At 35.8% G+C, this 72,089-nt stretch overlaps 2 protein-coding genes, 1 long non-coding RNA gene and 1 pseudogene across 4 annotated transcripts; all 4 read left to right on the plus strand.

The window, feature by feature from the left end:
- The first annotated feature begins 24,737 nt into the window (after positions 1-24,737).
- LOC122196953 (uncharacterized) lies at positions 24,738-27,191 on the plus strand (annotated as a pseudogene).
- A 497-nt stretch (positions 27,192-27,688) lies between these two features.
- LOC111877667 (beta-fructofuranosidase, soluble isoenzyme I) lies at positions 27,689-30,640 on the plus strand. The gene is made up of 5 exons (XM_052769134.1): positions 27,689-28,156; positions 28,308-28,316; positions 28,697-29,552; positions 29,629-29,791; positions 29,984-30,640. Exons 1-5 carry the CDS (start codon positions 27,739-27,741, stop codon positions 30,482-30,484), a joined length of 1,947 nt encoding a protein of 648 aa, XP_052625094.1. The 5' UTR covers positions 27,689-27,738; the 3' UTR covers positions 30,485-30,640.
- A 19,649-nt stretch (positions 30,641-50,289) lies between these two features.
- LOC111877685 (uncharacterized) lies at positions 50,290-53,157 on the plus strand. Of its 2 annotated transcripts, XR_002845508.3 has the most exons (3): positions 50,290-50,591; positions 51,380-52,277; positions 52,483-53,157. It is a non-coding gene; the product is annotated as an uncharacterized LOC111877685 (long non-coding RNA). The 2 variants fall into 2 exon arrangements; XR_002845507.3 differs by having other exon boundaries at positions 50,290-52,277.
- Positions 53,158-53,849: 692 nt separating this feature from the next.
- On the plus strand, positions 53,850-56,583 carry LOC111877666 (beta-fructofuranosidase, soluble isoenzyme I). Its single transcript, XM_023874181.2, has 5 exons — positions 53,850-54,302; positions 54,480-54,488; positions 54,607-55,463; positions 55,547-55,708; positions 55,857-56,583. The coding sequence occupies exons 1-5, from the start codon at positions 53,891-53,893 to the stop codon at positions 56,355-56,357; spliced, it is 1,941 nt and encodes a 646-aa protein (XP_023729949.1). The 5' UTR covers positions 53,850-53,890; the 3' UTR covers positions 56,358-56,583.
- Positions 56,584-72,089: the final 15,506 nt, after the last annotated feature.

The following is a 72,089-nucleotide window of genomic DNA, read 5'->3' on the forward strand; positions in this document are numbered from 1 at the left end:
ACTTTAAACACATAAGTTATGGAATTAATTAGTTTTGAATAGTTTCAAAACTTGCCCTCAAGTTTTGGAATTTGAAAAGTTTTCACTTATGAATACTTTAATTCCAAGTTAGCCCTTAGAATTTTAAAAAAAAAGTTAAAATTCAACACTTATACTATTTATAACATTAATGGTTAATTATTATATATATGTATAAGAACAAGTCGTTTTACCGTTAGTAGGCCTCATTCACGAAGCCGGTCTATAAGGTGGGTATAAGGTTGTTGCCTATAAAATGGCGACTTAATGGGTGTCTACTCTCACCCACCGCTTGCTTGACTGGTGGAGGGTCGTTAGCCGAACGGGTAGGACAATGACTTTAAATTCTCCCTTCATTAAAAGTATTAATGATAAATACTAAAGTAACTAAAATCTTAATAATTCCCAATCTTAGTTACTTTAGGAAAAATGTGAATTTGGTGCTAACCCATGGAATTCACACTTTGTACCTTACCAAGTCGTTGGTGGAGCGTGTGTGGTTAACCGGCACACTAACTTGGACTAGTAAGGACCACGAAGGGTGACTTAATGTTTGTCATAGATCAATGGAGCGTGTGTGGTTAACCGGCACATTGATTAGGTGATAATATTAAGGATACCAAGTGAATTGGTATGGTTATTCACACCTTGTTTTGTGATCCTCGGCATCCCAGTCACAAAATTTGAGAGGGCACACTCGAGATTGAAACATGCCATTGAAAAGTTCAATGAATCTCAAAAGATCTAGGAATTTCAAATCCAATTAAAACCTAATAAATTATTTCGTTTTTCATGGTGGAAATTGGTGAATCGTCATTCGCCTACCTTCAAATATTTTATAGCTTGGATTACGGCATCCCTCTTCTAAGTTATAAAATAGTTTGTTGGGTCCTAGCCTTAATATTTCATATTGGGTGTTATATTAAGGACTTTAAATCAACTATCTTGAATATCTCCCAAAACATGTCTGGTTTAGACATTTATGATCTTCCCAAATCTCTTGAAGATGATGTTCCTCAACATCATGTTTCACTTCCTTTATCTCCTCCAATTATTCTCCCTCACCCACAAGTTCTTGAAAAGTTTAAAGTCACTCAAGCCCTATTGGCAAGTTAAGGTCTTGGTGTGGTCACATCTTGGAGATGTAGTCACATATTGACAAGACGGGAGAGTTGGGTGTCAAAGTCTCGTGAAAGTTGGATGTTCAATCACTTTCTTAGTAACATAGCGGGTCACTTTGGGACTACTATGAGACAGACTATGACACGAGCCTTAATGATCTTATCTATTTGTTTTGTGCTGTGGAATCAGCAATGATTTGGAACACTAGTAAAGCAAATTTTGTTAGAAGATCAACTTCCCAAACCTTAAATGGACATTGGCAATGGTAGCATTGGATATCTAGAAAAGCATTTCTCTTCCCAATGGAAAGGGATCGGCCATAGTCAACTCGGTTGACCAAATGGTAAAGAGAAAGGCTAAGTCTGAAATAGTCTCATGTGCCATTATCAAAGGGTCTCCATATGTTTATATTGCCAAAGAAAGGGGCATTGGTTGCGAAGCTGCCCTATTTACCTGAAAGGTCATAAGGTTGATCAAGTCAAGAGGTTTGACTCTACTTCGGGTAAAATACACTGTATAACTCTGTTAAGTTCCTATTTGGAGATTCTTATTACATAATGTGAATGGGTCACATGCTGATGTCTTTTAAGAATCAAAGAAAAGATAGGAAGCTTAAAGTAAGTATATGCTGATTCTGATTGCGAAGATGGGTTTCGATCGCATGGTTCGGTAATCAGAATTTTGAGCTGTTGCTTAAGAGTTATAATATATTGCTTGTGAATAGATAACAACAAGGTTTTCATGTGGATTGTAAGGATAAGTTTTTCCGCAAAGTTTTAAAATAAAAGAAAAAAAAGGTTTTAATTTTATTTATTTTAAAAAATATCCTTACAATGGCATCGGTGGAAAATTGTTGCTTATATGTTTCCAGTAATAGCAATATTGGAAAGTGGATTTGATTCTTTCATTTGTGGTAGTGTCTGAATTTACCAAATGAAGAAAGTTTTTCATCACCCAAGTTTCAATTGGACAGAAACTTGGAATCATACAAGTTGTATTGTATAATGAATGAGAATTTTCATCTTTGAAAAATTAAGACTAATTCTTTGATCACATGTATATGTGAGTCAATTGAAGGACTAAGGAATTAGGTACACTGGGTGTGCGCTGGTCAAGGTCCACCACAAAGATTGATTTGTCATGATTTACTAAAGATTAGTAAATATGATTATACTTATAAGGTTAAGTATAATTTTGTAACATTGGAAAACGAATAAGAAGAATCAAATTAGGCAGAAAGATAAAAGTTTCTCAAATCTGAAAGGACGGGAGAGTACTTTAGTATCAGCTTTATGATCATCTTAATGATTAAGAAACCATATCAAAATTTGTTCTCTAAGAAAGTCTTAGTGCATTCTTATGACTAAGAAGAAGGGATCTTGAAATTGTTGAAATGGTTAAATCAAGAAGATGAGTCATACTTCGTTCCAATACAAGTCTTGGAGTCATACTCCAAGATTGTAATTTGAGTGACATGTCTTAAAGAAGGTTTAAAACACTTATCAAATGTAAGAGTAAAATGTTTTCTACTCTTGTACATTTGAGATTGGTAAGTTGTGATGTCTTGGATGAGACAAAGACCAACTAAGACCAATTGTGTGAAGTGTTAGTCTTGATAAGAATCCGCACTATCCCTTGAATATTTGTTTTATCAAGGAATGGTTCTTGACTAGGAAAACTTATATGTCAAGGGGACAGTGGGAGCATTAAAGATCCTGAAAGAGTTTCAAGATTTAATCAAGAGTAAAACCTGTAATTTATCACTAGCACACGACTTAAGGTTTTCAACCTATCGTGTTGACATAATTCTTATTTCTGTACCTACTTCAAATAAGTTGAATTTATATGTGAGTTATCAGAGTTCAACTTGGAAGCATTGGTGGGCCTTGTGTTACCAAGGTGACAAGAAACTAAGATTGAATAAGTTTAATCCATGTAGGGCTGAATTTGTCACTAACCTTATCTTGTGATTATGGTTTTGACAAATTCGCATGGATAGGAACTCATACACTATTAAATCTAAGTGTCATAAGGTTTCTCTCCGATTCATGAAAATGATGGTGAGGAAATGCTTTCACTAAATAGATTTTAAGTAGATATCAATTGTGTCATTTGCATTTTCAAAAGTCATTAGTGGAGCGCGTGTGGTTAACCGGCACACTAACATGGACTTGTGAGAAATGGCAAATGCCTAAGCAATTGAGACTATGATTACGGCATCCCTTTTCATAGTTCTGAAAATTGTTTAGACACACATGTGAGCTATCTAAGAAAGGGTGTATGAATCTAAATTTCAGAAGTCCAACAGATTTCTGGAAATGTGTCAGAGCTAGTGGGAGCATAAGTGTTATGCTGATAATCATCATGTTAGTGGGAGCATGACTATTATGATTAGTATTGCAAGCTAGCAATGTTAATTATAGAAAACAAAGTTTCAATCCGTGAAGTTGCAGGGGTTGAAAAGTTGTTTTGCTATAATTAAGGGAGAGGAAATTATACTTCATGTCAATTCTAAAGCTTAGATTGAGATTTTAATCATCTTTAGTCAAGAATATATGTGAATTTTGTGTTGGAATGGTTCAACTTGAAGAAATTCTATATATATTGCATTTTCAAAATTCGATTATGATTACGGCATCCCTCTTCATAGTTAAATTTTGAAAACATGGCAAATAAAAAATATTGTAGCAAAAGACTGGTCTAGTGTCATGTCTTTATGTCAAACATCATGAATAGTATCCCATATGCTTCGGATATAGGATCGATTTCATGTGCTATAATATTTATCCTTTCTAAATTTTCCAAATGCTTAAGGCATTTAGAAGGGAAAAGTCTAGAACTGGATATGACTAAAGTGATTAAGCAATTGTCGAGGACAATCTGAGGTTCGCCAAAGATTGGTTGCTCAGGGACATTTGGAAGTCTAGTGTTAATTTTGGTAGGACCATATCGACATTTTCTGAAAAGAGGTAACTCTTGTTCGGAAGTGATAGTCAAATAGGACTATGGAAATGTCTCCATAGGTGGAAGTGATTCAATCTATGTAAGATTAGGAAACTTAATGCAAAAAGGATGTTCCCAAGGAGCTGATCTCCTTTGGAATGCTCTGTAATGGTTGTTGTCAAGTCTTTCTGACTTTGTGCATAATCATTACAAGAGGATCAATGCATATAAGTTTAGAATCTAACAGATTTCAGTAAATGACATAAATTTGGAATTCTTGCATTTACAATAAGGATTTGGGATTGTGAAATGAGTATCATTGGAATCATGTTCAGTTGATCTACATCACAATGTAAGGATCATAGACAAACATAGTGTGCATACTTGGGGTATGGCATAACTATTGTTTAGAAAAACAAAGTGTACATGCTAGGAGCATGGGACGACTGTTGTTTTTATTCAAGTCTTAAGTTGATTATTTGAAACATTGAATAATGTGTAATCAATATGGTGATAAATAAAAAGTGGTTTTATTTATATTCAAAAGGGTTCTGAGACCATATTAGATTCAATTATTATTGTATTTCACTTTGCATGTTTTGACTTCCAAAATAGCTAGGTTATTCTTTCCGGATGACTAAGTTATTTAAACACTCCACAGTCGTTCATATGTTGGAAGTAGGTATGAATCAAGACTGTCATGAATCGGGTTTGTAGATGGCTAAATGAGTTTAGTCATGGCAATGGTTGCTACAACATTCATGAGTACTCATAAGTTATGAGTATTGGAATAAACCCACGCTCACTTGTATCACTTCATGGAATTTATCTCGAGTGATCGTGAGACGATAATATCATATAAATCTTCAAACCTAGAGATATGAGTTGTTACCTATGAGTTGGTTGTGCATTGATTGCACGTAAACGCATCAGTAACTTGATGTTATAAAACGTGCCTTTGTGTACAATTCAACAAGTAGTAGAACAAGCATATGAGTCGAAGTTTATCTGTTCCTTCTAGAAATAGAAGCGATATCTGGGCCCCTCGATGATTTTGTTGTGACCTATGTACCGGCCGGTCAGAACTGAATTGATGTGTTCGATTAAGTTCTTTGTCAAACAAATCGAAAATCGGGAAACAAACTGCTGGACAATAAGTACGACGTTGTTCCATGTATTTGTCCGGCTGATATCATGAGAACAGAGGATTATATGATCCCTTATCTAATGGACAAGTCATTGACAAGATCAGAGTTCATCTACAAGGTCAGAGTTCGACAGAAGCTTTTGAGAGCTACGATTGTCGGTTGGTTCCTGAAGTCATACGCAATAATAGTTTTAGACTTATCCAAGTGGGAGACTGTTGGATTAATGTCTAAGTCCATAACTATAATTGGTAAGACTTGACCCGACCCGGCATGGTCCATTTGGGTTGCAAACCTTCATGCACTTAGATAGACTATAATGAGAGAAATAAGACACTTATGGTTATTAATATATTATAAGTTCTAGTATATTAATAATAAGAATAATAAGATTGTTTAATTAGTATTGATCAAGAATTAATCTAGGATTAATTAAGTGATCAAAAGAAGACTAATTAAATATATGGGTTCATTGTGTAAATCATCCATACTTATATAGTGGGCTAATGCTCCATGGATAATCAAGTTGGGCTAAAACCCATAGGATGGTCCATGGGTGCTCCATGGTGTATTTGAACCCATGGATCCAAGGAAATGGAAAGTCATGACAATTAAGGATTTACCCTAATTGTAACACTATATAATGATCTTATTCTTGACAAAAATCGGCCACTAGGATTATTCTAGAGAGGGCTAGCCGATTTCATGAAGTGTAGAACTCTCTCAAGTTATTCTAAGTGTTTTGATAACTGTGATTCCATTTGAGGCTTCCACACTATTGGGGCTAGGCACTCAAGCTTCATGAAGACTTTCTACATCAAAGAGGTATGTATTCTATCTTGTTGTATTCATGTTTTGTATGATAGATTAGGATGATACCTTGGATATTCTTATTTGCATGTATAATAGAGAAAACATAGATCCAAGGTATTTAGGGTTGCATGTACACTTAGGAGTGTTAGAATGCTCAAAACCCAACAGTGGTATCAGAGCCTAGGCTTGTTTTCTTGTTATACTTGCAAATGGAGCTGAAAAATCGAGTTGTGATGCTGTCAGCCCAGCAGACTCGCCGAGTCCATGAAGGGACTCGACGAGTCCAAGGCAAAATTCATCCAACTCGCCGAGTTATGTTCATGCACTCGACGAGTTGGACCCCCAGACAGCATATTTTCGAGTTTTTTGGCTAGAAATGGACTAGGAACATTACCCTACGTTGTTTTTGAACTTATAAACTTGTTCTTTAATGTGGTAATGTTCATGCTAATCCATTTTCAAAGATAATTGTCAATAGATTCATGTTTTGTATTAGTTTAAGGTTTAGACTAATTACATGAAGAAGTTTGATATGAATTATCTTGTTCTTATGAGTTGCTTAGATTAATAGAAAAGTTAATTGAAATAGTTGTTTTCAATCCATTTTAATCTAAGAGTTGAGTACAAAATGTGTTTGTGTAACTTGTCCTCAAGTTACATGAAGAGTCACATTAAAGACTCATAAAACTCATAAAAGTTGGTAATGGTTACAAAATGAAGAGTCTTGTGTCATTGAGTTTTTTTTTATGACTCCATAACTTGTCCTCAAGTTATGGAAATTCAAGAGTCACTTCATTAATAAATAAATAAATAAATAAAGTGTAACCTTAATTAATTCCATAAGTTATAAAAATAAAGAAAAGATTAATTCTTTTATTAGTTTAAAGTCTTCCATAAGTTATGGAACTTGAAGAGTTTTTTGGATTAAAACTACTTTAAACACATAAGTTATGGAATTAATTAGTTTTGAATAGTTTCAAAACTTGCCCTCAAGTTTTGGAATTTGAAAAGTTTTCACTTATGAATACTTTAATTCCAAGTTAGCCCTTAGAATTTTAAAAAAAAAGTTAAAATTCAACACTTATACTATTTATAACATTAATGGTTAATTATTATATATATGTATAAGAACAAGTCGTTTTACCGTTAGTAGGCCTCATTCACGAAGCCGGTCTATAAGGTGGGTATAAGGTTGTTGCCTATAAAATGGCGACTTAATGGGTGTCTACTCTCACCCACCGCTTGCTTGACTGGTGGAGGGTCGTTAGCCGAACGGGTAGGACAATGACTTTAAATTCTCCCTTCATTAAAAGTATTAATGATAAATACTAAAGTAACTAAAATCTTAATAATTCCCAATCTTAGTTACTTTAGGAAAAATGTGAATTTGGTGCTAACCCATGGAATTCACACTTTGTACCTTACCAAGTCGTTGGTGGAGCGTGTGTGGTTAACCGGCACACTAACTTGGACTAGTAAGGACCACGAAGGGTGACTTAATGTTTGTCATAGATCAATGGAGCGTGTGTGGTTAACCGGCACATTGATTAGGTGATAATATTAAGGATACCAAGTGAATTGGTATGGTTATTCACACCTTGTTTTGTGATCCTCGGCATCCCAGTCACAAAATTTGAGAGGGCACACTCGAGATTGAAACATGCCATTGAAAAGTTCAATGAATCTCAAAAGATCTAGGAATTTCAAATCCAATTAAAACCTAATAAATTATTTCGTTTTTCATGGTGGAAATTGGTGAATCGTCATTCGCCTACCTTCAAATATTTTATAGCTTGGATTACGGCATCCCTCTTCTAAGTTATAAAATAGTTTGTTGGGTCCTAGCCTTAATATTTCATATTGGGTGTTATATTAAGGACTTTAAATCAACTATCTTGAATATCTCCCAAAACATGTCTGGTTTAGACATTTATGATCTTCCCAAATCTCTTGAAGATGATGTTCCTCAACATCATGTTTCACTTCCTTTATCTCCTCCAATTATTCTCCCTCACCCACAAGTTCTTGAAAAGTTTAAAGTCACTCAAGCCCTATTGGCAAGTTAAGGTCTTGGTGTGGTCACATCTTGGAGATGTAGTCACATATTGACAAGACGGGAGAGTTGGGTGTCAAAGTCTCGTGAAAGTTGGATGTTCAATCACTTTCTTAGTAACATAGCGGGTCACTTTGGGACTACTATGAGACAGACTATGACACGAGCCTTAATGATCTTATCTATTTGTTTTGTGCTGTGGAATCAGCAATGATTTGGAACACTAGTAAAGCAAATTTTGTTAGAAGATCAACTTCCCAAACCTTAAATGGACATTGGCAATGGTAGCATTGGATATCTAGAAAAGCATTTCTCTTCCCAATGGAAAGGGATCGGCCATAGTCAACTCGGTTGACCAAATGGTAAAGAGAAAGGCTAAGTCTGAAATAGTCTCATGTGCCATTATCAAAGGGTCTCCATATGTTTATATTGCCAAAGAAAGGGGCATTGGTTGCGAAGCTGCCCTATTTACCTGAAAGGTCATAAGGTTGATCAAGTCAAGAGGTTTGACTCTACTTCGGGTAAAATACACTGTATAACTCTGTTAAGTTCCTATTTGGAGATTCTTATTACATAATGTGAATGGGTCACATGCTGATGTCTTTTAAGAATCAAAGAAAAGATAGGAAGCTTAAAGTAAGTATATGCTGATTCTGATTGCGAAGATGGGTTTCGATCGCATGGTTCGGTAATCAGAATTTTGAGCTGTTGCTTAAGAGTTATAATATATTGCTTGTGAATAGATAACAACAAGGTTTTCATGTGGATTGTAAGGATAAGTTTTTCCGCAAAGTTTTAAAATAAAAGAAAAAAAAGGTTTTAATTTTATTTATTTTAAAAAATATCCTTACAATGGCATCGGTGGAAAATTGTTGCTTATATGTTTCCAGTAATAGCAATATTGGAAAGTGGATTTGATTCTTTCATTTGTGGTAGTGTCTGAATTTACCAAATGAAGAAAGTTTTTCATCACCCAAGTTTCAATTGGACAGAAACTTGGAATCATACAAGTTGTATTGTATAATGAATGAGAATTTTCATCTTTGAAAAATTAAGACTAATTCTTTGATCACATGTATATGTGAGTCAATTGAAGGACTAAGGAATTAGGTACACTGGGTGTGCGCTGGTCAAGGTCCACCACAAAGATTGATTTGTCATGATTTACTAAAGATTAGTAAATATGATTATACTTATAAGGTTAAGTATAATTTTGTAACATTGGAAAACGAATAAGAAGAATCAAATTAGGCAGAAAGATAAAAGTTTCTCAAATCTGAAAGGACGGGAGAGTACTTTAGTATCAGCTTTATGATCATCTTAATGATTAAGAAACCATATCAAAATTTGTTCTCTAAGAAAGTCTTAGTGCATTCTTATGACTAAGAAGAAGGGATCTTGAAATTGTTGAAATGGTTAAATCAAGAAGATGAGTCATACTTCGTTCCAATACAAGTCTTGGAGTCATACTCCAAGATTGTAATTTGAGTGACATGTCTTAAAGAAGGTTTAAAACACTTATCAAATGTAAGAGTAAAATGTTTTCTACTCTTGTACATTTGAGATTGGTAAGTTGTGATGTCTTGGATGAGACAAAGACCAACTAAGACCAATTGTGTGAAGTGTTAGTCTTGATAAGAATCCGCACTATCCCTTGAATATTTGTTTTATCAAGGAATGGTTCTTGACTAGGAAAACTTATATGTCAAGGGGACAGTGGGAGCATTAAAGATCCTGAAAGAGTTTCAAGATTTAATCAAGAGTAAAACCTGTAATTTATCACTAGCACACGACTTAAGGTTTTCAACCTATCGTGTTGACATAATTCTTATTTCTGTACCTACTTCAAATAAGTTGAATTTATATGTGAGTTATCAGAGTTCAACTTGGAAGCATTGGTGGGCCTTGTGTTACCAAGGTGACAAGAAACTAAGATTGAATAAGTTTAATCCATGTAGGGCTGAATTTGTCACTAACCTTATCTTGTGATTATGGTTTTGACAAATTCGCATGGATAGGAACTCATACACTATTAAATCTAAGTGTCATAAGGTTTCTCTCCGATTCATGAAAATGATGGTGAGGAAATGCTTTCACTAAATAGATTTTAAGTAGATATCAATTGTGTCATTTGCATTTTCAAAAGTCATTAGTGGAGCGCGTGTGGTTAACCGGCACACTAACATGGACTTGTGAGAAATGGCAAATGCCTAAGCAATTGAGACTATGATTACGGCATCCCTTTTCATAGTTCTGAAAATTGTTTAGACACACATGTGAGCTATCTAAGAAAGGGTGTATGAATCTAAATTTCAGAAGTCCAACAGATTTCTGGAAATGTGTCAGAGCTAGTGGGAGCATAAGTGTTATGCTGATAATCATCATGTTAGTGGGAGCATGACTATTATGATTAGTATTGCAAGCTAGCAATGTTAATTATAGAAAACAAAGTTTCAATCCGTGAAGTTGCAGGGGTTGAAAAGTTGTTTTGCTATAATTAAGGGAGAGGAAATTATACTTCATGTCAATTCTAAAGCTTAGATTGAGATTTTAATCATCTTTAGTCAAGAATATATGTGAATTTTGTGTTGGAATGGTTCAACTTGAAGAAATTCTATATATATTGCATTTTCAAAATTCGATTATGATTACGGCATCCCTCTTCATAGTTAAATTTTGAAAACATGGCAAATAAAAAATATTGTAGCAAAAGACTGGTCTAGTGTCATGTCTTTATGTCAAACATCATGAATAGTATCCCATATGCTTCGGATATAGGATCGATTTCATGTGCTATAATATTTATCCTTTCTAAATTTTCCAAATGCTTAAGGCATTTAGAAGGGAAAAGTCTAGAACTGGATATGACTAAAGTGATTAAGCAATTGTCGAGGACAATCTGAGGTTCGCCAAAGATTGGTTGCTCAGGGACATTTGGAAGTCTAGTGTTAATTTTGGTAGGACCATATCGACATTTTCTGAAAAGAGGTAACTCTTGTTCGGAAGTGATAGTCAAATAGGACTATGGAAATGTCTCCATAGGTGGAAGTGATTCAATCTATGTAAGATTAGGAAACTTAATGCAAAAAGGATGTTCCCAAGGAGCTGATCTCCTTTGGAATGCTCTGTAATGGTTGTTGTCAAGTCTTTCTGACTTTGTGCATAATCATTACAAGAGGATCAATGCATATAAGTTTAGAATCTAACAGATTTCAGTAAATGACATAAATTTGGAATTCTTGCATTTACAATAAGGATTTGGGATTGTGAAATGAGTATCATTGGAATCATGTTCAGTTGATCTACATCACAATGTAAGGATCATAGACAAACATAGTGTGCATACTTGGGGTATGGCATAACTATTGTTTAGAAAAACAAAGTGTACATGCTAGGAGCATGGGACGACTGTTGTTTTTATTCAAGTCTTAAGTTGATTATTTGAAACATTGAATAATGTGTAATCAATATGGTGATAAATAAAAAGTGGTTTTATTTATATTCAAAAGGGTTCTGAGACCATATTAGATTCAATTATTATTGTATTTCACTTTGCATGTTTTGACTTCCAAAATAGCTAGGTTATTCTTTCCGGATGACTAAGTTATTTAAACACTCCACAGTCGTTCATATGTTGGAAGTAGGTATGAATCAAGACTGTCATGAATCGGGTTTGTAGATGGCTAAATGAGTTTAGTCATGGCAATGGTTGCTACAACATTCATGAGTACTCATAAGTTATGAGTATTGGAATAAACCCACGCTCACTTGTATCACTTCATGGAATTTATCTCGAGTGATCGTGAGACGATAATATCATATAAATCTTCAAACCTAGAGATATGAGTTGTTACCTATGAGTTGGTTGTGCATTGATTGCACGTAAACGCATCAGTAACTTGATGTTATAAAACGTGCCTTTGTGTACAATTCAACAAGTAGTAGAACAAGCATATGAGTCGAAGTTTATCTGTTCCTTCTAGAAATAGAAGCGATATCTGGGCCCCTCGATGATTTTGTTGTGACCTATGTACCGGCCGGTCAGAACTGAATTGATGTGTTCGATTAAGTTCTTTGTCAAACAAATCGAAAATCGGGAAACAAACTGCTGGACAATAAGTACGACGTTGTTCCATGTATTTGTCCGGCTGATATCATGAGAACAGAGGATTATATGATCCCTTATCTAATGGACAAGTCATTGACAAGATCAGAGTTCATCTACAAGGTCAGAGTTCGACAGAAGCTTTTGAGAGCTACGATTGTCGGTTGGTTCCTGAAGTCATACGCAATAATAGTTTTAGACTTATCCAAGTGGGAGACTGTTGGATTAATGTCTAAGTCCATAACTATAATTGGTAAGACTTGACCCGACCCGGCATGGTCCATTTGGGTTGCAAACCTTCATGCACTTAGATAGACTATAATGAGAGAAATAAGACACTTATGGTTATTAATATATTATAAGTTCTAGTATATTAATAATAAGAATAATAAGATTGTTTAATTAGTATTGATCAAGAATTAATCTAGGATTAATTAAGTGATCAAAAGAAGACTAATTAAATATATGGGTTGATTGTGTAAATCATCCATACTTATATAGTGGGCTAATGCTCCATGGATAATCAAGTTGGGCTAAAACCCATAGGATGGTCCATGGGTGCTCCATGGTGTATTTGAACCCATGGATCCAAGGAAATGGAAAGTCATGACAATTAAGGATTTACCCTAATTGTAACACTATATAATGATCTTATTCTTGACAAAAATCGGCCACTAGGATTATTCTAGAGAGGGCTAGCCGATTTCATGAAGTGTAGAACTCTCTCAAGTTATTCTAAGTGTTTTGATAACTGTGATTCCATTTGAGGCTTCCACACTATTGGGGCTAGGCACTCAAGCTTCATGAAGACTTTCTACATCAAAGAGGTATGTATTCTATCTTGTTGTATTCATGTTTTGTATGATAGATTAGGATGATACCTTGGATATTCTTATTTGCATGTATAATAGAGAAAACATAGATCCAAGGTATTTAGGGTTGCATGTACACTTAGGAGTGTTAGAATGCTCAAAACCCAACAGTGGTATCAGAGCCTAGGCTTGTTTTCTTGTTATACTTGCAAATGGAGCTGAAAAATCGAGTTGTGATGCTGTCAGCCCAGCAGACTCGCCGAGTCCATGAAGGGACTCGACGAGTCCAAGGCAAAATTCATCCAACTCGCCGAGTTATGTTCATGCACTCGACGAGTTGGACCCCCAGACAGCATATTTTCGAGTTTTTTGGCTAGAAATGGACTAGGAACATTACCCTACGTTGTTTTTGAACTTATAAACTTGTTCTTTAATGTGGTAATGTTCATGCTAATCCATTTTCAAAGATAATTGTCAATAGATTCATGTTTTGTATTAGTTTAAGGTTTAGACTAATTACATGAAGAAGTTTGATATGAATTATCTTGTTCTTATGAGTTGCTTAGATTAATAGAAAAGTTAATTGAAATAGTTGTTTTCAATCCATTTTAATCTAAGAGTTGAGTACAAAATGTGTTTGTGTAACTTGTCCTCAAGTTACATGAAGAGTCACATTAAAGACTCATAAAACTCATAAAAGTTGGTAATGGTTACAAAATGAAGAGTCTTGTGTCATTGAGTTTTTTTTTATGACTCCATAACTTGTCCTCAAGTTATGGAAATTCAAGAGTCACTTCATTAATAAATAAATAAATAAATAAAGTGTAACCTTAATTAATTCCATAAGTTATAAAAATAAAGAAAAGATTAATTCTTTTATTAGTTTAAAGTCTTCCATAAGTTATGGAACTTGAAGAGTTTTTTGGATTAAAACTACTTTAAACACATAAGTTATGGAATTAATTAGTTTTGAATAGTTTCAAAACTTGCCCTCAAGTTTTGGAATTTGAAAAGTTTTCACTTATGAATACTTTAATTCCAAGTTAGCCCTTAGAATTTTAAAAAAAAAGTTAAAATTCAACACTTATACTATTTATAACATTAATGGTTAATTATTATATATATGTATAAGAACAAGTCGTTTTACCGTTAGTAGGCCTCATTCACGAAGCCGGTCTATAAGGTGGGTATAAGGTTGTTGCCTATAAAATGGCGACTTAATGGGTGTCTACTCTCACCCACCGCTTGCTTGACTGGTGGAGGGTCGTTAGCCGAACGGGTAGGACAATGACTTTAAATTCTCCCTTCATTAAAAGTATTAATGATAAATACTAAAGTAACTAAAATCTTAATAATTCCCAATCTTAGTTACTTTAGGAAAAATGTGAATTTGGTGCTAACCCATGGAATTCACACTTTGTACCTTACCAAGTCGTTGGTGGAGCGTGTGTGGTTAACCGGCACACTAACTTGGACTAGTAAGGACCACGAAGGGTGACTTAATGTTTGTCATAGATCAATGGAGCGTGTGTGGTTAACCGGCACATTGATTAGGTGATAATATTAAGGATACCAAGTGAATTGGTATGGTTATTCACACCTTGTTTTGTGATCCTCGGCATCCCAGTCACAAAATTTGAGAGGGCACACTCGAGATTGAAACATGCCATTGAAAAGTTCAATGAATCTCAAAAGATCTAGGAATTTCAAATCCAATTAAAACCTAATAAATTATTTCGTTTTTCATGGTGGAAATTGGTGAATCGTCATTCGCCTACCTTCAAATATTTTATAGCTTGGATTACGGCATCCCTCTTCTAAGTTATAAAATAGTTTGTTGGGTCCTAGCCTTAATATTTCATATTGGGTGTTATATTAAGGACTTTAAATCAACTATCTTGAATATCTCCCAAAACATGTCTGGTTTAGACATTTATGATCTTCCCAAATCTCTTGAAGATGATGTTCCTCAACATCATGCTTCACTTCCTTTATCTCCTCCAATTATTCTCCCTCACCCACAAGTTCTTGAAAAGTTTAAAGTCACTCAAGCCCTATTGGCAAGTTAAGGTCTTGGTGTGGTCACATCTTGGAGATGTAGTCACATATTGACAAGACGGGAGAGTTGGGTGTCAAAGTCTCGTGAAAGTTGGATGTTCAATCACTTTCTTAGTAACATAGCGGGTCACTTTGGGACTACTATGAGACAGACTATGACACGAGCCTTAATGATCTTATCTATTTGTTTTGTGCTGTGGAATCAGCAATGATTTGGAACACTAGTAAAGCAAATTTTGTTAGAAGATCAACTTCCCAAACCTTAAATGGACATTGGCAATGGTAGCATTGGATATCTAGAAAAGCATTTCTCTTCCCAATGGAAAGGGATCGGCCATAGTCAACTCGGTTGACCAAATGGTAAAGAGAAAGGCTAAGTCTAAAATAGTCTCATGTGCCATTATCAAAGGGTCTCCATATGTTTATATTGCCAAAGAAAGGGGCATTGGTTGCGAAGCTGCCCTATTTACCTGAAAGGTCATAAGGTTGATCAAGTCAAGAGGTTTGACTCTACTTCGGGTAAAATACACTGTATAACTCTGTTAAGTTCCTATTTGGAGATTCTTATTACATAATGTGAATGGGTCACATGCTGATGTCTTTTAAGAATCAAAGAAAAGATAGGAAGCTTAAAGTAAGTATATGCTGATTCTGATTGCGAAGATGGGTTTCGATCGCATGGTTCGGTAATCAGAATTTTGAGCTGTTGCTTAAGAGTTATAATATATTGCTTGTGAATAGATAACAACAAGGTTTTCATGTGGATTGTAAGGATAAGTTTTTCCGCAAAGTTTTAAAATAAAAGAAAAAAAAGGTTTTAATTTTATTTATTTTAAAAAATATCCTTACAATGGCATCGGTGGAAAATTGTTGCTTATATGTTTCCAGTAATAGCAATATTGGAAAGTGGATTTGATTCTTTCATTTGTGGTAGTGTCTGAATTTACCAAATGAAGAAAGTTTTTCATCACCCAAGTTTCAATTGGACAGAAACTTGGAATCATACAAGTTGTATTGTATAATGAATGAGAATTTTCATCTTTGAAAAATTAAGACTAATTCTTTGATCACATGTATATGTGAGTCAATTGAAGGACTAAGGAATTAGGTACACTGGGTGTGCGCTGGTCAAGGTCCACCACAAAGATTGATTTGTCATGATTTACTAAAGATTAGTAAATATGATTATACTTATAAGGTTAAGTATAATTTTGTAACATTGGAAAACGAATAAGAAGAATCAAATTAGGCAGAAAGATAAAAGTTTCTCAAATCTGAAAGGACGGGAGAGTACTTTAGTATCAGCTTTATGATCATCTTAATGATTAAGAAACCATATCAAAATTTGTTCTCTAAGAAAGTCTTAGTGCATTCTTATGACTAAGAAGAAGGGATCTTGAAATTGTTGAAATGGTTAAATCAAGAAGATGAGTCATACTTCGTTCCAATACAAGTCTTGGAGTCATACTCCAAGATTGTAATTTGAGTGACATGTCTTAAAGAAGGTTTAAAACACTTATCAAATGTAAGAGTAAAATGTTTTCTACTCTTGTACATTTGAGATTGGTAAGTTGTGATGTCTTGGATGAGACAAAGACCAACTAAGACCAATTGTGTGAAGTGTTAGTCTTGATAAGAATCCGCACTATCCCTTGAATATTTGTTTTATCAAGGAATGGTTCTTGACTAGGAAAACTTATATGTCAAGGGGACAGTGGGAGCATTAAAGATCCTGAAAGAGTTTCAAGATTTAATCAAGAGTAAAACCTGTAATTTATCACTAGCACACGACTTAAGGTTTTCAACCTATCGTGTTGACATAATTCTTATTTCTGTACCTACTTCAAATAAGTTGAATTTATATGTGAGTTATCAGAGTTCAACTTGGAAGCATTGGTGGGCCTTGTGTTACCAAGGTGACAAGAAACTAAGATTGAATAAGTTTAATCCATGTAGGGCTGAATTTGTCACTAACCTTATCTTGTGATTATGGTTTTGACAAATTCGCATGGATAGGAACTCATACACTATTAAATCTAAGTGTCATAAGGTTTCTCTCCGATTCATGAAAATGATGGTGAGGAAATGCTTTCACTAAATAGATTTTAAGTAGATATCAATTGTGTCATTTGCATTTTCAAAAGTCATTAGTGGAGCGCGTGTGGTTAACCGGCACACTAACATGGACTTGTGAGAAATGGCAAATGCCTAAGCAATTGAGACTATGATTACGGCATCCCTTTTCATAGTTCTGAAAATTGTTTAGACACACATGTGAGCTATCTAAGAAAGGGTGTATGAATCTAAATTTCAGAAGTCCAACAGATTTCTGGAAATGTGTCAGAGCTAGTGGGAGCATAAGTGTTATGCTGATAATCATCATGTTAGTGGGAGCATGACTATTATGATTAGTATTGCAAGCTAGCAATGTTAATTATAGAAAACAAAGTTTCAATCCGTGAAGTTGCAGGGGTTGAAAAGTTGTTTTGCTATAATTAAGGGAGAGGAAATTATACTTCATGTCAATTCTAAAGCTTAGATTGAGATTTTAATCATCTTTAGTCAAGAATATATGTGAATTTTGTGTTGGAATGGTTCAACTTGAAGAAATTCTATATATATTGCATTTTCAAAATTCGATTATGATTACGGCATCCCTCTTCATAGTTAAATTTTGAAAACATGGCAAATAAAAAATATTGTAGCAAAAGACTGGTCTAGTGTCATGTCTTTATGTCAAACATCATGAATAGTATCCCATATGCTTCGGATATAGGATCGATTTCATGTGCTATAATATTTATCCTTTCTAAATTTTCCAAATGCTTAAGGCATTTAGAAGGGAAAAGTCTAGAACTGGATATGACTAAAGTGATTAAGCAATTGTCGAGGACAATCTGAGGTTCGCCAAAGATTGGTTGCTCAGGGACATTTGGAAGTCTAGTGTTAATTTTGGTAGGACCATATCGACATTTTCTGAAAAGAGGTAACTCTTGTTCGGAAGTGATAGTCAAATAGGACTATGGAAATGTCTCCATAGGTGGAAGTGATTCAATCTATGTAAGATTAGGAAACTTAATGCAAAAAGGATGTTCCCAAGGAGCTGATCTCCTTTGGAATGCTCTGTAATGGTTGTTGTCAAGTCTTTCTGACTTTGTGCATAATCATTACAAGAGGATCAATGCATATAAGTTTAGAATCTAACAGATTTCAGTAAATGACATAAATTTGGAATTCTTGCATTTACAATAAGGATTTGGGATTGTGAAATGAGTATCATTGGAATCATGTTCAGTTGATCTACATCACAATGTAAGGATCATAGACAAACATAGTGTGCATACTTGGGGTATGGCATAACTATTGTTTAGAAAAACAAAGTGTACATGCTAGGAGCATGGGACGACTGTTGTTTTTATTCAAGTCTTAAGTTGATTATTTGAAACATTGAATAATGTGTAATCAATATGGTGATAAATAAAAAGTGGTTTTATTTATATTCAAAAGGGTTCTGAGACCATATTAGATTCAATTATTATTGTATTTCACTTTGCATGTTTTGACTTCCAAAATAGCTAGGTTATTCTTTCCGGATGACTAAGTTATTTAAACACTCCACAGTCGTTCATATGTTGGAAGTAGGTATGAATCAAGACTGTCATGAATCGGGTTTGTAGATGGCTAAATGAGTTTAGTCATGGCAATGGTTGCTACAACATTCATGAGTACTCATAAGTTATGAGTATTGGAATAAACCCACGCTCACTTGTATCACTTCATGGAATTTATCTCGAGTGATCGTGAGACGATAATATCATATAAATCTTCAAACCTAGAGATATGAGTTGTTACCTATGAGTTGGTTGTGCATTGATTGCACGTAAACGCATCAGTAACTTGATGTTATAAAACGTGCCTTTGTGTACAATTCAACAAGTAGTAGAACAAGCATATGAGTCGAAGTTTATCTGTTCCTTCTAGAAATAGAAGCGATATCTGGGCCCCTCGATGATTTTGTTGTGACCTATGTACCGGCCGGTCAGAACTGAATTGATGTGTTCGATTAAGTTCTTTGTCAAACAAATCGAAAATCGGGAAACAAACTGCTGGACAATAAGTACGACGTTGTTCCATGTATTTGTCCGGCTGATATCATGAGAACAGAGGATTATATGATCCCTTATCTAATGGACAAGTCATTGACAAGATCAGAGTTCATCTACAAGGTCAGAGTTCGACAGAAGCTTTTGAGAGCTACGATTGTCGGTTGGTTCCTGAAGTCATACGCAATAATAGTTTTAGACTTATCCAAGTGGGAGACTGTTGGATTAATGTCTAAGTCCATAACTATAATTGGTAAGACTTGACCCGACCCGGCATGGTCCATTTGGGTTGCAAACCTTCATGCACTTAGATAGACTATAATGAGAGAAATAAGACACTTATGGTTATTAATATATTATAAGTTCTAGTATATTAATAATAAGAATAATAAGATTGTTTAATTAGTATTGATCAAGAATTAATCTAGGATTAATTAAGTGATCAAAAGAAGACTAATTAAATATATGGGTTGATTGTGTAAATCATCCATACTTATATAGTGGGCTAATGCTCCATGGATAATCAAGTTGGGCTAAAACCCATAGGATGGTCCATGGGTGCTCCATGGTGTATTTGAACCCATGGATCCAAGGAAATGGAAAGTCATGACAATTAAGGATTTACCCTAATTGTAACACTATATAATGATCTTATTCTTGACAAAAATCGGCCACTAGGATTATTCTAGAGAGGGCTAGCCGATTTCATGAAGTGTAGAACTCTCTCAAGTTATTCTAAGTGTTTTGATAACTGTGATTCCATTTGAGGCTTCCACACTATTGGGGCTAGGCACTCAAGCTTCATGAAGACTTTCTACATCAAAGAGGTATGTATTCTATCTTGTTGTATTCATGTTTTGTATGATAGATTAGGATGATACCTTGGATATTCTTATTTGCATGTATAATAGAGAAAACATAGATCCAAGGTATTTAGGGTTGCATGTACACTTAGGAGTGTTAGAATGCTCAAAACCCAACAGATGGATCACCTTGAAATAAGGTTGGAAGAAATCTATGGGAAGCCCATAGAGAATTCATCCAAGGACTATTCTAGAAGGTGTCCATGGGCTGCTTAAGGCTTAAGCAGTTAAATTAGGGTTTCACCTAAAACCCTACCAACCATAAGTATAAATAGACCCCATGGATTATAGAATTCGGGCCCTATGCTTTCTAAGAGAACCCTAGCCAATTTCAATAAGCCTCCATCCTCTGTCTCTCTTGTTCATCTATTGCTTGTGGTGTTTGTGACTCCATTAGAGGTGCAACAATTGAGACACTAAGCTCTTGAAGGTCAAGATCAACCAATCAACAAGGAAAAGGTATTCTTCTAACTTTGGTTTAGTTATTGATTTCGAAAATATGTATGCTAGATTAGGGTTTTTCTTTGGAAAATTATTATTATGCATGTATAACTTGAGAAAAAACTAGATCTAAAGCAATTAGGGTTTCATGTGCACTGTAGGAATGTTGTAATGCTCAAAACCCATCAGCATATACTAAGCAACTACAGTAATGATGTCAACTTCATATAAGGAAAACCCTAGGCTATCAGGCATCATATAGTCAGGCAATTCTATCATGCAATTTCTGAAGATCCCTAGCTTATCACTAACATGATGTTCTAACATATCATAATATTAAATATCTGTATGGTATTTTGGGGTCTACTTGCTGGCTCTGATTGATCATACACTTTGCATCCTCTTTTAGTATTTTGAAAACCATTTTGAAAGTATTTTACTTAGTTTGAGACTGGATTTACACGAGTGCTCCTCCAATTCACTCAAACCAAGGATTTGATACCAACTTGTAGCATCCATAAAATTAATGAAAATTTAAAACTTTTTCAAGCATCCAAAAACCATTATTTATTACAAAATGTTTTCAAAAGAGTTTCATCTAAGAGTATCTCAGAAATCAAAATCATAAAATGTGAGGAGGTGCACGATCAAGCCTTCGCCTTCCCACGGTCATCCGAAGTACTTGAAACAAAATCCAAAATCGTAAGCCCAAAGCTTAGTGAGTTCCCCCAAAATACCAACGTCATACAAACCAGAACAATATCATAACAAACAACATGCATATAGAGTCTATAGTATGACTGGACCGCCCTCGCCGGGCCTTCAGTCTGTCAGGCTCACTCTCAGAACCTTCAGCATGTCTGGTTCGCGTTACCAGACCTTCAGCATGTCTGGACTGTTCTTCGGGCCTTCAGCCTAACTGGTACGCCCCATTGGGCCTTCAGTCTATTCGGGTCGCCTTGGGTATGTTAGCCTAGAGCACAAAGCAGGACCGCCTCAACCCACCCCCAAACACACAATCAACACATAGATATCAAATGATAGCTAGCATGTATAAACAGTCAAATAGATCTAACATATCACTAATCATAGCATCATCCTATGTACCAGGATATCGACCTAACAGGTCACTAAACATAGCATCATCCTATATACCAGGATATAGATCTAGCAGATCATTAAGCATATCATCATGCGATAACCAGGATAACAATCCAAAAGGCCAACATTGGTGTCTTTGACGCTATTAGTATAGTGAGGAAAACTTACCTCACAAGTAGTGTTGAACCGATAAATTGAATCCCAACTCACGGCTCCGAAATCAACTACCTTTAATCACCATATAACTGATTCCATTTGAATCCCAAATTACAAAATATCCTCAGAAGTCAAACTCGATCTACCATGGTCAAAGTCAGAGTCAACAGTCAAGGTCAACAATCTATGTTGACCCAACTTTTCGAGTTCATCTACTGACTCGTCGAGTTCTTTCAGAACTCAGAAACCATAAAAACTCGAGTCAACTCGCCGAGTTGCCAAACAACTCGTCGAGTCCATGTAGTGTCCAGAAGATTGGGAGAACCTTAACCAAGTCGTCGAGTTTTCTCACCAACTCACCGAGTTCACTCAGAATCCTGAAAGCGGGAAAACCCTTATCCAACTCGTAGTTGGCTAAGCAACTCGTCGAGTTCCTTTATCCCTTTTCTCATTTAGACGCTCTTAAGCGAAACCAGGGCTCCAGACTGTAGATCTATCCCCCTAAGGTGTAATTACCACATAAAGTTGCCAACTTTACATGTATGCAAGGCCTCAAGAGGCTAAAACACCCAAAACTAAGCTTTGGAAGAGGTTTAGGGCATGGAGAAGAGCCAAGACTAGATAAAGTCGACAACTTTATGTCCATGGGGCCTAGAGGAGTCAAGATCTGAGACCATGTCCTCATGACAAGCTCAAGCCCGAGAGTGACTCCATTTTGCACTAGAAAGGACCATATTCTTGCATAAGGAAAGATCTAAGAAATGGAAAGCCAAGGTAAGGACTTTTTACCTCCAAATGGTTGCTAACATAGAGTAGATGTCGGATCTACTGCTTCTCCCTTTGCTCCAACCTCTTCAAGCTTCAAAACCCTTCCAAAAGAGCATAAAAATGATTTTCTAAGCTCACACACACAAGGAAGTAGTAAAGCATGGCTAGGGTTTCCTTCTCTGGGCAATGAGGTGATAAGGGAGGCCAAAGAATGTGGGCTAAATCCTTTAAATAAGGTGCAAACCCTAAAAATTAGGGTTTTTCCATTCCTAAAAATTAGGGTCCTCCAACTCGTCGTGTAGGTTCCATAAACCACGCGACCTGATTAGTTTCTACACAATGAGTTGGGGCATCCAACTCGTCAAGTAGGTCCTGAATGATGTATAAAAATTCTTGAAACTCATATCTGCAAGTCGGGATGTTACACTATTAGTCTTAAGTCGGTAGCTCAACGACACAAATATGGTCATAATGACCGAAAATTAAATGACAGGGTTTTCCCCAAAATAAAAATATTGAATTATAATGAAATGATATTATTGAAAGAAGAAAAATAGCATATTAAAGAAAATTTAAAATGTGGCAGAGACCAAACTAAGCAAAAAGCCCAACATACAGATCGGATTAGGCGAGATTATCAAACATAGTGACAATTATGATTCTTTGTCTTCATCCTCCGACTTTAAGTTTGTGGCTAAAAAATGAAACGAAGACATGTATATTCATGTCAGAGGCACCAATTATCCATTTGAAAACGAATTATTATTATTTGGCTGCTAAACTAACCAAATGAGTGACTACTAAGACGCCAAATGGCGCATGTTTCAATGGATGAGACCTTGTCTATTTAGTGCGTTAATTATTTGTGATATCACAACTTTGGATTAGAAAATAGACACAATCAATTGGAAAATAACCAACCAAATGATGTTAGGCAAATTATCATTAAATACAAATAACACTACAACAAATATAAAAAGTATGAGCGACACTATAATGGCAAACTAGAAAAGAACCCCAGCTCCGTCCCGGGTTAGAAATTTTTATTTTTTACTCTTTATTTTTTGCAGGATTGTAGTTTTACTTTTATTTATTTATTATTTTTTTTACAACTAAGAAAGAGAGAATTAAAAATGAAAGATTGGTCGCTCACCTACAAATTTCAATTGCTATTTCTGACCGGACTTCCCAACTTGGAATACAATAGGATTAGAACCTTTCAACATTATTGTCATTCAAATAATGAAGTAATAAAATTCAACACAAATACCAAGTACGGGCAAAAAAAATGGGGAAAATGGTTTTTAAAATGGTCTAGAAGAATATAATGGTTTAATCAAGTAGAAAGTAGTTAATTCGCTAAATCAATTAAATAGTGAATGTATAAATACTTTTTTGTATTTTTCCTTTTAGAATTAGAAAAATATTAAAAAAGAATTTTCACCTTGAAAGTATAAATAAACCAAGTTGTTGAAAGTTTGCGAATTTTATCAATGCATATCATATTAGTGATCTGGGGAAAATATTAGAGAAACAACGATAAAAATTAATCTCATTCAACAAATTTAAATTTATAAACAAATGACAATATTCATAAAATTGTAGTTTAAATAATCATGAATTTTCTTTATGAAGATTTTGTAGTATATTCTAAGGGGAAAAGGAAGTGATAAGAAAAAAATGTAATAGTAAATAGAATGGATATGTTAAAAGGGCAAAACCGTTTTTTTTAATAAATATGAAAACTATAGGATGCAGCATGTTAGGAGTGGGGTCCTTGCACCCCACTTGGAAGTGGGCCCCACCATTATATTACTAAAAATAGCCTTTAAAATCGACAAAACTTCAAAAATGGTCTTTGTGGTTTTCGAAAATATCAAGTTTAATCTCTAAGTTCAAAAAACCTCACAGATGGTCCATGTGGTTTCAAAACTTTTAACATTTGGTCCTTCCGGCTAACTCCATTACCACTTAGCCGTTAAGTAAAGGGTGTTTTTGTCATTTCACTACCCAGGGACCATTTATGAGGTTTTGTATTACTTTTTTTTTTAATAAATAAATAAATAAAATTTAATATGTAAGGGTCCCACCTCTCTCTCTCTCTCTCTCTCTCTCTCTCTCTCTCTCTCTCTCTCTCTCTCTCTCCTGTAAGTTGTATAAAATTCTTTCTCGTCGCTGGCTCCCCTGTAAGTTGTATAGATTCCATGTCTCATTCATCATTTGATTCCATATTTTCATGAATCAGATTGAATCTGAATTTGTTTTGAATCCGCTTTGTATACCTTCGACTCCGCAGGGCGTGGGTAAAACCACTCTGATCGCTAGGGTTTTGGAGAATCTCAGAACTTCCTACCTCAATTTGAAAATACAAGGGTTTTTCACTCGTAATGCCCTATCATTCCATACTCTTCCATCGCTCAAATATGTTTTGATTTTCGCCTTCGTTTACTCATGAAATTTGGGATACAAAACAGGTGAGATCAGACAAGAAGGCGAGAGGGTAGGGTTTGAGGTGGTTACGTTAGATGGTCGCACTGCTCCATTTGCTTCTATTAACAATTCCTGGTAACCATTTCTTTATATTTTTTCATCATTCAACGTCGAATTAGGTTTTAATTAAGTTTTCCATGGCATTGTAGATTCCATTAGATGGCCTATTGTGGGAAGATACAGAGTCGATGTAGCATCATTCGAATCATTAGCTTTGCCTGAGTTATAGGTTCGTTTAGCTTCATCTCTAATTTCTCAGTAAGAAGTTGATTTTCGATTTCATTTTCAGGACAAAGAAGATACAAATCTGTTTGTGATTGATGAAGTTGGAAAGATGGAGCTCTTTAGTTCGTTGTTCTTCCCTGCAATGTTACGTGTTCTTGAGTCAAGGAAGATAAATCTTCGGTGGTTGTTTCTTCCACCGGTGAATCGGAGAGAGAGATAGAGAGGGGTGGGACCATTGCATATTAATTTTTATTTATTTATTTATTTATTTTAAAAAAAGTAATACAAAACCTCATAAATGGTCCCTGGGTAGTGAAATGACAAAAATACCCTTACTTAATGGCTAAATAGTAACGAAGTTAGCTGGAAGGACCAAATGTTAAAAGTTTTGAAACCACAGGGACCATCTGTGAGGTTTTTTGAACTTAAAGATTAAACTTGATATTTTCGAAAACCATAGGGACCATTTTTGAAGTTTCGTCTTAAAAATCTTACTTTTGCTAAAACCCTCCTTTGCGACACCCATTCTTGTAGAAAAAGCCCCATCTTAACATATTTTTACTACAGAAACTTACAAATTCAAAAAAAAAATTAGAGGTTTATTCCTATATAAGTTTTTTTATGTATAACGGACCCGCTTTACTTCAAGCATGAATCCGCCACTAAATACGACAAATGACAACAACACCATTCTTGAGAAAAAGCACCTTCTTCTTCACTAGTTTCCTGGTTTTAGGATCAACTTGATGCATCAACTCAATAATCTCACATTCCTCAAAAACATAGTGAATATGCAATATAGCTTTGTATCTAGCAGTGAAAATAGCCTAAAAAAAATAAAAATAAAAATTCATAAAAAAATAAGTGAGGAAGAATAATAATAAATCCAAGGTGAAAGATTTATGTAAGTTAATACATTTCCAACAATTCAAGAATTTGCAACTGAGCGATAAACTCGTGAACTACTGGTATTGGTTTTGCTACAAAAGAAAAAAGAAAAAGGAAAACATCAAACTCTAGAAAGATATCCAATATTGAAAACATTATTACATTTCTTTATTTTATAAATATATGTACATATTAAAGATAAACTTAATTAAAAGAAAACATAGTACCAATACTGGAAAGAACAAAGTCGGATAGTATGTCTTGTTCTTCAATCCTAGATACTCTGACACGTATATTCTCACCGGGCCTGCATTTTGAAACCAATTTATGACAACAATTATAAAGACATGTCAAAGCACAATGATAATACTACAGAGATGGTAGAAATAAACAATCATATTAGTTAAAACCCTCACAATGTAATTAATTACTGAAAAACAAATGACTATGTAAGGGTATACTTGGAATTACTACGCATTGGGTTTGAACTTCACATGAACATTGTTTTTCAGATGTGGTAAACCGATGTGGTATATACCCTCCAGATGTAAGAAATGCAACCCGTTGATGGTAGATTTAAACATATTATTTTATCATCACATGCTACATCTGATCATGCCATCATCTAGATTCTAAGAGAAGTAGAGAAGGACGTGCAAGTAAGTGCAAAAGACCAAATTACCCTCATGTTATTATCATTACTGTTTTAAGTTAGAGGGCTATTTATGTCATTTGACATGTAAATAAAATATTGTATTCTTTTTGAAAAAAAAAACATGTTGTATTAAAAAATGCAGTTAATGAGGGAAAAGAAAAATAGATCAGAAAGGATTCACATACGTTGGTTTCAAATCTTGGTTTGAATTTTAGGTTTCTTAAGGTTTTAAATATGAGGTTTGATTTCAGATATGTTTTTGATGTTTGATTTCATATGTGATTTTAATTTCAGCTTTGAGGTTTGATTTCATATTTTTCATATATTCATTTTGGTTTTGGGTTTAATGTTTAATATCAACTTTGAATATGACTTGGAGGCGATGAGTGCTGGTGGTTGACGATGGTGTCAAATGAGAGTGATGATTTTAATGTCGTGGCTGGATCTGTCAACATGAAACATGTATATAGGATTTGGGTTGATCAGTTATGGCACATCATTTTTTTTAATTTAAAAATAACAAATAGTTAATAGAATATATATATATATATATATATATATATATATATATATATATATATATATATATATATATATATATATTAAAGGCAAAATAGTCTTTTTATATCGTATAGGAACAAAGACCCAACAAAACAAGGTTTGAGGACCTTCAGAATTAGAAAAGCTCAAACCAAAGGAAACATTAATCATGTAGTTTATTCTAAAAAAAAATTGTTCAATTTCAATGCAATATAGTAGAGAAAATGGTTGATGATATACCTTCCAAAGAAAAATATAAAGACTCTGCTGTTTTCCACCTATTGTTCAGAACTATGTGTACCTGACAAATTCCACCTCAGCATATATAATTTCCAAATCTCTCGTATTTGGCGAAATTTTTGTTATAAATAGGGTAGCCAGTATCTACCTGCAAATCACGTTCACCATAAACATCTTTTGAGTTTTGACTACCTTTCACATGATGGCTTCTCCGACAGTCTCAGACCTTGAAAACCCAATCACCACCTCCGCCCTTCCCTACTCCTACGCCCCATTGCCTGACGGCGAGCAACCCACCGGAAATGATCGCACCATCCGCCCATCCAGAAAGACAGCCCTCTTTCTTGTGTCTCTGTTCTTGGCCGTCGCTTTTCTAGTCGCATTGTTCGCCGGAAACAGCCCAATGCTTCCCAAAAACTTGAACACCAGTCCGGTGCCATCCACGGCGGCGACTCCGGAAAAGGTAACACCTTTATCTCGTGGGGTGGAGAAAGGTGTGTCGGAGAAATCTTTTCATCCATTGTTGGGTGCAGATAATTCGTATCCATGGAGCAACAACATGTTGGATTGGCAAAGAACTGCCTTTCACTTCCAACCTAAGAAAAACTGGATGAACGGTAAATTAATTCTTTCTTACATTTACATACACACACAAAATTTGAGTTAAATTTCACATTATGAATGTGATTAGAAACATCATTACTTATATTTTTCTTCTTTTGCTTCTTTTTTTTGGCATCGCTGTGGTGATCGCGATTCTCTCTTCAGATCCTAACGGTTAGTTCAAAACTCATTCGGTTAATATATTTTTATATTATAACTTCGAAATAAATAATATATAATTATGAGTTAAAGTGTTTAATAAAACAGTGGTTTTATCCTAAGGATGGCCCACTCTCGTTTTCGTGATTCAGTCATACAAGAAAACAAAGTATAATTAATAGTATTCTTTATTTATCGAATTATTCTTAAAAAGCATATCCATACTTTCAAACTTCAGAGTTACAACTGAAAAGGAAGAAACAGAACATCCTTTTTAAGCACTTTTTTTAACATTTTTTTAAATAAAAATATACTTTATATAAATATTTTTTGAGTTCTACTCTTCTTTACATGCACTTTTTTGACATTTTTATATAAATTAAAATATGTTTCAGGTCCAGTTTTTTACAATGGATGGTACCACCTGTTCTATCAATATCATCCCGATGCTCCGGTGTGGGGCAAAATCGTTTGGGGCCACGCTGTCTCCAAAGACTTAATTAACTGGCGCCACCTCCCCATCGCCATGGAAACCGACCAGTGGTATGACGAACAGGGTGTCTGGACTGGTTCCGCCACCATCCTTTCCGATGGTCAACTCGTCGTTCTCTACACCGGATCCACCAACGAATCCGTCCAGGTCCAAAACTTAGCTTATCCAGCCGACCCATCTGACCCCCTCCTCATCAACTGGGTCAAATACCCCGGAAACCCGGTTCTCGTCCCACCACCTGGTATCGATAATAAAGATTTCCGTGATCCAACAACCGCATGGAAGACCCCCGAGGGAAAGTGGCGAATCACCATCGGTTCTAAGATCAACAAAACCGGTATTTCGTTGGTTTACGACACAGAAGACTTCAGAACCTTTGAGCTTTTAGACGGGTTGCTCCATGCTGTTCCGGGTACGGGTATGTGGGAATGTGTGGATTTTTACCCGATATCAAAACAAGGCGAGAATGGGCTTGACACATCAGTAGATGGGCCTGGGGTCAAACACATAGTCAAAGCTAGCATGGATGATGACCGAAATGACTATTATGCCATCGGTACTTATGATGCTTACAAGGGGAAATGGACCCCAGATAATCCTACATTAGATGTGGGAATCGGGTTGAGATACGATTACGGAATCTATTACGCCTCAAAAACATTTTTCGACCAAAACAAGCAAAGAAGAGTTTTGTGGAGTTGGATCAAAGAGACAGACACCGAAGCCTCCGACATTAAGAAGGGTTGGGCTTCTGTCATGATATATCTCTATCTTAAAATGTTTCAAATCCGACAATTTTCACTATATATTTATTATACTTGTACATTTTTCACAGGGAGTTCCTAGAACAGTTGTGTTGGATAAAAAAACTCAAAGCAATATAATTCAGTGGCCCATTGAAGAAATTAACCGATTGCGGAAAAACCTTACCGTTTTCAAGGATGTCGTTTTAGAAGTCGGCTCGCTCGTGCCACTCAACCTGTCTTCTGCATCTCAGGTACTTGATATATTTTCCTTTTTGTGATGTTAGTAGTAGAATTTATCTCCAAAAGAGTCATAAAAAGAAATGAAATGATAGACTACAACATATATAAAAGTAAAAGCAAATGAGACTATTATAATTGTCATTGTCATTAAAAGTACTTTGTATATGATTGGTTATAAGATTTGGAATTATTATAATTTACAGCTAGATATTGTTGCTGAGTTTGAAGTGGATAAGAAGACAGTGGAGCGATTAAACGGAGCCGATGTTGCATATGATTGCGCCAAAAATGGTGGAGCAGCACAACGAGGTGCATTGGGACCATTCGGTTTTTCGGTCCTTGCACACGAAGGCCTGGCTGAACACACTCCTGTGTATTTCTATGTTGCCAAAGGAGTTGATGGGAACCTTAAAACATTCTTTTGTGCTGATCAATCGAGGTCATCTAATGCTAATGATGTCGATAAGTCAATTTATGGGAGCATTGTCCCAGTTCTCAAAGGTGAAAAGTTGTCTATGAGAATCTTGGTGGATCATTCGATAGTTGAAAGTTTTGCACAAGAGGGAAGATCATGTATCACTTCACGTGTTTATCCAACAAAGGCTATCAACAACAATGCTCAATTATTCTTGTTTAACAACGCTACTGCAACTAAGGTTACTGTTTCAGTCAACGTATGGCAAATGAATTCTGCTCATGTCTAATTAGATGTTAAATATATTATTTGTTCTATTATTGTTTAAAATTGATCTAAGAGGGAAAAGATATCCCTAAATTCTTTTGTATGTAATTATCCTTCCGATATCTTATTTTTGTACATGATAGTGATGAATTCAAAGAAAAGTTGTGTATTCTTTATACTTATACATTCTTTTAATAGAAGGCTTAATCACAAAAATGGTCAAAATGGTATGCTAAATCGGGAACAAGGATATCTTGATTCGCAAAATGGTTAGCTTGTCCTATATAATCGAACTAGTTGTGAGATCTGTATGTTATACGAGTTTAGTAAAACAAAAAATATATATGAATGTTTAAACAAAAATTTATTTAAATTTGAAATTTTAGATTTGAAAATTAAAATTTGAATTTAAAAGGAAACATATTAAATACAATATATAAGTACTAATATTGTAATTTATTGACTATTTTTAATTAAGGCAATTAGTAATTGGTATGTAAATTTGATTGTTAATTAAAAAAGATCAAAAAGAAGAAAATGACAAATGGAAAAAAATTTATTTAAAAATACCAAAAACCTGACATGTGTCCAAATTAATGTAAGAGTGATAAGTGGAAAAAAAAACCTTCATTTATTAGAGAAGATTTCTTTACGAAATAGGAAACTAGCTATCCTATACATTCCAATTTCTTAGTTACCTTTTTGTGACATGTATCGTGAACTGATGTTGAAACTTTCCAATCCTCAGATATTTTATAAACAATTTTTTCTACTTTCTACATCCAAACTAAAAATCTCATGAACTTCTCAATAAATGTAAATATTAATTAATTGTACAAAATATTATGGAATGATTATCTTGATTTTCATCCATCAAATAATAATATAGAATTAGGTGTGAGACCCATTTATTACATGGGTTTATTTAAAAAAAATAAAATATAAAATTTTAACAATTTGAAAACTTTAAATTTATAAGAAAAATAAGAATTTTTTTGAATTATTAAAATTAATGAGACTTTAATGCATTAGATACATTACATATATAAACAATTTTCTAATAAATACCTTACATATATATTACCTTATATATTAAATGTGAATTTTAATTTAATAAAATCAAAAATACAATAAAATGACAAGTGGAAAATAGAAAATTTTAAAATTTCTAGAAAATGTCATGTGTCCAAATGAATGAGAAGAGGACATGTGGCAAAGTCATTTTCATTTATTAGGGTAGATAGAAAGAAGTTGGGAAGGAGATAATGAAAGGCAGTGGGGTTTTGGCATGGAAGATGTCCATGTGAGGAGATGAGGAAGGATATTTCTAGGGATTTAGCTCCAATACCATGTTAGTTTGAATGATTGCGTATCTCATTAATTGCGTACGTACATAACATAAGTACACTCGATACAAAGCCAATGGGTCGAGAATTAAATTAGCCATACAAGGCCAATGGGTCGAGAATTAAATTGGGTGTTGCTAATAAGACATCTCATTAACTATTTTTTTAAAAGTCAACCAATAATTAACTGTTTATAATCAGCTTTTCCAGAAAACGATGCAATTTTATCCAATAAAAATATTTAAAAAATTAATTAGGTGTCCATATTACAATATGGAGTGTCTTTTTAGCCAACCCCATTAAATTAGGCTAGCGAATGTCACAATAATAAGGTTATAGGGTATACTTATCACCAAGTAATTAGAAAAGTGATATCACATATACATCACATCATTTTTTATTTTATTTTGACATTTAGATTAAATAAAAATATAATTAATAAACATAAATAAATATTTCACATTACTTAAAAATACATTATATAACTTCAATTTTAAACCTAAATTACTAAAAAAAAAACATAAAGACATAAAAATTTAAACCTAAATTACTAAAAAAAACATAAAGTCATAGAAATTTAAACCTATATTACTTAAAAAACAAAGAAAATTAAACATAAAAATTAAAAACCTTAAAACCTAATTTGTATATTTTTAGCAGATTTATTGAATTTTTAGAAAGGACGCTAGCTTTTCTAGGTCGAGATCCGATTGGGGCTTTGTGTTTATAATCTGAAGATCGGTAAGTGTTATATTCCACCGACGAGCTTCCTTTGTTGCTTGATTTTTTTTTTTCGAAAAAACTTAGATTTTTGTCTATTTTTTCCACAAGTACGTTTTTGCTACTCGCTTTTTCGCTTGAAGACGTCATCTTTTTCCCTTTGTCCCTTTCCGGTGGTCGGCGAAGTTGGACTTCCGATGGACCCTCCCCCTCGGTGTCGTCGAAGTCTTCATTAAGGCGACGCCAAAACCCACATTCAACTCGGAAGTTCTTGGCCTTTTGTTAGAGCCGGTGGTCGATTCCGAATGCAGAGTCTCCAGATTAAGGACTCATTTTGGATCCTTACGACAAATTTCACACGCTTTTGGTTGGCCAAATGTTTTACCGCCGTTGGTAGCCTTGTATTGTTAGCATGCGGTTGATAAAATATTGAAATCGTTGCTACCACTTTTATGCATAATTTTATGATTTTCAAATATGTCATTAAACTTGGTGTCATCCACTCGTAGTTCACGCCATTTTCTATTAACATTGTTATACGTTCGATCCGTTTTCTTTCCCAATAGCGAATGAAAGAGGTCTAAAACACGAAACCAAAAACTATTTTTTCGTTTGCGCGATGCCCATCATCGAGTCACACGATATGAAAATCCAAGCTTTAGATAAAACTTCCTCCTCATCTTCTTTCCAAGCTGTACCTCTTTTTTTTTGTAGCTTTTCCTTTTTGTTGCTTTCTTCTAGATGGTTGTTGTGTTTCTTGGACCATTTCGTCGTCGTTATTGTAGAGGTTTATAGGTTGAGATTGATAAAATGAGAAATGAGAGCCAAAAAAGTTTCGACTTTTTAACTTTTTGAATAGAAAAGTCCAAAACTCGAGTATTTTTCACTTTAGCATTTTTGACTTGTTCAACAGATTATGAAACCAAATCGTTAATTTTTCCAAAATAATAAAATTTTCTGTAAATCATTAAAACTTGTATATATAATATATAAACGACAAAATTGCAAGAATGGTCCATGTGGTATGTCAAAACTAACATGTTTTTGTCCAAAATGGGTTTGGTTCGCAAAGATGGTCCAAAAGTTTGATTTTCTTGCGAGTTTGGTCCAAAAATTTCGAAACTTTTTAAAATGACAGATTTGCCCTTGGTATTTCCCATTTTTTAATTTTTTTATTACATAAATCAAAAAAGAAAAAGAAAAAAGAAAATAGATCTATCTTTCTCTCTCTCTCTCTCTCTCTGTCTCACACACACATACACACTCTCTCTCTCTCTCTCTCTCTCTCTCTCTCCGTATTGGAACTGTCCACCACTTACTTCTTTAACCACCACCTACAGCTACCATCACCACCCCTCGCCGCCACCACCACCACCACCATCGGATGCCACCACTATAAAAGAATGAAAAATCAAAAAACGTTTTTGTTTGTTGTTTCAAATTGTTGCAAAAGAAAAGTTGATTCGATCGAAATCATCAAATATTTAGCATTCATAACCAAAGTCTAATTCAAAACTCAAAAAAACCTATCTATCTATGAATGTTCAGCAATTTTAAGTACATAAAACATTCAAAACCAGATGAAAGAACCTTGTATTTTGGGGGTCTCCTTGTTTGGCTAATCTGGTAACAAAAAATAGAAATAAATTGAGACCCACTTGCAAATCTATCTTCAAATAAATCGAGTAAATCGAGACCCACCATTATACAGATTCAGACAACAATTTCATGGCCCAAAATCGATTCCAATAGATACAAGTATGTAAAATGGTCTCCGCGTTTCCCCTTCTCTCTCTTCTTTTGAAACCTACAAATCGATTGGAATAAAATTCTTATAACAATTTTCATCCCCACCGCTGGAGCCATAACATCGCAACCAACCACCTCCTCTAACCTACGCATCTAAGCCCCTGCTTCCGGTGACATGATCCAAAACATCACCGGTTACCTACATCTTCTTGATGGTCGCCGACAGCTACTCTTCCACCACTGTTACCACTAGACAAACCCCACTGACAGTCGTAACTCAACCACTAGCAGCCGTCTATGGCTAGCAACTGCCGACCCCAACAAAACACCTCCGAGATGTCACTTCCCCCATAAACCACCTCCAACGAAACATCGTCGACAACGATCGCAGCCTCCCCTGTTTTCTCGATTCGTTGCCCTTAGTCAACCACATCTTTTCGCAGGTCGAGGACCGCTTTTCCTTCTCCACAACATCCCTCGACAACGATCGCAGCCTCCCCTGTTTTCTCCAAGACTTCCCCTCAAGTTTTGGAATTTAAATATTTTGATTAAAAGTTTAATTATGTAACATTTAAATTCTAAAGCCTAGATATTTACAAGTTTAAAATTCAACCCTTATACTATTATGATATAATAAGAATATTGATTATATATATATATATATATATATATATATATATATATATATATATGTGTGTGTGTGTGTGTGTATGTATGTATAAGATAAAGACAGTCTTACCGTTAGTAGGCCTGATTCATGAAGTCGATCTATAAGGGGGGTATAAGGTTGCTACCTATAAAATGACAGTTTAATGGGTGTCCACTCTCACCCACCGCTTCCTTGATTGGTGGAGGGTCGTTAGCCGAACAGGTAGGACATGACAACTAATCTCATTAATAAGTATAATAAATGTATAAAGTAACTAAATACTTTTATAAATTCCCAATCTTAGTTACTTTAGTCAAAATGTGAAATGATGCTATTCCATGAAATTACACTTTGCACCTTGCCAAGTCGTTAGTGGAGTGTGTGTGGTTAACCGGCAAACTAATTTGGGACTAGCAAAGGTGGCAAAAGGTAGATTGATGTTTATCATAGATCAATGGAGGGTATGTGGTTAACCGGCACACTGATTAGGTGATTTGTAACATCGAGAGTACCAAGTACATTTGCATGGTTATTCACACCTTGTTTATGATCCTTGGTATCTCAGTCACAAACTTGAAGGGCATATCGAGATTTAAACATGCCATTGAAAAGTTCAATGAATCTCAAAAGAATCTAGGAGTTTCAATTCATTTAAAACTTAAAAGTCTTTTTCATTTTCATGGTGGAAATTAGTGAATCGTCATTCAATTACCTTCAAATTATTTGCAATTTAGATTACGGAATCCCTCTTCTAAATTGTGAATAATTGTGTTGGGTCCTAGCCTTAATTTCTCATTTAGGTGTTTAATTAGGGATTCTTATCTAATCTAAACTTTGTTCCTTTTCTATGTCAGATGTCTACTTCAAACAACAACAACAACACTTCTGGCTCGATCCCTTCCGGTTCATTCTCACTCATGAACTTGTGTGGGAGGGTGATATTTGATAGGTCCAATTTCAACGATTGGATCCACAACATCCACATGGTCACCCGCTGCGAGGACAAGGAGTATGTTCTTGATAAGGAGATGAAATAGGTTAATGTCAACATTGCTACTCCCGAAGAAATCGCTGCTTACGAAGCTCACGAGCGAGATGCTACGAAAGTTCATTGCATCATGCTCGCAACAATGATTATTGAACTCCAAAAGTCCTACGAGGACTACTACCCCTACTAGATGTATGAAGATTTGATGGATATGTACCATCAAAGCGCGAGGCAGCAAAGGTACGAGATCATTGCTGCAATGATCATTACTTAGATGAAGGATGGAGAGTCCATCACCGCCCACCTGCAGAAAATGCAGAGATATGTGGACCGCTTGTTGATGTTAAATGTTAACTTCGATGACGAGCTGGCCATTGATATCATTCTACATTCCTTACCTCCTTGTTACAACCAGTTTTGTATGACCAACCAAATGAACAAGGAAGAGGTCACTCTAAGCAAGCTTCAAGGCCTGCTAAGGACTGATGAGAGTAGTCTGAAAGAGAAATCCGTTGAATCAACTCCTGCTACTATCGCCCCTGTCTTGGCTATTAGGAAAGGGAAGGGTAAGAAGAGGAAGGCTCCTTCTAAGAGCCACAAGGGAAAGTCCCACGATGGTACCTCTTCTAGTGGAACCAAGGTTGGTCCCGCTGCTCCCTCCTCCAACCCGAAGGATGCAGAGTGCTATTACTACCACGAGAAAGGGCATTGGAAATGAACCTGCCCGAAGTACTTGCAAGATATCAAGGATGGAAAGATAAAGCCATCCTCCACAGGTATTTATACTATTCATTCTAATAACTCATCACATGTTATGTCTGATGGGTTTTGAGCATTCTAACACTTCCTAAGTGTACATGCAACCCTAATAAACCTTGGATCTATGTTTGTCTAATCCTATCTAGCATACATGGGAACTTTAATCCTAAAGGATAGCTAGAAATACATGCCTTGTAGTTGATTTTGATTCCTTGAAACCTTGTGAGCCTAGCACCCCAAGTATGATGCCTCAAATGCTTCACACAACACCAAATGCTTTTGGAATGACTTTAGAGAGAATGCACACACTCTAAAAATCGGCCTAGCCCTCTTGTTTCTTTGTGTAGCCGATTTTGGTGGATAGTATGTTCCTTATATAGTGTTGACACATCTAGGGTTACACCATGTAAACCCTAATGTGTCATGACTCTTCATTTCCATGACCCATGGGTTTGTAACTCCCATGGAGCATCCTATGGGTTTAACCCAACTTGATAATCCATGGAGCCTCTTAGCGCACTATACAAGTTATGGGTGATTTACATAATCAACCCATATATTTAATTAGTTATCTTTTGATCACTTAATTAATTCCAATTAATTCTTGATCAATACTAATTAAATAATACTATTAATATATCAGAACTTATAATATATTAATAAACCACAAGTGTTATTTCTCTCATTTACTCTATCCAATTGCATGGTGCCATGCAACCCAAATGGACCATGTCGGGTTGGGTCAAGTACATACCAGAAATAGTTATGGACTTAGACACCTCAACAGTCTCCCACTTGGATAAGTCTAATAACTATAACTGCAATACTTCAAGAACCGATCGGCAATCGTAGCTCTTTTAACGTCTCTTGGAACTGAGAAGATGATGATACGTCATTTAAGATAAGTGATCATATAATCCTCTGTTCTAGATGTCAGCCGGACAAATACATGGAACAATGTCTTACTTATTGTCCAACAGTTTGTTTCCCGATTTCCAATTTGTTTGACAAAGAACTTAATTGAACACATCAACTTAGTTCTTATCGGGCCCGGTACATAGGTCAAATAAAATCATCGAGGGGCCCAGATATCAGCTTCTAATCCAAGAAGGAACAGATAAACTTCGACTCATATGTTTGCTCTACTACTTGTTGAATCATACACAAAGGAACGTTTTATGAAATCGAGTTACCAATGCGTTTTCATACAAGCAATGCATAACCAACTCATAGGTAGCAAATGATATCTCTAGGTTTGAAGATTTATATGATATTACAATCTCACGATCACTCGAGATAAATTCCATGAAGTGATTCCAGTGAGCATGGGTTGAGTCCAGTGCTCAGAACTTATGAGCACTCATGATTGTTATAGCCATGTCCAACAACTTAGACCTCTGCAACCAATCATGACAGTCTTGATTCATACCTACTTCCGACATATGACCGAGTGTGTAGGTTTGAATAATATGATATACCAAACATAATTATTCTGGAAGTCAAAACATGCAAAAGAAATATAGTAAACGATCGACAAGAGATAGCAACACTTTACTCATAAATAAAACACCTTTTATTCATCATCTAATGTCAATTACACTTTACAAATTTTAAGGTTATCTAACTACTAAATCTAATATCATCCTTCAGCCCTATGCTCTTAGCATGCAGAAGATGCTTAACCCAAGTCAGTCCCTTCATGAGGGGATCTGCTGGATTCTCATCCGATGATACCCTCTTTGCCACGAGGAGTCCTTCTTCTATTCGATTTCTGTCGATGTGTCTGGATCTCCCATGATCCCTTGGTTCCTTGGCTAAGGCAACTGCACTTTCACTATCACAGAAAATTTCCATTGGCTCCTTAATAGCTGGTACAACTCCAAGGTCTCCAATGAAGTTCTTCAGCCATATCGCCTCCTTTGCTGCCTCGCTAACTGCTATATACTCTGATTCGCAAGTTGAATCAGCCACTGTCTCTTGCTTGGAACTCTTCCAAGAAATTTCTCCTCCGTTTAAGGTAAAGACCCAGCCTGACTGAGAGCGGAAATTCTCCTTATCAGTCTGGAAGCTAGGATCACTATACCCTACAACTCTCAAGTCATCACTCCCACCGAGGGTAAGGACCCAGTCCTTAGTCCTCCGTAGGTACTTGAGGATATTCTTTACCGCAGTCCAGTGTGCCTTGCCAGGGTTCCCCTGATACCTGCTAACCATGCTCAAGGCAAAGGCTACATCAGGTCGAGTACACGTCATAGCATACATGATCGATCCTAGAGCCGACGCATAAGGTATTCGACTCATTTATGCTATCTCAGCCTCAGTACTAGGGCTTTGTGTCTTACTCAATCTGGCGTTACTCTGGATGGGTAACTCTCCTTTCTTGGAGTCCTGCATGCCGAATCTCTTCAGCACCTTATCCAAGTAGGTACTCTGACTAAGTCTAATTAGTCTTTTACTCCAGTCTCTCAAAATCCTTATCCCTAGAATATAGGCAGCTTCTCCTAGGTCCTTCATAGAGAAACACTTCCCAAGCCAAGACTTAACTTCCTGTATTGTTGGGATATCATTTCCTATGAGTAGTATGTCATCCACATACAATACCAAAAATCTAACTATACTCCCACTAGCCTTGACATATACACAAGATTCATCTTCACTCCTAGAAAAGCTAAATTCTTTTACTTTCTCATCAAAGCAAAGATTCCATCTGCGAGGTGCTTGCTTTAACCCATAAATGGATTTCTCAAGCTTACACACTCTATTAGGGTACTCTGTGTTGACAAAACCCTCTGGATGACTCATGTAAACATCCTCAGCCAACTTTCCATTAAGGAAAGCGGTTTTGACATCCATTTGCCATATTTCATAGTCATGAAATGCGGCTATGGCTAACAGAACCCTAGCACTTGTCACACTATAAAAGGAACTCCCTAGAGATAAAATCGGGTGCCCAATACATTATTGGAGAGTGTGAACCGATTTGGTGCTAAGCATGTTATTCTCTCAAGCCTCCTTTCGCACTTGGTGTTTGTGACACATTAGAGGCATCATATTTGAGGTGCTAAAGCTTTTGAAGGCCAAGAAATAGTAGTCCTACTAAGAGGTAAGTTATCTAACTAGTTATATTATTCAATTGTCAAATTGTATGCTAGTTAGGATGTATGCTTTGGAAAATCAAATTGCATGTATAATTAGAGAAAACATAAATCCAAAGAATCTAGGGTTGCAAGTGCACCATAAGGTTGTTAGAGTGCTCAAAACCCTTCAGCTGCATCTTGCCTTGCGGCCTCTAATGCTCGGCCTTGACCATCCTGCAGGTCAAGCACCTCTTGACGTACCATGAGATCTCTCTCTTCATGCATGGCCACCAGTAGCTCAGTCTCAGATCGCGGTACATCTTGGTGGCCCCTGGGTGAATAGAGAAGCGAGACATATGAGCCTCCTCCAGTACGATATGTCTGACCCCACCATACATCGGAACCCACACCTAACTGCAATGGGTCAACAATCCCCGACTATCCTGTACGAATCTGGTGATCTCGCCCCTAATCTTCTCCAGCTTCTAGTTCTTATGTTATACACCCTCGGCCCAAGCTTCTCTAATCAAGCTCATGAGTGGAGAATCCATATATATCCTCATACATGTCGCTGGTACAGAATATCCAACCGACTTGCGGCTCAGGGCGTCTGCCACAACATTCGCTTTACCCGGATAGTATAGGATCTCGCAGTCATAATCCTTGACTACGTCCAACCACCTGCACTGCCTCATGTTTAGGTTCAGTCGATCCATGATGTGTCTCAAACTCTTGTGATTTGTGTATATGGTACAGCGGACCCCGTAGAGGTAATGCCTCCAGATCTTGAGAGTGAACACCACCGCTCCCAACTCCAAATCATGTGTGGGATATCTCGACCCATGCGGGATTTAGCTGCTTTGAAGCATATGCTATTACCTATCCCCTCTGCATGAGGATTGGTCCCAATCCGGTGATCGATGCATCATAGAACACCACAAAATCCTCAACTCCCTCAAGGAGTGTCAAAACCGGCGCCTCGCCGAGTCGCTGTCTCAGAGTCTCGAATGCAGTCTGCTGCTCAAGGCCCAACCGAAAATCTACCCCTTCCTCTTCAGGCGAGTGAGGGGTACTGTAATCTTGGAGAAATATTGTATGAATCTCCGGTAGTACCCTACCAATCCCAAAAAGCTCCTGATACCCGAGGGAGATTTCGGAACCTCCCACTACATAACCGCCTCGATCGTGGCCGGATTAACCATAATCCCCTCCTGGTTAACAAGATGTCCAAGGAACTGAGCCTCTCGTAACCAAAACTCGCACTTCGAGAACTTGGTATACAGCCGTTCTCAACTCAAAACTACTAATAGTTCGCGGAGATGCTTCGCATGTTGCTCCCTGGTCTTGGAATACACCAACATGTCATCTATAAACACAATGACCAAGCGATCGAGCATCGGTCTGCACACCCGATTCATCAGGTCCATAAATACTGTCGGCGCATTAGTGAGCCCAAACGACATCACCACAAACTCGTAATGTCTATAACAAGTCCGCAACGCAGTCTTCTCCATGTCCTCCTCCCTAACCATGACCTGATGGTATCCGGACCTCAGGTAGATGCAATTTGCAAGTGATCGAAAAGATCATCCATCCTCGGGAGTGGATAAAGGTTCTTCACCGTTAACTTGTTCAACTCCCGGTAATCAATGCACATACAGTGTGAACCATTCTTCTTCCTGACGAAGAGAATCGGCGCTCGCCATGGTGAATTGCTCGGACGGATGAACTGCTTGCCCAACAGTTCCTGCAGCTGAGATGACATCTCCTGCATCTCGGGTGGTGCCAATCGATACGGCGCCTTGGTGATAGGGGCCGCACCTGGCACTAGGTCGATCCTGAACTTGACCTGCCTCTCCGGAGGCACTCTGGGTAACTCCTTCGGAAACACATCAATGAACTCTCTGACAACTGGAACATCCGAAACCGAAACTTGATTCTTGACCCACGTATCCACTACATACGCCATATAACCCGCACAACCATGCTGAATATACTGCCGAGCCCTGGCAGCTGAGCAAAACCCTGGACCCAATTTGGTGCCCTCGCCGTAGATAACCAGTTCTCCCCCACTTGGGGTTCGAACTACCACCCGATGACCCTCACAGTCGATCATGTCCCCAAAACGACTTAGCCAGTCCATACCCAGACTCACACATACATCCCCAATGGGAATCAGAATCAAGTCTATCGGGAAGGATACCCCGAAGATCTCTAGAACGCAACCCCGATAGACTGAAGAAGCAGAAATCCCATGTTCGTTCGATAGAGACTCACAACGGACACTCTAGCTCTCCTACAAGCAAACCGAACTCCCTACTGAACAATCGGGAGACAAATGACCGAATCGCCCCAGAGTCAAATAATACTAATGCAGGTAAGGAGTTCACTAAGAACATACCTAACATAGGTACAAACACATAAGCATAAAACAAATATGATCAATAAGATAAAGGATAGAAACATACCAGCCACCGCATCTGGTGCTGTCCTGGCCTCCTCGGCTGTAAGCAGGAAGGCGCGTCCCCGAGCCCTCAGGGGCTCTGCCCTACCCTGACCCTCATCAATAATCCTCAGTGTAGCCGGAATTGGAGCCTGCAACTGCCTGGCAGCTAGTAGGGGACACTGGGCCTTCATATGGCCCACCTGCTCACAATGGTAACAAAGTCTGACCCCAGAAGCTGGAGTCTGCTACCTATAATCCCTAGTAATGTGGCCCTACTTTCCATACTTGTGGGGCACCCTGAAGAAGATCGACAAACCCCATCATGCACCTTGTCGCACTTCCCACATGTGCGACCCTTCTGATTACCCTACCTAGAGTCAGCGGCCCTAAATCGTTTCGGTGCAGGTTTGGACTGCACTGGGGCCTGTCTCTGCTCTCTCAACTCCAACTCAATCTCAAGCTCACGCCACCTAGCAGCCTCTTTTAACTCCAGTAAAGTATCACAACGCTGAGTAGCAACAAAATGTCTGATGTCAGTGTTGGGCATGCTCAAATAATGAGTTATCTAAGCCTGCTCATACGCAAACTCCAGGCAAAACATCGCCCTCTCAGTGAACATGCGGGTGATCTCCGTCACTGAATCCATACCCTGTCTCATCTCCAAAGACTCCTATACCAACCGCTCTCACTAAACCTGTGGAATATAGCGAGCGTAAAACATCTCCCTGAACTGATCCCAAGTAACCGCAACTCTCTGCTCATCATAATATGACCATGTCATCAATCTCCACCAATCCTTTGCTTCGGACCTCAGAAGGTTCATAGCATACCTGACCTTCTGGTCAGTAGGACATGAGCATGTGAAGAAGCATCCCTCCACGTCAAATAGCCACCTCATGGATATGAACGGGTCTTGAACCTCATTGAAGGTTGGGGGATTCATGTTATTGAAGTCCCGGTACTGAAAAGCCCAACCTGTCCCCATACCTGCAGCCACCAAGGCTGCGGAGGCTGCAACATCAGTAGTCCCAGCAATGGCTACTGCATATCTGTCATCAAAATACTCCATCATGGAGGTCTTAATAGACCCAAACATCTCCAGAATCTGACCCCGGACAATCTCGACCACCTCCTCTCAGATGATCTCCCTAACACGATCCTCTGTCAATGCTGACCTATCCTGGCTGCCAGCTCCCAAGCCGGACCCGGTCTTAAACCACCTCGTAGTCACCATTATGAAAGTATACCAGAAAGATATCAGATACTCCATATAATAATGGGGAACCAACTCTCAACTAAACCCTAGGGGTTGTGACTTCCTTGCTACACGTATGGGTCCTGTGCTTTTAGTAGTACGAGTCCATACTACCTTCCACACATACCCATATTTGTCTCAAGGATCGTCACAAAACCAAAACAATGTAAATAAGAAGAGGCGAACGCTCAATCCTCACTCCTAGAGGAAGGCTAAATATCTCACAACTGGCCGACTGACCCTACACAACTCATCCATGAAACTTCTACCAACCCTGCAACACTCGTGTATGCTAGCCATACATAATGCTGGAACCTATTGACATTCGAATATCTGATCCTATCCTAAGCCCTTTATCAGACAAGAACAAGAAATAAGGCCAAAACAAATATTCTCAGGCTATAAGATCTTAATTATGTACAACTATGATGCATACACTAAGCAAGTACAGTAATGATGTCAATTTCATATAAGAAAACCATAGGCTATCAGGCATCATATAATCAGGAAATTCTATCGTGCAATTCCTGCAGATCCCTAGCCTATCTCTAGCATGCTATTCTATCATATCACAATATCAAATAACAGTATGGTATTTTGGGGTCTACTTAATGGTTTCGTCTGATTGTAGACTTTGCACCTCCTTTAGTATTTCGAAAACCATTTGAAAATTTTTTCCTTAGTTTGAGACTGGATTCACACGAGTGTTACTCCAAGTCGCTCAAACCAAGGCTATGATACCAACTTGTAGCATCTATAAAATTCACAAAAATTTAAAAAAATTTCAAGCATCCAAAAACCATTACTTATTACAAAATGTTTTTAAAGTAGTTTCATATCAGAGTATCCCAGAAATCAAAGTCATAAAATTTGAGGAGGTGCACGATCAAGCCTTCGCCTTCCCACGATCATCGGAAGTACTTGAAACAAAATCCAAATCTGTAAGCCCGAAGCTTAGTGAGTTCCTCCAAAATACCCGCACAACAAATAGCACACATATAATAACAACATACTATGGGCCCAATCAACCATCAAGTTGGAATGCCCCATGCCCTCAACCATTGGGTTGGAATGCAAACATACTATAGGTCCAATCATCCTCGGGATGGTATACCCTCGGCTCACAACCATCGCGTTGGAATGCCTACATACTATGAGTCCAATCATCCTCAGGATGGAACATTCTCGACCCACAACTATCGGGTTGGAATGCCCCGGTCTGTTGGCTCTCGCACAAAGTAGAAAAGCCTTAACCACTAATCAATCATGTGCACATATATTAGATAATCACATAACAATCTACAGACAGTTAAATTGATCTATAGATCACTAAGCATAACAACATCCTATCTACCAAGATACCGATCTAACCGATCATAACCACATATACACATCCTATCTACCAGGATACCGATCTAACAGATCTCACTAATAATAAAGTAGGATAACAATCCAAAGGGCCTGCCTTGGAGTCTTAGACCCTTGAGTATAGTGAGGAAAACTCACAAGTAGTGCTATATTGATAATATCCAACTCCCAATCACAGTTACGAACTCAACCGCCTGTAACCACCATATGATTAATTCCATCAAAATCCCAAATTACCAAAATACCTTCAGAAGTCAAACTTAGTCAGCCCTTGGTCAAAGTCAAAGTGAACGGTCAAGGTCAACTGTCCATTTGACCCAACTCGTCGAGTGTAGCTTACTGACTCGTCGAGTTCCTTTAGAACTCAGAAATTGTGAAACTTGAGTCAACTCGCCGAGTTGCTAAACAACTCATCGTGTCCATGTAGTGTCTCGAAGATCGGGAAAACCTTAACCAACTCGTCGAGTTATCTCACCAAATCGTTGAGTTCACTCAGAATCCCGAAAACGGGAAAACCCTTATCCAACTCATTGAGTTGGCTAAGAAACTCGTCAAGTTCCTTCAACAATTTTCTCATTCAGACGCTTTTAAGCGAAACCTAGGCTCCAGACTGTAGATCTAGCCCCCTAGGGTGTAGTTACCACGTAAAGTTGCCAACTTTACATGCAGGCAAGGCCTTAAGAGGCTAAAACACCCAAAACTAAACTTAGGAAGAGGTTTAGGGCATGGAGAAGGGCCAAGACTAGATAAAGTTGACAACTTTATGTCCATCGGGGCCTAGAGGAGTCCATATCTGAGACTATGTCCTCATGACAAGCTTAAACCCGAGAGTGACTCCATTTTGCGCCAAAAATGACCATATACTTTCATAAGAGGAGATCTAAGAAATGGAAAGCCATGGTAAAGACTTTTTACCTCCAAATGGTTGCTAACAAATTGTAGATGTCGGATCTACTGCTTCTCCCGTTGCTCTAACCTCTTCAAGCTCCAAGTTCCTTCACAACCACACCAAAATCACTCTCCAAGGCTCTCACACACACTCAAGAAGGTATAAGGCTCAAACTAAGGTTTCTATGGACTGTAAAGTTGTAAGGGAGGCCAGTGAGGGGAATTAAGGTCCTTTAAATAGAGTGCATACCCTAAAAATTAGGGTTTTCAAGCACAACCTCAACTCGTCGAGTTGGGGTCCTCCAACTCGTCAAGTAGCTTCCATAAACCACGCGGACTGATTTGATTCTACACGATGAGTTGGGGCCTCCAACTTGTCGATTAGGTCTTAAATGATGTATAAGAAATCTTGAAATTCATACCTGAAAATTGGGATGTTACACGGGGTGAAGATAGAGTGTGAATAAACTATGAGATGGGATGAGAATAAGTGAGAATAGAATAAGAGAGTATGGAAATAGGATAATAGAAGATGAGATTAAAGTTATAGAATATGAGAATAAAGAAAAGAATGGTAAAGTATGAGGGTTCAATTTGTAGCTGTTGTATGAGAGGATATAAAGGCACCAAGGACTTGGACTAGAAGTAGATTTTATTTTTGGTATTACCTTGTTGCTTTAAAATGTGGTTATGATTTATTGTAAACCCGATAATATCTTGGATGAAAAATGTTTTTGAGATTTAGAATTCCTCACTTTTTGTAGAAAAACTCTGATAAATCCCCATAATATTTATTGAGAAAAGTTGGTTGGTTACATCAAAACACATGATCAAGGCAATAGAAACAAAACACAAATCTATGTGTAGATGCACCCTATGATCTAGGTTTTACTAGTTAAAGCAACCTACTTTCAAAACTAACCAAAAGATGGAATACTAACCTTTTTGTTGCTTTGATTGCGATATCGTAATTGCTAGCTCTTGTGACAGATGAAGAACCCAAAGTAGAATATTCCTATGAATGTAGTCAGACCCACAATTACACGAAGCAAATAAGGATTGATCCTAGATTAGGGTTTTGAGAAAATTCAATAACCTTAATAGATGGGTTATAATTTTCTCAAAGAGGAGAGAGGGAGAGAATATGAACAGTTTTGAGAAGGAATCAACTTTCTGGGTTTGATCCCTACTTGTCTATTTATAGACAACAAATAAATCTTTAAGGGATTCAAACTCTTAGGATAATCCTTACTTTATTTAAAAACATGTCGTATCCCTATCCAAGGGATAATCAGAACTGTCTTATGCAACTCTCTAAAAGCTTCTGAAATATTCTGATTAATCTTTAGGAACTAACTAATATTCAAGCCCTTTAAATAATTAAAATGTGTAATTAATTCCAAAATAATTTTGAACTAATTTATTAATTACTTAATAAAGTAATAATTTATTTTTCTCTATCTCCTTCTAGTCACTTGTGCTATGAGGCCAACCCAAAAGGACTTGTTATTATTAGAAATATTGTCAAACAGTTAATGACATCAAATACTAGTTCTAACAGTATGAATTGAAATCACAATAACGTTGTAATTAAACTGGAAATCTTAGTCAGAAGAGAAAGGAGGGAGGATGATTACAAACTGTCGCCATTGATGGTCAAATTCGTCGTCGGTATAGTCGAATCCGTTGTCAGTGTTTCCTGGTGGCGTGGTGGTGGAATCGACGAGGATTGAGCTTCAATCAATGGTTCGTTGGTCGAAATCATTGGAGCGAAAGAAGGGTTAGAGATAGTTGTGTAAAATGGAAATGATATAGGATAGGCATGATGTAGACAATGGGTTTTAGTGGCGGCAGGAAATAGCGACAATAGAAGGAATTAGTGGTGACTCGGTAATTGGAGAGAATACGTTTGCGGTCAATTTTTTAGGGTATTAGCGGCGACAAAATCGCCGTCATTGGTGTCGCCGCTAATACCCACGTATGAGGATTAAAAACCAAACGTTGGATTGATGTAAGTAATCAATGGATGGAGTGAACCGTGAAACCATGACACAGATCACACATTAGTTATTGGTGGTTTCACCAGGAATGATGACATTTTATGTAGCGTATATTAGGAGTTTCTTTTTTGGTAAAGAAGATGATGACCACACCAAGATTCTTGATTGGCTAAGATTTTTTTTTTTTTTATTTTTTTATATTTTTTTTTATTTTTGAACTTCTTTTTTTGAATTCATGAAATGTTTGAAACCTGAACCGTTAAATTGGTTATGCTCGTTCTTTAGATTTTCGAACTAGGCACCAAAAAATATTTATATCAAACTTTCGATTAAAGATGACAGTCCCAACTTACAAAATTAAGGAACACAATTTCTTTGTATGAGGATTAAAAACCAAACGTTGGATTGATGTAAGTAATCAATGGATGGAGTGAACCGTAAAACCATCACACAGATAACAAATTAGTTATTGGTGGTTTCGCCAGTAATGGTGACATTTTATGTAGCGTATATTAGGAGCTTCTTTTTTGGTAAAGAAGATGATGACCACACCAAGATTCTTGATTGGCTAAGATTTTTTTATTTTATTTTATTTTTGAACTTCTTTTTTTGACTTCATGAAATGTTTGAAACTTGAACCGTTAAATTGGTTATGCTCGTTCTTTAGATTTTCGAACTAGGCACCAAAAAATATTTATATCAAACTTTCGATTAAAGATGACAGTCCCAACTTACAAAATTAAGGAACACAATTTCTTTGTATGGTTGACTTTTATGTTCACCTTATAAATAGTATAATTGGGATTATTTGTTCAATTTAGTGCTTGAAATTAATAGTCTTTTCTCATTCTTTTGTAAAAAAAAGCAACAAAAATTAGGGGTGACCATATTAACCGAAAATCCGAACCATAACCAAATTAACCGGTTATGGTATAACCGAACCATTACTGAAAGATATGATATGATTTCTAAATTTGATTAACCGAATATATGGTTCGGTTATTGTTTTCAACTTTTCATTAAAAACCGAACCATTATAAACTGAACCAAACCAATAATATTAATATTGTTTTTAATCTAATATAATATTAAATATATGATATGTAATTATATTGAGAATTGAAAATATAAAAAGTAATTATTTTGAGTTAGATAGGATAGATAATATTCTATCAATACAATTATATATACATAATCATTCATTTTTTATAACGATAGACTCTGTGTTGTTCAATTTGTATAGAAAAATATTTTTATTTTTATGTCATCTTTGACCATTTTAATTAACTGATACTAACTATTAACCATAACCATTAACCGACTAAAACCATTAACCAAACCAATATTAACCGCTATCCAATGATTATCAAAATACAATAACCAATTGTATTGGTTATGGTTCGGTTTTGAGCAATAACCGAACCAAACTGTCCATACACAACCGTGAAACTACAAACAAGTTCATAATTGAATACAATTTCACATTTTTAAAACGTGATATATAAAAGTTCATAGACTGTAGCTTCTCGTCCATCAACACCTTTTTAAAAGTGATATACATTTAAAACATTCAAAAACCCTACTCACTTATAGCATTGCAATTAAGAAATAGCAATGTAGACTCATCTATTTGTGTTATATAACATACTACTTTCAGTTCTTTCTATCATATGAGTCCAATTACTCAAAAAAAACTTCCGCCGGAAAAGTCATGCAAACAACACTACAAGAAAAGTCTATTTTAGTGACGAACTAAATTTTGGTCACTAATATCTCATTTACTCACCATATATTTAGTCGTCACTAAATTTTGGTAATACTACAAATTTAATGACCATTATTATGATGCTCGTCACTCACTCATCACTAAAATATAGAATAAAGTTTAAATAATTATTTTCATATATCATAACAAGTATTAGTGACTAAAAATAATGGTCGCTATATTGGAGACTTAGTGATAAAAAATAGTGGTCACTGGATTTTAGTGTTAATGATGAAAACTAGTGGTATTGGAGACTTAATGACCAAAAATAATGGTCACTGAATTAAAGACTTAGTGACCAAACATAGTGGTCACTAGCTATTTATATATTTATGAGTTGAAAAAGATTAGTAACCATAATGGTAGTAATTGAATATACCATTGAAAATTGCAAAAAATTTAGGATTGTATAATAATGATCAAAGAACAAATTTCATTATAAATTTAAAAACAAAAATGAGAATTATAAACTCACATTATGTAAATGACCATGAGGATAGTTTATTTGATTGAAGAGCATTAATGGTAATTTCACATTAATGATACAATGTTAGATAGTATTGTGTCATTACATAGATGTCCGATTATTTCATAGTAGTGATTTTTACCCATTTGATGTTAGGGTAATTTCGTAATTTGGTATAAAGGACTTTGGAGTAATATCAATCCTAATAAGGGTCATAGTGGAAATCATTAAAAGATGAAAGGGTAAGAGCATAAGTACTATAAGTTGAGGGTTAAATTCTAATAAAATAAATGCAAGTTTAAGGAAATGTGGTTATCATCATCTCCATTACGTATTTACGCTACACAGACACTGCCTCGCTTTCCTCTGTTCACAATCTGCATCGACCACCGCCACCATCATTACCTCGCCTTCTGTCTTCCGTCGACACTGCTTCCCGGTGTTGCTATCGCATTGAAGATCACCTCTTTATCTGCTTCGCTCACTTCAGTACCGGTCTCCGTCGTTTGAAGCCCTAATTTTCCCAATTGAAGCTTCGATTAGATAAGCACTTCCCCAAAATTTGCTGAAGGCGTGATTAGGGCTAGAAAAAGCTCAACTGGAGCTTTATTCCTTACATTTGAAATTGTGTTCATCATTACTAAATGTTGAAGGTAATGTTATCCTTTCCTCAATCTCTCTTCTCTCCTTACTCGTTGATTTCTCAGGGACGACATCCTCTACCTATTTTTTTGGTTCTCGAGTCTGTTCTGATTCCTGTTTATAGTCAGACACTTACACAGGCACGTATAAACACACAATCGAAAACACATAGAAATACGCAATCACTTATGAACGGAGTCGGATTTTCTTTAATTTTGTTGTACGTTTCCGATTGAGGGCTGTGGTGGTGGCATTTTTTCCCCACTATTTAGTTTTAAGGTTTTATGATCGTTTTGTTGTGTGTCTCTGAGGAATGTTGGAATTTTTTGTGATTTTCTGTTATTTATCTTCTGAATTCAAGAAATTTTGTTGATTTGATAGAGTGGAGGCATAGATGTTTCTTAGAGGCTTTGTTTGATTTTCCTTTTGCAATGAATTGATCCAGGATCAATTACCTTAAGTATATGTGTTTGATTGCTTGACCAGAGGATTCCCTCTTTAGTTACACTTCATTCCTGGAATCCAATTCCCGACCACAAATGGCCTTACTAGCTACTTCATTACTACACACAATGCTAATTATAGTTTCATAATGTTTTTCATCCTATACATTTTAAGTGTTTTTTAGTAACTAAATGGCATCAATCAAATCTATACAAGTATTTAGGACTTAACAGACCTAGATGAATAAATGTTCACTTTTTAAGTTCTATCTCTCTTGTGCATGTGGGAATACGAGGATATGCTTATGATTAACTCCTTTTAAGTATATTTCTCATTGTGTTGTCATATATAACAGGTTAAGAATGAATATGGAGATGCTTTAATACAACTGTTCCTTGGGTGATGCGCAAACAAAGTGATGCACCTGATCCAATTATAAGTAAAATTACCTCAACTTATAATCAAGAATCTGTATCTATGTCAATTGTGAACACATACAAACTGCTAAATTGAAAGCTCTACAGTAGATCAAGTTTTTGCCTGTTGGATACTCAATTAAATGCCCTATTTGTGTGTTGAATCTTATATTAGTTTCATTGTTTCTTCTTTAATCGGTTCTATAGCATAGAATGAAGTTTTTTTTAATAGGTTTCTAACATAATGGCACGCCAAATTGCAGATAAATTCATCATACATTGCCTTACATTGCCTGGAATGAAATCCAAGAACAAATTATCTTATTGGAATTGCAAAGATTCAACTAAGCTATTGTCTATAATCTCTGAACTTGCGTATTTTACTATTTTTACCCATTATATGAACCTTTCTCAAATTATTACATTGTTGATAATTGAATATTGCAAGAGTTTGTACATGGCATGGCAGAAAAATGTGTTGGGGATGTTGATGATGAAAGACTAAAATTAGGGTTTCAACTTGTTACTTTTCAATTTTAGAGTTGATACTATTTGTGGCCATTAGAATTTTATAAATCATCTTTCCAGAAAATCATCTTCCGCCAAGGTTGTTCACTTATTCACTAACCCAAAAATATGAAGAACTCTACCAAGAGAATGGAGGTTCTCCCTCCTATTCCCCACCAACACATGCTTAAATCTTTTGTTGACATCATGTTTCATTTGTAGGGTGACTTTATAAAAATCTTGGAATCTGGGCCTTATGAAGGTGTCATTGGTGTTAAACTTGAAAATGGATCTACCATTGAAGCAAATTTTCCCTTAATCGGAGGAAAGGTAAAAATGGGTGTGTTCCATTTTCCCCTTAAGTGCATTAAAGGTTCTGTAGGGGTAGTTTCCAGCACATTAGTTGGAGTCACATGTATATACCCTGTTTTATACAAAAAATGTGTTTTGAAGCTTATAAAATATACTCTTGTGAAAAGTAATTGCTATGATACATTGATACACATTTGTTTTTTTTTTTTTTTTTCACATTCAGGTTAAGTGATGGGGGCTTCATGGTGGGATTAGAGAGGATGAAAATTAAAAGGATATGATTGTATGGCTACATGTAATATGTGTATGGTTTTTTCTTAAATAAATATTAAACAAAAAGATATTAACATTTCGCTATTTTGTAGATGTTTAAGCGTCATGGATGGTGTTATGTTTGAGTTCCATAGAGGGATTAAAAGTTTCCAAACTGAGGATGACCAAAATATTGGTGATGAAGGAGAAAAGATTTCACTGATACTAGAAAAAGTTGCATTTCCAGAAGTTATAATGGCTGAAATGATTTCAGCCATTATATGTTAGTCACTAATTAGTGACCATTATTTTTATTTTTGTCACTAATCAGTTTTTGTGACGGATAGTGACGACCAAATTTTTGGTCACTAATTCATCTAGTGACGACTCTTTCTATTGTTGTTTTGCAGGCATGTATGCAGTAAGAGATGCAAAAGTCAGTTAAAAAGGCTTAAGAAGAAGCTAGTCAGAGTTGTTGGTTTTACTAGTAAAATAACTCACATTCTTTTGTAACAACTATTATTTGTGTACAGTTTACAAAATGAGTAAGGTAGTTAGATATGGAATACTTACTGTTTTTGGAAATTTGTTTTGGTGGTTGTTGTCTTAATTTTGTTCTAAGGTGAATATATGATGTTTTTAGCCATTTCAGCATTGTAGATTGTAGGTTTCTTTAAAGTTAATCAAATGGGTTAAATAATAGAAATAGTAACAAAAATCAGTAATTTGGATAAACCAGTGATGACTTTTTGTGGTCACTAATTGGATAAACCAGTGACGACTAATTATAGTCACTAATTGGATAAGACAGTGACGACTTTTTATGGTCACTCATTGGATAAAACAGTGACAACTTGTTATGGTCACTAATTGGATAAAATAGTGACGACTTTCCTTGATTAGTGACAACATTTAGTGGCGAAATGGGTCGTCATAGATTTAGTGACCAGTATATGTTAGTCACTAATTAGTGACCATTATTTTTATTTTTGTCACTAATCAGTTTTTGTGACGGACCTATAGTGACGACCAAATTTTTGGTCACTAATTCATTTAGTGACGACTCTTTCTATTGTTAGTGACCATTTCGTTTTCGTCACTAATTGGCATTTTTTTGTAGTGCAAACAGACGGAATATTCTTTCGCTAATCCAAAAATACAAGTTGATGAAACGTTATTATGATATAACTTTAAAGAAAAAAAATGCAAACACGCTACTGTTATCGACATCTTGCGAGAACCACGTCTACCCAATAAATTCCACCTCAGCATTAATAAATTTCAAATATGCATCTTCACTCCCTTAAAATTTTCCTATAAATATCGTAGTCAGCTTTTTTATCCAAATCACATCCACCTCAGCATCAATAAAATTTCACATGAAGGCTTCTCTTTCTAATCTTGAAAACCCAATCACCTCCTCCGCCCTTCCTTACTCCTACGCCCCATTGCCTGACGGTGAACAACCAGCCGGAAATGACCCCACCATCCGCTCATACATAAAGACAGCTCTCTTTCTGTTGTCTGTGTTCTTGGCCATTAGCTTTCTAGTGTTCCTGTTCGCCGGAGAGGAGCCTGTACTTAACAAAAACTTGAACACAAGTCCGGTGCCTTCCACGGCGGCGACGCCGGAAAAAGTAACACCTTTGTCACGTGGGGTGGAGAAAGGTGTATCGGAGAAATCTTTCCATCCATTGTTGGGTGCAGACAATTCGTATCCATGGAGCAACGACATGTTGGATTGGCAAAGAACTGCCTTTCACTTCCAACCTAAGAAAAACTGGATGAACGGTAAATTAATTTTTTCTTAATTACATACACAAACAAAATGTTTTATTTTCAGAGTTTAATAACACATCACGAATGTGGTTAGCAATGATTTATAGTAATTTTTTAGTAACTAATAATTACTTCATTTGTTTTCTTTGGCATTAATATTGTTCCTGATGATGGCGATTCACTCTGCAGATCCTAATGGTAAAGTCCAACCATTTTATATTTATGCATTAACTTGACTTCTCCTTCATTTTTATTATTCTGTAACTTCAAGTGAATGCACTCTTTTGACAATTTTATCGGAAATAATCTACTACAGCTCCGGTTTTTTACAATGGATGGTACCATCTGTTCTATCAATACCACCCCGAAGCTCCGGTGTGGGGCAAAATCGTTTGGGGCCACGCCGTTTCCAAGGACCTCATCAACTGGCGCCACCTCCCCATCGCCATGGAAACCGATCAGTGGTATGACGAAGAGGGTGTCTGGACTGGTTCCGCCACCATCCTTTCCGATGGTCAACTCGTCGTACTTTACACCGGATCCACCAACGAATCCCTCCAGGTCCAGAACCTGGCGTATCCGGCCGACCCATCTGACCCGCTCTTAATCAACTGGGTCAAATACCCAGGAAACCCGGTTCTCGTCCCACCACCCGGTATCGATAATGACGATTTCCGCGACCCGACAACCGCATGGAAGACTCCAGACGGAAAATGGCGATTCACAATCGGTTCTAAAATCAATAAAACCGGTATTTCGTTGGTTTACGACACGGAGGACTTCAAAACCTTTGAGCTTTTAGACGAGTTGCTCCATGCTGTTCCGGGTACGGGTATGTGGGAATGCGTTGACTTTTACCCGATTTCAAAGCTAGGCGAAAATGGTCTTGACACGTCAGTAGATGGGATTGGGGTGAAACATGTTGTCAAAGCCAGCATGGATGCTGACCGAAATGACTATTATGCCATCGGTACTTATGATGCCTACAAAGGAAAATGGACCCCGGATAGTCCTACATTAGATGTCGGCATTGGGTTGAGATACGATTATGGAATCTATTACGCCTCCAAAACATTCTTCGACCAAAACAAACAAAGAAGAGTTTTGTGGAGTTGGATTAGAGAGACAGACACCGAAGCCTCCGACATTAGGAAGGGTTGGGCTTCTCTCATGGTACGTTTTCCTAACAATTAAATGTTACAACTTACATATCGTAAAATCTTTCAAAATTTATTCATTATATTATATCTTTACAGGGGGTTCCTAGAACAATTGTGTTTGATAAGAAAACTCAAAACAATATAATCCAATGGCCAGTTGAAGAGATCAACCTATTACGAACAAATCTAACAGCTTTCAAGGATATCGTGGTAGAAGCTGGCTCACTCGTCCCACTTAACTTGCCTTCAGCGTCTCAGGTAATTAATATGTTCTTTTTTTATGTGTAAGAGCCTTGAACATTTATTAAAATCTAGTAAGCTAATTAATTAATATGGCACACTAACACTACTACTGGGTTATTTATTCATTTATTGACTATAAGGTTTTGTATTGAACTTTACACAGCTAGACATCGTGGCTGAATTTGAAGTGGATAAGAAGACAATGGAGCTATTGAACGGATCGGATACTTCATATGATTGTGCCAAAAGCGATGGAGCCGCACAACGAGGTACATTGGGACCATTCGGTTTTTCAGTCCTTGCAAACGAAGGTCTAGCTGAACACACTCCTGTGTATTTCTATGTTGTAAAAGGAGTTGATAGGAATCTTAAAACCTTTTTTTGTGCTGATCAATCGAGGTCATCAAATGCTAATGATGTCGATAAGTCGATTTATGGGAGCATTGTCCCAGTTCTCAAAGGTGAAAAGTTGTCTATGAGAATTTTGGTGGACCATTCGATAGTCGAAAGTTTTGCTCAAGAGGGGCGGACATGTATTACTTCGCGTGTTTATCCAACAAAGGCGATCAACAACAATGCTCAATTATTCTTGTTTAACAACGCTACTGCCACTAAAGTTACTGTTTCAGTCAACGTATGGCAAATGAATTATGCGTTTGTTTAGTTAGATGTTAAATCTATTTATTTCTTCTATAATCTATACTTGTTTATAGTCGTTCAAGAGTGGGAAAACAAATCTCTCAATTCCTTTTGTTTGTGATGATCATTTCGGTATCTTGTTTTTATACGAGAAAAACAAAAAAAAAAGAAAAAAGGAAAAAAAAGTCCCCATAGAAAAGAGTCGTGTTGTAAACTATACTATGTAAATAAAATTTTTAAATTTTAGGTTATTTTTCTATACTTGTACCTTATTTAGTGACAATTTAAATGTATTATCATTATGGATGTGGTTTGTCCTTTAGAAAATAGTAAATTACACAAATCGTCCCTCATATAAGTGATAAATTAAATGCACGTTTATTCCTTATTTTTAAAAATTAAGTCAGACCGTTTTTTAAATGTTTAAAATGTGCACGTTTCATCCCTGATTTCGTTAATCATACATTAAAAATAAATATACCCTTATCTATTATTTTTTGATTTCCTTTTAATTTATTTATATTATATCAATTAAAAAAATAAAATAAATTAAAATAATGCCCACTACCACAAACTCTTAAACTTTACTTCCTAACCCACCGATAAATTCATCTTCTCCACCAACACCACCTACAATCTACATCACTTCGACCTGCATTACTAGGAAACATATCTGACAACCATCATCCTTTAACGTAGGCAACCATCTATGATAGGCACCATCGTTTGCCTCTAAAATATAAAACAAAGTAAAACCCTAACATCAAATCAAACACAAGTCCTAAAAAAACCTGCAAAAATCAAAGCTCTTTGAAACCAGCAAAATTGTTTGATGGGGGAGTAAAAACCAGAGAAGATGGTGGGTTATAGATTTGAGACAATGAAGTGTAGATCTGATGAAGGTCCCCTCTTGATCGCTACTAGTCAACCAGAAATCAAAAACCAAGTTTAGAAGTCGAAAATCAACTAGAAAATGAATATTCAACTTCAACCAGGAAATCAACAACAAATTCACGTTTCAGAAAGTTATATGTTCATTGATTTAAGGGGTTTAATGATTTCTGGGTTCGAACGATTTTTTGGGTTCATTTTATTTATGGAAATAAAGAACAAGAAAAAGGATATCTGCAAAATGTCGATCTAAGGAAGAAAAATCATAAAATGATTCTTACAATTGTGCACGTGTATGTGTTTGTGTTTGTACTCAGGAATAGACCCTTCATCTTTGTGTTTTTTTTTTGTTTCAAGAACAAGAACAAACCCGTTTGTGGGATCAATTAATTTTTAGATCTCGAGTTTTGTGTATGAACACAAATCAATTTTTCAGCAACACACACATTGGACACATTTTTAGGTCTAAAAATGGACCTAAAGATGACTCGAGTTTTGAATCTTCATATTTTTAATTATTTGGTTTCTAAAAAGAAAAGAAAAGAGAAGAAGAAATAAGAATATGATACTAAGTGTTTTTCATTCTTGATCCAGTGAAAGGGAGAGAGAGAGAGAGAGAGAGAGAGAGAGAGAGAGAGAGAGAGAGAGAGAGAGCATGAGTGAGGGATGTTAGCGAGGGTAGGTGTGGGCCCACTAAATTTAAAAAACAAATAATAGATAAATTAAAAGACAAATGAAAAAGAAATAGAAAGGGTAATTTAGTCATTTTGTGTCCGGTATAGATGAAACGTGCAAGTTTAAACATTTCAGGGGTGGTCCGAGTTAATTTTTGAAAATATGGACTAAACGTGCTTTTTTACACTCATAAGAGGGACGATTCGTGTAATTTACTCTTTATAAAAAGTAGTTATGTGATATCCTGTAACATCCCAAAATTTAGATTCCTAAATTTTGTTTTTAATTAAGTAATTCATAAATGTTGGATTAGATATCTAAGATCATAACTATTATTGGTATGTACTCGATCCAAGAGTAGCATGTTCCATCTAGGTTGCATATCATCAGGACAATTTGTTAGGATGGACTATTGAGAGAAAGGTTATATATGATTTATTAATATATTACAAGCTCTAATATATTAATATGAAATCATATGTTTTAATTAGTATTGATCAAGAATTAATTTGTAATTAATTTAGTGATAAAAAAAGACTAATTAAATCTATGGGGACTAATTATAATAATTAGTTATATTTATATGTATTGGGCTTATGATCCATGTTGGACCAAGTTTATGTATGGATACATAAAGAGTTAGGCCACATGAACCATGGATCATAATCCCATGGGTATGGATTTGGGTTATACCCGTAACCCTTGAAATCCATCATATAAACACATGCTCTTAACCTAAAAAAACGCCTACATGCTTGTTTTTGGAGTTCATGGGTGTTTTTGGGTGCATGGAATTATCTCTCAAGTTCCACCTTTGTCCATGATGTGTTGTGACTTCATTTGAGGCTTCCACACTATTGGGGCTAAGCTTTTAAATGCCAAATTCATCAAGTTCTACAAACTATACAAAGAGGTAAAACTTCTAACTAGTATTTTATGTAGTTTATATCATTTGTATACTAGTTGTAGGCTTAAAGCCTTGGAAACAATATTGCATGTATAATTAGAGAAAACATAGATCCAAAGCTTTTAGGGTTGTATGTGCACCATACGATGTTGTAGTATATAAAACCCAACTGTGGTATCAGAGCCATGTGTTGTTTTCTGTTATATTGATGCAAATGTTTGATTTTCAAAGTTGAAAAAAAAACATGCGGTTGTCAATTTTTAAGATAATTACTTGTTTTGTGAAAAACTACTTATTTGTAAAATTTGAATCATTTGCTATATGAGTTGAATTAGGTCAAATTTAGTAAAAGATAAAATGATATGATTATTTTATTAGTTTTTTTTTGGAAAGGGAACTTCCCTAACGAGGGTTTCCGGGCCAGCTTTCCCACACAGACTAATCCCCCGCTGCAAACATGAGGCTTTGCCTCATGCCCCGGAGTCACTGCAGGCAAACCTCCATGGCCACAAGGGCTTAGTAGTGAATTCTAAAACTCTTGGGTTCATAACTTAAACAATTAATTAAATGGTTTTAATTTTGAATTTAATAATTGAAATTATGATGTTTTGTTGAATAATTTAAATTAACTCTTATGGATTTTATTAATAGTTAATTAAAACGTTTAATTAAAAGAGTATTATTAAATCCATAAATATATGGTTTGAGTTTAATTAAATTAAAAGTATAGTTTAATTAATAGATTAAACCAACAAGTATTTTAATTGTCTAAAATATACCCTTATACTATTATAATATTAAAAGTTTAATATATTATATGTATAAGTAAAAAGTCGGTCTTACCGTTAGTAGACCTCATTCACGAAGCCGGTCTATAAGGGGGGTATAAGGTTACTGCCTATAAAATGACAGTTTATGTGACAACCCCCAAATCTATTACCGTTACAAATCCCATCCTCACTAACGGAATGCGTCGCTATATGTTATTCTCTGTAATATTTGGAGTCATCAATAAACAAATATCTAGTTATTTATATGTTTTGATATTATCATAAGTAAATATAACTTGTATGTGTTAACTCAGTTTAACCAAATAGAGTTATATTACTTTTCCACCACTTCACCTGGGTAAAAAGTTTTAACCCCGTTAAACTTTAGCATCGGGTAGCCGTGTATCGGGTGTAATACCCGAGACATATATAAACAAATGGACACTACATTTCAACTCTTTTACCACACATCCACTCTCTCTCACCACTTTCTCTCTCTAGACCCGAACCTGACTCCAAAACCGCGAATTCCGGCTTCCAAAACGTAAGGACTTCTTCCCTATCTTGTCCTAAACATACTTCATTGTATTTAGAGGCCAAAAACCATAGGATTTAAATGATTGAAAGGAGTTTACGGCCTAGGAAGCCCTTAGGCCGTAAACACCCAATACATGGCCAAATACCCCGTTTTTCCTTCCTTTAAGCTCATATACTAACTAAGGGATTTACCTAGGGGAGTTTGGACATTAAAACATAAGAAATTGAGGCCTAAAAAGGAGTTTACGGCCCAAGCTTATGCTTAGGCCGTAAACACCCAAAAACCTTTGGTGAAAGTCCCAAAAACTCATCTAGGGCATGTAGGATTTTAGCTATGACCCTAGGAAATGTTTTAGTACATTAAACAACACCATTTAGAGGCAAAAAGAGAAGTTTATGGCCAAGCTTATGCTTAGGCCATAAACACCCAATAAATATGCCAAAATGCCCCTAAAACTTCACCTAAGGTCATCTAGTATTTATCTAAGGTGAAGGGAAGTATATTGTACCATTAAGCATCTCATTTTGAAGCCAAAAGAAGAGTTTACGGCCAAGGCTATACTTGGGCCGTAAACTCCCCAATTTTTATGCCAAAATGCCCCAAAACTCCACATAAGGCCTTCATAAATTTATCTAAGATGTAGGAGTGTGTTTTGGACCATTTAAACATACATTTGAGGAACAAAATGGAGTTTACCGCCTAAGCACAAGACTTGGCCGTAAACTCCCCAAAATTTCCCTAAATAAGGGTTTAAACCCTCCAAATTAGTTCAAAACACTTGCTAGTAATTCAGGGAAGTGATTAAAGGCCTTATCTTGCAATTTAGGAGGACCACATGAGTTTACGGCCAAGCCTAGGGTCTTACGGCCGTAAACTCCCAAGGAGTGGCCTTTGGGCTGTAAACTCCAAGGGAGTGAGCTCATGGTCTCCCCCGTAAACCTCTCTTGGCCTTGTACTACTCCTGGGAACCCCTTCTAGGCCCTAAAACCCCGAATTGATGCTAAAAATGCCTAAATACTTTAATGAAAGGCATAAATTGATTAATTTCTTGTAAAATACATATTTCATATGACATTAGGGTCCTATAAGGGTGCTCAAGTCATTATCTGGTACCAAACGCTTAACCGACACTTTTACCCGATTTACCCGATTCACCCGATTTATGCGATTTCAGGTGAGTTCATACCCCTTTAATGAACCTTTCAAATGTTTTATATGTTTTAGGGGGGGATACAAGTTGATTATACATGTTTATGGAAAGTTATACAAGATAATTACTCATGTTACGGAGATTAATCACATGTGATTCACCATCCGCAGTTCAAATCACATGTGATTCATCACTATGCCTTATAAATGGATTTTACATTTTCAAAACTGTTTCGGATAAACAACCAAGTTTTTAAAATGTTTCTTTTGAAAAATGTTTTTATTAAACTAATCTTCTTATAAATTGTAACCACACTGATATATTTATATAAGTAAGACTTGAAGGACTTAGGACCGATAGCTCGCCTTATTTCCTGTTCTTGTTTGATTGTGGGCTTAGGGTAGTGGTTATCCGTCCGACTGTCGTTGATTTCTTAGTTATATATCTTGTATATTAGTATGGGTTACGAATATTTCTCATTTCATTAGATGCCTAAATCACTAACATGACAAGAACCATGCACACTAAGTTAACTATAATAGGTATAGTTAATGCTACTACTACCACTACTCACTATAGTCACTACTCTCTACACTATAATTAACACTATTACCAGACAATACACTAGTAAAGGGAACACACTACGAACTATACTAAATGACTACTACACTATAACAAAAGAGAAAGCACTAAACAGACGGCAACACACTAATCCACTACGAGATACTCTATTCACTACCCACTACGCCCGGAGTTTTCCGACAAGAAGACGACACTACATGTATAGATCTATACGGGGCAGGCGCTATTTCATACCGACTGTTAATTTCAGTCCGCGCCGTACAGGCCCAGGGATGCCACTACTTCACTATATTGTGCATGACCGGGAAGGTCATGGGGTCCGCTATTACTGACGCTATTGGTAACATACAAGAAATACACTATAATCACACTATAATGCCAAATCAAATGTTAAGTTAATATCCCGAAGTAACCAAGAATCTAACACTAAAGGAAGCTGGTACCACTATTATTGACCTCAGGCATAACATACCGTATTGCATTTACTCATTTGAGAGCCACTATTATACTCTTACGATAAATGATTTTCAAAGATGAGAATGACATGTTTCTTAAAGATTTTCACTTACAACCCATTTCTGGAAAATATAGGATTTTCTAGGTTTTACTACTACATATGACTGTAATTTGCAGCTATTCACATTATCAGTTCTAATGCTTTCTATACAAAAACTCACACTAAACTCTTATGAACTCACCAGCTTTATGCTGATATTCGTTTTCAAAAATAACTTGTATCCTCAGGTCAAAGATAGACAGGTATAGATGCAGTATTTTTGGAGAAGGTGGAGCATACAAGACCCATCTATTATTTTTGATTTACTTTTGGTGTTTTTTGAACAATATAAAACACGCTTGTAATTAAAATTCACTATGTAAATGCAATGGTTGTATGTTTCTTGGTTACTATTATACAATTGTGATGATACTGCAATTGACGTCCTCCACCTCGAAACGTATTTCGCCGTTATCGGTTTTGGGGTGTGACAGTTTAATGAGTGTCCACTCTCACCCACAGCTTCCTTGATTGATGGAGGGTCATTAGCCGAACGAGTAGGACATGACTATAATTCTCCCTTCATTAAAAGTATAATGATAAATACTAAGTAACTAAACACATCGATTGTGTTGGGTCCTAGCCTTAATATTTCTTATTAGGTGTTATATTAAGGGCTTAAATCAACTAACTTGAATTTCCCATTGTAGATGTTTGGTTCAGACAACTATGATCTTCCCAAATCTCTTGAAACAAACTTTCCTAATGAAGATGATGTCTCGTGGTTGGATCATGGAAATCATACTTCACTTCCTCCACCTCCTCCAATTATTCTACCTAACCCACAAGTTCAAGGTCACTCAAGCCTTATTGGCAAGCAAGGTCTATGTGTGCTCACATCTTGGAGATGAAGTCATATATAGACAAACCGGGAGAGTCAGGTGTCAAAGTCTTGAGGAAGTTGGTTGTTGACTAGGTTCTTCAATCACTTCCTGAGTCACATAGTGAGTTCTTTAAGGACTACTATGTGATGGACCATGACATGACCCTTAATGATCTTACCTATTTGATTGATGCTGCTGAGTCAGCAATGATTTGGAGCACTGGTAAAGCAAATTTGATTGGAAGATCGACTTCCCAAACTTCCATGGATATTGACAATAGTAACATTAGAAGTCCAGAAAAGTCTTCTCTTCCCAATGGAAATGGATCGATCATAGTCAACTCGGTTGACCAAATGGTAAAGAGAAAGGCTAAGTCTGAGATAGTTCCATGTACCATTACTAAAGATTCCATATGTTTCTATTACCAAGAGAAGGGGCATTGGTTGCTAAGTTGCCCTATTTACGTAAGAGATCATAAGGAAGGTAAAGTCAGAATTATGACTCTAATGCAGGTAAGTCCACTATCTAACTCTATTAAGTTCCTATTTGGAGATTCTTATTACATGATGTGACTAGGTCACATTTTGATGTTTTGTAGAATCGAAGAAAGGAAGCTTAAAGGAAGAGTAAGCTGATTCTGATCGTGAAGATCAAAATTTTGAGCTGCTGCTTAAGAGTCATGATAAATTGCTTAGGAATAGATAACAACATAGTTTTCATATTCATTTGCATTGTAAGGATAAGTTTTTCCGCAAGTTTTAAAATAAAAGAAAAGTTTTGATTTTTTTAATTTTAAGTATCCTTATAATGGCATTTGTGAAAAATTGTTGTTTATATGATTCCATTGATAACAATATTGGAAAATGGATTTGATTCTTTCGTTTGTGGTAGTGTCATAATTTACCAAATAAGGAAAGATTCTCATCATCCAAGTTTCAGTTGGATAGAAACTTGAAATCATGCAGCTTGCATTATATGATGAATGAGAACTTTTCATGTTTGGAAAATTAAGACTAATTCTTTGTTCACATGTTCGTGTGAGTCAAGTGAAGAACTATAGGATCGGGTACACTTGGTTGTGCGCTAGTTAGGTCCACCACAAAGATTGATAAGGCTATTCGTCATGATTTACTAAAGTTTAGTGAATATGGTTATACTTACAAGTTTAAGTGTAATTCTAAAACATTAGAAAAGTTTCAATGTACGGCAGAACGAATGAGAAGAATTAAATTAGGCAGAAAGATAAAAGTTTCTCCAATCTGAAAAGATGGGAGAATACTTGAGTATCTTGTTTTAAGATTGTCTTAGTGATTATGAAACCTATCACAATTGATTATCTAAGAACATCTTAGTGCATTTGCTTTATTAAGAAGAGGAATCAAGAATTGTTGAATTGGTTAAATAAAAAAGATAAATCATACTTCGTTCCAAAATTGAGTCTTAGAGTGATACTCCAAGATTGTAACTTGAGTGACATAATCTTAAGAATGTTTATAACACTTGTCAAATGTAGAGTAAAATGTTTTCTTACTCTTGTACATTTGAAATTGGTAAGTTGTGATGTTTAGATAAAACAAAGACCAACTAAGACTAATTGTGTGAAGTGTTTATCTTGATAAGTATCCGCACTAACTCTTGAATATTTGTTTTGTCAAGGAATGGTTCTTGAAAAGAGGATCTTATATGTCAAGAGGTTAGTGGGAGTCTTGAAGGTTTTGAAAAGTTTCAAGAACTAATCAAGAATAAAACTATTGTTTATCACTAGCACACGACTTGAGGTTTGTAACATATCGTGTTAACTTATTCTTATTTATATGCGCATTCTAGTTAAAGTTGTCTATGTATGTGAGTTCTATGAGTTCTCAATTGTTTGAATAACTACGTGGAAGAAATTGTAGGCCCTTGTGCTGCCATGTGGCAAGAAGTTAAGATTGAACAAGTTTAGTTCATATGAGTTTGGATTTGTCACTAACCTCCTCTTTTGGTTATGTTTTTGACAAATTCACATGGATAGGAACACATACACCATAAAATCTAAGTTTCATAAGGCTTCTCTCCGATTCATGAAAATGATGGTGAGGAAACGCTTTCGCTAAATAGATTTTAAGTAAATAGCAATTGTAATATTTGCATTCTCAAAGTCGTTAGTGGAGCGTGTATGGTTAACCGACACACTAACATGGACTTGTGAGAAATGGAAAAGGTCTAAACAATTGAGACTATGATTTCAGCATCCTTTTTCATAGTTCTAAAAATTATTTAGACACACATGTGAGCTATCTAAGAAAAGGTGTATGTTTTTGATAAAGTCTAATCAAAGCATCTCGTATCAGAAATCTGAACTTTGGTAAGAAAGTCAATAAAATATTAATTTCTAGAAGTCCAGCTGATTTCTGGATACAGGTCAAAGCTAGTGGGAGCATAAGTGTTATGCTAATAATTATCATGTTAGTGGGAACATGATTATTATGTTTGGTGTTGCAATTTAGAAATGTTAATTATAGGAAACAAAAGTTTCAATTCGTGAAGTTGCAGTGGTTGAAAAAGTTGTTTTGCTAAAATTAAGGGTAAGAAAATTATACTTCATTTCAAATCTAAAAGCTTAGATTGTGAGGTTTTAATAAAATTTAGTCATGATTACATTATTTGCGTTCTAAAATCGATTATGATTACGGCATCCCTTTTCATAATCTGAAATATGAGAACATGGCAAATAGTAACGAAATGTTATAGCAAAAGACTGGTTTGGTATCATGTCTTTATGTGAGACATCATGAATCGTGTCCCATATGTTTCAGATATAAGATCGATTACATGTGCTGTAATATTCATCTGTACTAGATTTTTCCAAATGTCTAGGGCATTAAGAGGGAAAAAGTACTAGAACTGGATATGACTAAAATAATTAAGCAATTATCGAGGACAATCTGAGGTTTACCAAAGATTGGTTGCTCATGAACAATTGGAAGTATAATGTTAATTTTGGAAGGACCATATTGACATATTTTGAAAGGAGGCAACTCTTGTTCAGAAGTGATAGTCAAAATGGGAATGTGGAAATGTTTCCATAAGTGGAAGTTGTTCATTAAATCTGTGTAAGATTAGAAAAATTAATGCAATAAGGATGTTCAAAGGAATGCACTTTGAATGTGAGACTTCGTTTCCATGGAATTGCTCTCCATTGGAATACTTTGTAATGTCTGTTGCCGAGTCTCTGTGACTTTTGTGCATAGTCATTACTAGAGGATCAATGCATATAAGTTTAGAATCTAACAAATTTCAGTAAATGGCAAAGAATCTTGTATTCTTACAGTTGCGGTAAGGATTTGGGATTGTGAAATGAGCATCATTGGAATCATGTTCAACAGGTCTATTTCACAAAGTAAGGATCATAGACAAACATAGTATGCATACTTGGAGTATGACATAACTGTTGTTTAGTAAACATAGTGTGCATGCTTGGAGCATGGGACAACTATTGTTTTGATTCAAGTATAAAGTTGATTATTCGAAACATTATACAATGAATAATGAGTAATCAACATGGTGATTAAATAAAAGCTGTTTTATTTACTCTCAAAAATGTTTGGGGCCATGTAGGATTAGTATTATTCTTGTGTTTCACTTTGCATGTTTTTACTTCCCAAATAACTAGGTTTTTCAAACTCTCCACAGTCAATCATACTTTGGAAGTAGGTATGAATCAAGACTTTCATGGATTGGGCTTGTAGATGTCTGAAGTGTTTAGAAAAAGCAAAAGTTGTTGCAACATTCATGAGTGCTCCTGGAATGAGATTCAGTATTGGATTAAACACACGCTCATTTGAATCACTTTATGGATTTCATCACGAGTGATCATGAGATGATAATATATTATATTCTTCAAACCTAGAGATATGATTTGTTGACTATGAGTTGGTTGTATGATTTTACGAAAACACATCAGTAACTTGATGTTATAAAACGTGCCTTTGTGTATGATTCAAAAAGTAGTTAGTACAAACATATGAGTCGAAGTTTATCCATTCCTTTTACCCTTGGAGGGATAAAAGTGATATCTGTGGGCCCCTCGATGATTTAGTGATGACAAACATAAGTGCTCGGTCGGGCCTGGACTGATTTGATTTGTTCAATTAGTCGGTCGTTATAAATCGGAAATCAGGAAACAACAGATGGACAGAGAGTATGATTATAATCCATGTCGCAGTCCATATGGTATCTAGAATGGAGGAATATATGATCCCTTATTTAATTGACATGTCATTGACTAGGTCAGAGTTCGGCAACGACTTTTAAGAGCTACGATTGCTAGTCGGGATTTTGGAGTCATACTTGCAATAATAGTTTTAGACTTATCCAAGTGGGAGACTATTGGATTAGATGTCTAAGCCCATAACTATTGTTGGTATGTACTCGATCCGAGAGTAGCATGTTCTATTTGGGTTGCATATCATCAGGACAATTTGTTAGGATGGACTCTTGAGAGAAAGGTTATATATGATTTATTAATATATTATAAGTTCTAATATATTAATATGAAATCATATGTTTTAATTAATACTGATCAAGAATTAATTTGGAATTAATTTAGTGATCAAAAGAGACTATTAAATCTATGGGGATTAATTATGATAATTAGTTATATTTATACGTATTAGGCTTATGATCCATGTTGGACCAAGTTTATGTATGGATACATAAAGAGTTGGGCCACATGAACCATGGATCATAAACCCATGGGTATGGATTTGGGTTATACCCATGAACCTTGAAATCCAACATATAAATACATGCTCTTAACCTAAAAAATGCTTACATGCTTGTTCTTGGAGTTCATGGGTGTTTTTGGGTGCAAGGAATTTTCTCTCAATTTCCACCTTCGTCCATGATGTGTTGTGACTTCATTTGAGGCTTCCACACTATTGGGGCTATGCTTTTAAAGGCCAAATTCATCAAGTTCTACAAACTATACAAAGAGGTAAAACTTCTAACTAGTATTTTATGTACTTTATATCATTTGTATGCTAGTTGTAGGCTTAAAGCTTTGGAAACAATATTGCATGTATAATTAGAGAAAACATAGATCCAAAGCTTTCAGGGTTGTATGCGCAACATAGGATGTTATAGTATATAGAACCCAACAATAAAAACTATAGTCTGAATCATCAAAGGTGCCAACCCATATCATAATCAAACCAGTATGTCAAATAACCAAAAACAAGTGATAGTAAAGTAATATCAGAGTACAACTCCCAAAGATCTCATAATGCAGAAAATCATAATGTGATGCGTTGCAATCATGCCGACTCCTTTCCTTTTGAAGAAGAAGCACCTGGAACCAAATATATGTCGCCTCTTTTAGATCCTTTATAGCTAAACATTTCCCAAGCCAAGATTTCACCTCTTGCAAAATTAGGACATTATTTCCTATAAGGAGTATAACATAAATATACAAAACTAGAAAGGTTACAACACTCTCACTAGCTTTGACATACATACAAGACTTATCTTCACTTGTAGAAAATCCAAACTCTTTGACCTTCTCATGGAAGCAAATATTCCAGCTTTGAGATTCCTATTTAAGTCCATAGATGAACTTCTCAAGCTTAGACACTTTATTAGGATATTTAGCATGTTCAAAACCTTCTGGCCGAGTCATATACACGTCCTCAGTAAGCTTGTCATTAAGGAAAGCAGTTTTAACATCCATTTGCCATACCACATAATCATAAATGGTAGATATGGCAAACAATGTCCTAATCAACTTGATCTTAGCTATTGGTGAGAAGGTCTTATTGTGACATCCCCATTTTCAAGACTAGAAAAGACTGATTTGTTTATGCTTATTTAAAAATCAAAGTACCCTTTTCGAAAAATAGTATTGTGGAATTTGTTCCCTGAAAACATAATAAAGATGTTATCAAAATGTTTCCGAAGAAATGTATTTTTTTATTTAAAACATTGGGATGCCATATTCAATACATAAACATAAGCATAACGAAATATTACAAACCTTACAATAATTAAACTAGTGGCCTAATACTCCTTGAATCTCTCAGCAGAATGTATCTTTCATATAACCACTTGTGATACAATAAACTGAATATGTCAAGTTTGGAAACCTAGTAAGTACATAGGGATTTCAATCCCACAATGTTATGTCATATATATATATATATATATATATATATATATATATATATATATATATATATATATATATATATATATATATATATGAACTCATAATATATATACAATTTGACCTCATTTAAGCAATTTTACCCCACCCCATCGATTCTCAAAACAACATGATCCACGCTCTTGGATCTAAAAATAACAAGTTTACCTAATCTATACTCCTGGATCAGGTATGTTGAATCCATGCTCGGGGATCAATGACAAATGACTATGCCTGCTCCATACTTTCGGATTAGGGACGAATGTCTATGTCTAATCCATGCTCTCGGATCAATGAAAAATGACTATGCCCACTCCATACTCTCAGAATAGGGACGAATGACTATGTTTAATTCATGCTCTCAAATCAATGATGAATTTAAAAGTTCTACCCTCCGTGTATATCTCACATGTACTCATAAGAGATACTACCCATCTTAATTAATTTAGGTTTATTTTGTATCATAAATCATCATATATTATCAGATATGCTCTTAACATGTATTTCAGGTAATATCAAATATTTCACACATAAATATATTTAACAATTTAATTAATACTTGTATTAAAATCATGTTCATTAAAGAGACTATGAACTCACTTGTTCAAGTGACGACTTGAAATTTGGACAGCTCTTCGCTTCTAGCAATTGTTTTTTCCTTTGACGAAACCAAACATTATTATCGCTAAGTTTTAGTCTAATATTTATTGGGACTAATTATTAGTCTAGATTAATCATTAACTCAGTCTACATTCATGATCTATCAAGTAGGATCATATCGGAGGTAAGGTCCGTTTGGTATACGAAGTATACTGTTTGGAAATCCCACCTTAAACACCTCACTAAATCACAACCTAGACATCATCCCTATAAGTAGATTAATCAGTATAACGACTTGGAATCACTTATAAATCTTGTTTATATGTTCATATTAAGGCTAATGAACTTAAACATAAGTTAAAAATAAAGTAAGGTAAGCATAACTCACTTACACGGGGTTTAGCGAGGAGTCAGGTTCTGCGCGAGAAGAACTTTTGAGCTGAAAGATCTTCTTCTAAGAGCCTTATGGCGCTCCGGGACTCGTACTAACACGTAGGAGGTGCTAAGGAAAATCCTAGAGGGTTTGGGGGTGTTTGGGAGAGAAATTGATGAGTTTGGTGTGGAGAAATGAGGAAAAACGAGCTCTATTTATAGGTTTGCAGGACTGGCGTACGCTAGGCGTACGCAAGGGTAAGCTGGGCGTACTCAATACACAGGGCATACATAGAGCTACGATGGGTGTACTTAAGCCATGTGTCTCCATCTTGTGCAAAGTCATGGGGAAGAAGGTGTGGCTGAGATGGTGCCACGTGTTACTTGTTGGTTAATCCTAAAAATTAATTATTTTCTAAAATCCGTAACTTTCACATACAAGCTCCATTTTTAAGTTCTTTATATCCACGCGTAGGTAGCAACGTGATCTATAACTTTCGTTTAGACTGGTTGATTTTGAATTTATATTTAAAGTTGTATTTTAACAGGCTTAAACAGTTAAAGTTTATTAAAAAATTATAACTTTGTCATCCGACGTCTGTTTTCGACTGTCTTTTTATCGTTGAGCTCTTATTAATGAGATCTTCAATTCTCATTTAGATCATTTTGGCTAAAAATTGGCAGATCTAAAATTCGATTTCTGAGCTGTATATTACTATGCTAAAAATACAAAAAATCGGAACTTCCTCTTATGAAGTAAGATTTGGACATTCTATGGATGCATGCTCTCGGATTAACGAATAATATGACTTTTGTTTAGACCACTAAGTCTAAAAAATATTTTGTCAAAAATTTACTTTTTACGATACGCGGAGCCGTGCCGGTTTAATCGTGAAACTTCGACGGGTCATAACTTCTTCGTTATAAGTTGGATTTCAATGTTCTTTATATATACTAAATACTTGTGACATATAATATAACTTTGGTTAAGATTATTTGTCCTAAATAATCTTCTATTAAAAAGTCATTTTAACGCTTATTATCTCTAAATTGACTAGTTTGAATCTGCGGTTGTTACACTCATCAAAGTCAATCCCTTAGGTTTGAGTATAGCCCTTCGCCACCAACCTAGCCTTGAATGCGTGTACATTCCCTTTCATGTAAGTCTTCTTCTTGAAGATCTATTTACAACTCACCATCTTCAGATCAGACATATGATCAACCAAATTCCAAACTTGGTTATCGTACATGAACTGAATCTCGCTATCCATAACATTTTTCCATTTAGCGGCCTCAGGGCCTGCTACCGCTTCCTTGTAGCTAGTCGGCTCATATAAATTTATGTGTGTTTTATCACTAATAAACATGTCCCTATCTACTGTTATATGAAATTCATAAAAATCGGGTGGCATACTAACTCTACTAGATCAACAAAAGAGTTAATCAATTATCAGCGGACACAACATGCATTTCACCCTCAGGTTGAGAGCTAGTGTAATCTAAAGTTTACTCATCAGCCAACTCTTGAATTTCTTCAAGTTCAATTGTACTCCCACTTCCCTTGTTGAATATGAGTTCTCTATCATGAAAAACTCATTTTCAAGATACAAAGACCATAAGTTCACTTGGTTTGTAGAACAAGTATCCAAAAGACTTTTGTAGGTAACCAATGAATATACACTTCTCGGGTCCAGGCTTCAGTTTGTCATGG

Source organism: Lactuca sativa, chromosome 3, assembly GCF_002870075.4.
Source record: "Lactuca sativa cultivar Salinas chromosome 3, Lsat_Salinas_v11, whole genome shotgun sequence".
Taxonomy (NCBI): domain Eukaryota; kingdom Viridiplantae; phylum Streptophyta; class Magnoliopsida; order Asterales; family Asteraceae; genus Lactuca; species Lactuca sativa.

What these genes read in the sequence shown, in the direction of transcription:
- LOC111877667 (XM_052769134.1), top strand. Translation starts at nt 27,739, where the DNA reads ATGATGGCTTCTCCGACAGTCTCAGACCTTGAAAACCCAATCACCACC. An exon ending in AAGGGTTGGGCTTCTGTCAT is followed by an intron (nt 29,553 to 29,628) that starts GATATATCTCTA and finishes ACATTTTTCACA; the next exon opens with GGGAGTTCCTAGAACAGTTG. An exon ending in ACCTGTCTTCTGCATCTCAG is followed by an intron (nt 29,792 to 29,983) that starts GTACTTGATATA and finishes TATAATTTACAG; the next exon opens with CTAGATATTGTTGCTGAGTT.
- LOC111877666 (XM_023874181.2), top strand. Translation starts at nt 53,891, where the DNA reads ATGAAGGCTTCTCTTTCTAATCTTGAAAACCCAATCACCTCCTCCGCC. An exon ending in AGGGTTGGGCTTCTCTCATG is followed by an intron (nt 55,464 to 55,546) that starts GTACGTTTTCCT and finishes ATATCTTTACAG; the next exon opens with GGGGTTCCTAGAACAATTGT. An exon ending in ACTTGCCTTCAGCGTCTCAG is followed by an intron (nt 55,709 to 55,856) that starts GTAATTAATATG and finishes AACTTTACACAG; the next exon opens with CTAGACATCGTGGCTGAATT.